This window comes from Silene latifolia, chromosome 3 (assembly GCF_048544455.1).
Source record: "Silene latifolia isolate original U9 population chromosome 3, ASM4854445v1, whole genome shotgun sequence".
In the NCBI taxonomy this organism is placed as follows: domain Eukaryota; kingdom Viridiplantae; phylum Streptophyta; class Magnoliopsida; order Caryophyllales; family Caryophyllaceae; genus Silene; species Silene latifolia.
The window spans coordinates 121,153,197-121,225,285 of record NC_133528.1 but is presented as its reverse complement, the minus strand read 5'-3'; the positions used below and the strand labels follow the sequence as shown (position 1 = coordinate 121,225,285).

General features: G+C 37.3%; 2 long non-coding RNA genes across 2 annotated transcripts; one reads left to right on the top strand and one right to left on the bottom strand.

Moving 5' to 3' along the window:
• The first annotated feature begins 40,037 nt into the window (after window positions 1-40,037).
• LOC141646255 (uncharacterized) lies at window positions 40,038-41,208 on the top strand. Its single transcript, XR_012545462.1, has 2 exons — window positions 40,038-40,266; window positions 40,427-41,208. It is a non-coding gene; the product is annotated as an uncharacterized LOC141646255 (long non-coding RNA).
• Window positions 41,209-64,805: 23,597 nt separating this feature from the next.
• Window positions 64,806-66,096, bottom strand: LOC141647933 (uncharacterized). The gene is made up of 2 exons (XR_012545890.1): window positions 65,380-66,096; window positions 64,806-65,270 (listed from the first exon to the last, which is right to left on the bottom strand). It is a non-coding gene; the product is annotated as an uncharacterized LOC141647933 (long non-coding RNA).
• Between the last annotated feature and the right edge of the window lie 5,993 nt (window positions 66,097-72,089).

Below are 72,089 nucleotides of genomic sequence, written 5' to 3'. Positions count from 1 at the left end.
TACCTTCGGCTTGGCCGAGGCAATTAGATTGCGTATCTCAACTGTACTTAAACGTTTTTAGCATATTGGTCGTGTCCTCTGCTGCACCTGAACAGGCCGAGGTAGCAAGATTCACGTTTCCCAATTTGCTCAGCAACATGTTGGCATGTCGGTCGCTTCCTCCTCCACTCTCGGTCATGGCCGAGGCGGTCAGATTTGCGCTTCCCAACTGCTGTTGTAAACATGTTAGCATATCGGTCGTTTCCCCGTCACTCCCGGCTTTGGCCGAGGCAATCGAGGTTACGGCTCGACTGCATTCGTATCTATAGACATATTGATCTCTTCCTCTGCCACTCCCGGATTGGCCGAGGCAGTCAGATTTGCGTTTCTCAACTGTACTTATACGTTCTTAAGCATGTTGGTCGCTTTCGCGAGTATCAACTGCATTTGTAGTGACTTCCCGGCTTTGGCCGTGGCGTCTACTTTGGTATGACTACGGAGGGGACAAGCATTTCGATGGAAAACTTGGATCACTCTTCATTAGATATAATCACGCGTTGGGGTGCCCACAACGGTCTCGGACACCTCCGCCGCTATATGAAATATTTCCTAAGGTTGTCTGTGTTCCAGTGGCTCATTAGAGGCACACCCTCCATGTCTGTCAGCCGGTATGTCCCCGGTCCCATTTTTTCAACCACCCTGTAGGGTCCCTCCCAGTTGGCCTTCATCTTGCCGTGGATGTTTCCTTTGTTGGTTGCGGCCGACTTTCTCAGGACTAGATCTCCTACACTCAAGTCCCTTTTGTGGACCTTACGGTTGTAGGCTCTTCTCATTCGGTTTTGATATACTGCCAAGTTGAGCCGTGCCGTATCTCGACTTTCTTCGACCAGGTCTAGGGAGGCTCTCAGGCCTTCTTCATTTTCGACTGGGTTAAAGGTTTGCGTTCTGAATGTCGGCATCGCTGCTTCAATTGGCAGGACGGTCTCAGACCCATAGACTAGGTGGAATGGACTGTACCCTGTTGCTTCTTTCTCCGTGGTTCGAAGTGACCACAGGACGCCGGGTAGTTCATCAGCCCATCTTCCCTTTAGATCTTCAACCTTCTTCTTCAACCCGTTCAGTATTGTTTTATTAGCTGCCTCGGCCTGCCCGTTGCTCTGAGGGTGGCAGACGGAGGAGTATGCAAATTTGATACCAAGCTCTTCCAACCAATTCATCACCGTGTCGCTCCAAAACTCACGGCCGTGGTAAAATACCATGACTTGGGGCAACCCAAAACGAGTTATGATGTTCTCCCAAATCACCTTTCTTACGGCCGCCGTGGTCTTGGCAGGTACCGCGAAAGCCTCGACCCATTTGGTGAAGTAGTCAACGGCGACAATCAGGTACTTCCTTCCTCCGGGGGCCGTCGGAAATGGTCCTAATAAATCCATCCCCCACTGTGCAAATGGTAGGGGATTAAGTACCGGTTGCAGGTCTCGGGAAGGTGCATGTATTACCGGAGCATGCATCTGACAATTCTTGCACTTCTTGGTTTTTGCCCAGGAATCTTTCAGCATGGTAGGCCAGAAGTAGCCGGCTCGGAGAGATTTGTGGGCTAGCGTTCTCGCCCCCATGTGATGTCCGCAGATGCCTTCGTGAATCTCTGTCAGTATAAGCTCCACGTCGGCTGGGCCGACACATTTCAAGAGTGGTCTTATTACGGACCTTCTGTACAATTCTCCTTCGAACACTAAGTACCTTGCAGCGATCCTTCTTATCTTCTGAGACAGACTGCAGTCCTCCGGCAACTCTTTTGTCAGCTTGTATTTCATTATCGGAGTCATCCACGTCGTCTCGGCTTCGATGTCGCCCACCATGCCGACGGTCTCAGTGATACTTTTAGCATTTCTGATATCCACCAAAGACGGTTCGACCGACATTTTTGATGCTTGAACCGGCAAGTTTTGAGAGAGCGTCGGCTCGGTTGTTCTCGGACACTGGGATGCACTGTTGTATTTGGAAAGATTTCAATTTTGAGGTGTCAGCTTTTACCCTCTCCAGGTACCTTACCATCCCATCGTCTCGAGTCTCATACTCTCCTCGGATTTGATTAGTCACTAAGAGCGAGTCTGTTTTCAACACAATATGCTCCGCCCCGGCAGCTCTAGCTAACCTGACTCCAGTTATCACCGCCTCATATTCGGATTCGTTATTTGAGGCCGAGAAGGTAAACTTCAAGGCGTACTCAAACTCGTTTCCGTTAGGGCTGATGATAAGGATGCCGACTCCTGAGCTGTTCGCCGTGGAGGACCCATCGGTATACACTTCCCACACGCCGAGATGTGATTCTTCTTGATACGTGCACTCAGCCAGGAAGTCTGCAAGCGCTTGCCCCTTTATCTAAGGCCTCGGCTTGTACTGAATGCCAAAGCCGGAGAGCTCCACTGCCCATTTGATAAGTCTGCAGGATTTTTCGAATTTTTCTAATGCTTTCTCCAATGGCTGGTCGGTTAAGACTGTCACGGGATGTGCGTCGAAGTAAGGTTTCAGTTTCCTTGTGACAACGACGACGGCGAGGGCTGCCTTTTCGATTAGTGGGTAATTTCTTTCGGCGGCCAGCAGTGTATGGCTGATAAAGTAAATTGGGTATTGCTGCTTATTTTCTTCCCTGACGATTACGGCACTGACCGTGGCCGAGGTAACTGCTAAGTATAGATATAGCGTCTCCCCCAGCGTCGGCCTGGACAGGGTCGGTAGTGTCAGAAGGTGGGCTTTCAGTTGCTTGAAAGCCGTGCTCTATTCCTCCCCCCAGCTAAAGTTTTTATTCCCTTTCAGCATTTTAAAGAACGGAGTGCTCTTGTCGGCCGACCGAGAGATGAAACGGGCGAGAGCCGCCATCCTTCCGATCAGCGTCATAACCTCTTTTCGATTTCTCGGCTCCGGTAGGTCTAGTATTGCTTGGACTTTCTCCGGATTGGCATCAATTCCCCTGGCGCTGACAAGCACGCCGAGGAACTTGCCGGCCCGGACACCGAAGTTACACTTCTTTGGGTTAAGCTTCATTTTATATTTCCTTAGTGAACAAAATGTCTCGCCCAAATCGGCTAAGTGCTCGCTGTCAGACTTGCTTTTTACAATAGCGTCATCGACGTAAGCCTCGATGTTTCGCCCTTTTTGATTTTGGAACACTTTGTCCACCAACCTAATGTAAGTTGCGCCAGCGTTCTTCAAACCGAACGACATCATTTTATACATGAATGTGCCGTGATTGGTGATGAATGCGCATTTAGGCATATCTTCCTCGACCATAAATACCTGATGATACCATGAGAAGGCGTCTAGCAGGCTTAGCATAGTGTAGCCTGCCGTGGCGTCAATTAAACTATCTATTCGAGGCAAGGGATAGCAATCTTTAGGGCACGCTTTATTAAGATTGGTAAAATCAACACACATCCTCCACGCCCCTGACGATTTCCTCACCATTACAACATTTGCTAGCCACTCAGGGTAAGTACAAGGCATGATAAAGCCCGCCGCTAGTAATTTGTCTACTTCAGCTTTGATGGCCTCATCCTTCTCGGCCGAGGAGTTCCTCATCTTCTGCTTGACCGGCCGAGCGGCGGAGAGTACTTTCAGCTTGTGAACGATCACCTCCCGGCTCACGCCTGGTATCTCGGCAGCTGAGTATGCGAAGACATCTTTGTTCTTCCTCAGTAGGTCTAGGAGATCAGCTTTGAATTTTGGCTCCAGGTCGACACCGACAGTTACGGTGCGCCCTGGGTCAATTTCCACTTCCTCGGTCACGGCTCCTTCGACCATGCCGACATTAGTATTCATCGGTTCGCACTCCTGCTGCAAGGATGGACTCTTCCCTTTCTCCGATTTCTTCGCCACTTTGAGGGATTCCATGTTGCACCCCCTGGCAGACACTTGGATATTGACTATTTCATCTTTCTCGTCCTTTGAGACGAGCTTTTGTGCTTCCCCTCGGTCCGAGACGTACATCAATGTCAGGGCCCGGATGGACATCACTGCATCGGCCTCGCTCAAAGTGACTCGGCCTATGAGAATATTGTAGGCAGACGAACCGTCGATAACCACGAACTCAGATAAAACATTTTTAGCCGCATCCGCTTGGCCGAACATCACCGGCAGTCTGATTGACCCCAGGGGTACCAGGTCGGCCCTAGAGAAGCTGTATAGTGGGTTAATGCAGGGGCTCAGGTCTCCAATCTTCAGACCGAGATTAAGAAAGCACTCCCTAAACATGATGTTCGTGTAGGCGCCTGTGTCAATTAGGCACCTTTTGACCAAGTGGTTGGCTATATCCAGGTGGACTACAAGCGGGTCGACGTGCGGGGCGACGACTCCCTCGTAGTCCTTCTTCCCAATGGTCATATCGGGGATGGTGGAAGCAGGGATCGCTGTTTTAGGCACAAAGTTGATGGCTTGGTATAACTCATTTAGGTGCCGTTTGTGCCCATTAGCTGACCCACCGTTCTCGTTCCCCCCGATGACAACCTGGATTACTCCCATCCGTTGGAAAACCGATTTTCTATTCGCCCCGTCGGCGCTTCTTCCTGGACCTCCAGCTACATACTTGCTGAGGCTCCCCTTTCGGATTAGCTCTTCGATGGCGTTCCTTAGATGTCGACAGTTGTCAGTTTTATGGCCGGTGTGGCCGTGGTACTCGCAAAACTGGCTTGCGTCACCGTCCCCCCTCGCCTTGGGGGGCCTTTCCCACTTCTGTCCATCATTCTTGCTTAGGGTAAAGACCTCGGTTGGAGATGCGACTAGGGGGGTGAGACTACTGTACCGCTTCTGGTTGTATGGTCCTGAACTCCCCCCGGCGCCCACCGAGTGCTGTTTCCTATTAGATCTCTCAGGCCGTGACCTATTCTCGTCATGGCGACCTTCATCTATGTTGTCCCGGCGGCTCTTCCTCTCTGGGTGCCTAGCTTCACTGTGGCCTACCCAGGTTTTGTGATAGTCTTCCACCTTTACGGCTCGGTCGGCCATCTTTCTGGCGGAGTCTAAGTTGAGGTCTTCGCACTTGATCAGCTCGTTTTTGAACTCGCCTTTCGGGAGGCCTTTCATCAGCGCGAAGGCCGCCAGTTCGGTGTCCAGCTCACGGATCTGCTGAACCTTAGCGTCGAATCTTTTCACGTAGCTCCGGAGGGACTCGTCATCCCCCTGTCGGATAGTTAGGAGATCTGATGTTTCCACGGCCCTTCTCTTGTTGCAAGCATACTGGGCTATGAAATTGTCTCTCAGGTCGGCATAACAGTATACCGAGCCATTAGGTAGCCTCTTGTACCAACTCTGAGCCATCCCATGCAGGGTCGTTGGGAAGACTCGGCACCACACCTCATCAGGTTGCTCCCATACCGACATATACGACTCGAAAGCCTCGGCATGGTCGGTCGAGTCGCTATCCCCTTTGTATGATATGGGCGGCAGCTTCAGCTTAGTCGGCACAGGGATCTCGAGGACATAGGTGCGAGGGGTCTGTCGACCACGTGTCGAATGACACGCGGCGATCGGCTCCTCGCAACCTTAGTCCGGCTTATCTCCCTCTGGCGGGAAGGGCTTGTTGTCCGACTTTGGTGAGTCGGACTTCTTTTATTCCTTCGGGGCTGGCCTCGTTGTTGCCGCGGCGACGCTGTCCTCCCGCGAGTGGGGGAAGGACTCGGTGCCCACCGGCACCACGGGCTCTGCGGCGTTCTAGCATGCCCAGCTCCTTGTATCGCTCCGGACAAGTTGTTCGGAGTCACTTTATGGGCCCTGGTCACCTATGGATGCGCTGCCGTCACCGTCGTCGTGACATGGGTAATCGGCGTGCTACCCATCAGGTCCAGGAATAGCTTTAATTTGGCCGCATCGACCACATGTCCCATGACAGTGATTTGGTCGGTAGGCAGCGGTGTTTCTGGCTCTTTTGGCATCCTGAACGCCGTGTCAGTGACTCGGCCGGTGGGGGACTGCCCGATCTCAGAATTGCGGAACGTGTCATCCTGGAAGAATGCAGTTCCTTCACTCACAGTTTCTTGTTGCTTTGACATCTTCTTAGCTCGCTGAATGGGTTTTTTTTTTTTTTTTGTAATGTAGGTGACTAGCTTTTAGTATCTATTCCCACAGACGGCGCCAATTGTCCCGGGTGTAATTTCGGAGCAGGATTGTGACCACTTGAGCTTGTAGAATGATGTCGTTGCTCGTCTCTTCCTTTCACTCTTTCCTGTAAAGATGAACAAACTGAGGGCTCGGCTTGGTACCGAGCGTACTCACTCCGACGCTCAAGTCAGTAAACTTAGAGAGGTAAGTTGTATGTTTAACTTGGCAAAGTATACTGTAGAGAGATAAGGGAGTTTTATATTAGATTTTTTTAGTCAGTTTCTCAATGAGAGATGATGAATATTTATAGACTTTCATCTTTTGTCACGTAGTGGCCAAGTGGCGTAAAGGTGGAAATACTGTCTTACCCTCGGCCGAGGGAACCATGACAGGCCGGCAGGCCTGGTTGACTCCATGCCAAGGGGACTGGATGCGAGTACACGGATATGCCTCTCGGCCGGCTAGTTGTCGAGCCGAGACCCAAGTGACAGGCCGATAAGCTTTGTCGGTTAGGCCGTTTTTCCTTTGACTTGTTGTATTTTAGCTTTTGACCTTGGTCAATGTGTTGACTTGGTCAGCGGGTGCAGAATATGCCCCATCAGGTTAAACTTTTGGATGTGTAGGGTAATATCCGTATAAAACCCTTTCTTTATAGGATTATAACGCAAAATTAACATGTGATTATAGTCATAAAACGAAAAACATGATGAAACGATGAAGATATAGAAATAACCTTCGGTCCTAGTGCAAAAGGCAATGAGAGATCAAGTTAGATCTCCTCCTAATCGTTGCACCCAAGATGTCCGAGTAATGCCCTTGTGCTAGAGATAATCCCCTAATTGCCTTGCAATATCGAGGGGATTGTTTTGTGAGTTTGTGTTGGATGAGAGATCCGGAATTCGGGAGGCACAATTCCCAAAACCCTAATTATTTTTTAGCAAAATGAATTAGGTTAGACAAGAGGAGAAGACTCCCCTTTTGTCTATGGGAGCCTCGGCCAAACCGAGTGAGAGGAGCCCAAATGGGCTTTTCATTTTCTCTTCACTTAAACTCGTGGTCCGGTCCATGACTCGCTAAGTGTATATGACGCGGTTTCATTATAAACTGTTATCGGTTATCGGAAATTAAGGCATCAACTAATAATACGGGTTAGTTGAATTGTTAATACATGTCCGACAAAACAGTATTGTATAATTATATTCAATATACATTAATCAAATATAAATCGTTTATATTTAATCTTACGAATTAACTGCTTAATCCGCCTTAGCCATTATTATTTAATCCGTATTAAATAAAATATCTCAACATCACATTTTGACTTATTATTAGTCAAATAACTCGGACTAACTGGTTAGTCAATTTTGGCATCTACATGACTGTATTTTCATACCGTCACATCTCTCAAACGTATCCTATAGGTGTGACTTTTAGGGACCAGTTGATCACCGCCATCTGTATGACAATAACGTCAAACTTATCTAGCAAGCCAACCGTTATTGATAAACGTGGATCAACTGATAATAATACCAAAAGTATGCCCTTTGATCCTTTTAGAGATTTATAAGTCCTTGCACTAACTGTTAAGGACACCAGCCCCAACAAGCTCCCACTTGTCCGTACAAGTGTATGTGCAATGACGTTATCCGCACTAACTGGAGGACACAAGCTCCGACAAACTCCCACTTGTCCGTACAAGTGTATGTGCGATAACCGATTCTCATATTCATTTAAAATTTCTCCCACTCAATGTAAAACAATTTGCAGATCTGGATCCACAAAGGTCGTATTTTACAATCGATCTGGTTCTAGAGTGGTTTCCCCGACTAGAGAGTAACTTAACTGATAAAACGAATCCGTATCCGAGCATGGCCATGCATTTCGATTCTGACTCCTCGAGTGGCCCTGAGAAATATCGAGTACCCGATAAAGGCTGAATATTTCCTTCAACTCGAACTCCTTCCGATCTAAGCACAAAGATGAAATGACCCGAAAACAATCTACTTGGCCCCCTGTTACGGATGACCGTGAGAAAGAGACCAAAGTCACCCAAAATCTGCCTTAGTCTCAAGAGACAGTCGATAGTCAAAAGAATCGACTCTTAGGATCACCATGGAGGTCCTATCCACGACCGGGCACCGAATGTTATAAAACATTTAGGACTCCACGTCGTTGTCACAATTGTGTCCTACGAAATATCCGTATAAATCGCCTCTCTGTGATTGGTCACAACAACTGTTGACTTATGGCTAGTTGAACCCACCATCAACCAACGTCACAAAATAATTGCCAGAGTTATCAGCTCATGTGGGCAATTAAGGACTGAAAAATATAATGTTCGTTCAGTTCACTTTGTGGTGTTCAAAATTTGTCGTACAAATCCACATGAAAAACAAAATATATATAAATATCAAAACGATGATGTCGTATAGAGTACACAAGAAAATGAATCTAATCCATAAAAAAGTACTACGACTCAGGAACACGTTTAATTCCCATGGAATTAACATGCCCTTCATGCTTATCTTGTCGTAATGGTTTAGTGAGAGGATCTGCTATATTAACATGTGTAGCAATCTTTTCTATCACTACTTCCTTTTGCTCCTCGTAATCTCAGATTAGATGAGCTTTCCGTTGTACATGTCTAGACGCGACATAGTACTCGGACTCAGTCGTAGAATCTGCTGTAACACTTTGTTTGGAACTCTTCCACCGATTTGTAGCGCCATTAAGAGTAAAAACGAATCCAGACTGAGATTTCGAGTCATCTCGATCCATAAGTCAATGCCCAATCTTTAGTCCTCCGTAGGTACTTAAGATTGTTCTTGACAGCCATCCAATGTGATTCACCTGGATGCTGTTGGAATCGACTTGTCATACTCAATGCATATGTCACGTTCGGACGTGTGCATATCATGGCATACATGATTGACCCTATAGCCGAAGCATAAGGAATCCGTGTCATGCGCTCTTTCTCTTCCTGTCTCTCGGTGCCGAGACTTGCTCAAATGCACCCCTGGAGCCATAGGAAGAAACCCCTTCTTGGAGTTAGCCATGCTGAATCTCTCTAGGATTTTGTCTATGTAAGACTCCTGACTGAGAGACAACATCCGTCGTGATCTATCTCGATAGATACGGATGCCCAGAATTCTTTGTGCCTCACCCAGATCTTTCATCTGGAAATGGTTTTTCAACCATACTTTCACCGAAGTTAAGAGAGGTATGTCTTTCCCAAGCAGGAGTATGTCGTCAACATACAATATTAGGAAAACAATCTTGCTCCCACTCGACTTGATATATAGACATGGTTCCTCGACCGATCGAGTAAATCCATTTTCTTTTATCACTTGGTCGAAGCGATGATTCCAACTCCTTGATGCTTGCTTAAGTCCATAAATGGAACGCTTAAGCTTCAACACTTTCTTAGGATGTGCTGGATCGATGAAACCTTCGGGTTGTACCATGTACAACTCTTCCTCCAAAAAACCGTTTAAGAAGGCGGTTTTCACGTCCATTTGCCAAATTTCATAGTCATGAAAAGCGGCAATCGCTAAGATAATCCGAATGGAACGCAGCATGACTACGGGTGCAAAAATCTCATCGTAGTGCAAACCTGGCACTTGGGTGAAACCTTTAGCAACTAGTCGTGCTTTGTAGATATCTTGTTGACCTTCCACAGAATGCTTTATCTTGTAAAGCCATTTGCATTGAAGGGGACGAACCTTAGCAGGTAAGTCAACAAGATCCCACACGTTGTTCTCATACATGGAGTCCATCTCGGATTGCATGGCCTTAAGCCATATAGCTTTGAGTCGAATCGGTCATGGCACCTTTATAGGTTGCGGGTTCACTACTCGTTAAGAGTAGAATGTCATCTATGTCATGTTCCTCGACCAGACCAATGTATCCATGCGGAGGAATAGAGACTCTTCCCGACCTCCTAGGTTCCTCAGGAATATTTACCGCATCCGGGATTGAAGGAATTGGTTCCTCCAATGGTTGCTCGGTGTTCGGTTCTGGAATCTCCGACAGGTCGAAGGTTCTATCACTCTTTGCATTCTCGAGAAATTCCTTCTCTAAGAATGTCGCACTAGCCGCAACAAAAACGCGTTGTTCGGTTGGCGAATAGAAGTAATGACCACGTGTTCCTTTAGGATAACCTATAAAGTATGTCTTGACCGATCGCGGGCCGAGCTTATCTTCAGGTCTCCACTTGACATAAGCCTCGCAGCCCCAAACCCGTATAAAGGACAAGTTAGGGACCGTTCCCTTCCATAGTTCATATGGAGTCTTGTCAACAGCTTTAGACGGACTTCGGTTAAGTATTAGAGCAGCTGACATAAGAGCATAACCCCATAACGAGTCAGGCAAAACGGTGTGACTCATCATGGATCGAACCATATCAAGTAATGTTCGATTTCTCCGTTCGGACACACCATTCAAATTGAGGTGTTCCGGTGGAGTTAACTCGTAGGGCGATCCCACGTCTTTAAGGTGTTGATCAAACTCGTGAGAAAGATACTCGCCACCACGATCTGAACGTAGTGTTTTTATCTTTCTACCAAGTAGGTTCTGTACCCTATTTTGGTATTCTTTGAATTTCTCAAAGGATTCACTTTTGTGCTTCATTAAGTAGACATAGCCATATCTACTTAAATCATCCGTGAAAGTGATGAAATACCTATAGCCTTCTCGTGCGGTGATTGACATAGGACCACATACATCCGTGTGTATGAGCCCTAATAGGTCGGCAGCGCGCATTCCAACACCTTTGAAGGAAATACGAGTCATCTTACCGATGAGACATGATTCACACGTGCCAAATGATTGAAAATCAAAGGCCGAGATAGCTCCATGTTTAATGAGCTGTTTTACGCGTTTCTCATTAATGTGTCCCATACGGCAGTGCCATAGATACGTTTGATCTTTGTCACCAACCTTTAACTTTTTATTCATTACGTGTAATATTTCGGTGGTCTGATCTAAAACATAAATTCCATTCATGGAGACTGCCTTGCCATAAATCATATTGTGTAAAGAGAAAATGCAAGTATTATTCTCAATTACAAATGAAAAACCAAGTTTGTCAAGTGCGAAACCGAAATAATGTTTTTCGAAAGACTGGGTACATAATAGCAATCATATAATGATAACTCTAATCCGCTAGGAAGCTGGATCACATATGTTCCCCTCGAGACGGCAGCCACTCTTGCTCCATTCCCGACACGCATGTCAACCTCACCCTTTACGAGAGGCTTGAGATTTCGGAGGCCCCGCACATGATTACACGATGAGAACCAAACCGTATCAAGTACCCAAGTTCCGTAACTTGCGTGGTTAATCTCAATCATATGAATAAAAGTAGAAGGGGAAGACATACCAACAGGTTTAACGCGACCTGCTTTTATGTCCTCATGATAAACAGGACATGTACGCCTCCAATGCCCAGTCTTGTGGCAATGATGGCATTCCATGTTTTCGGTCTTGCTCTTTGTCGCGCGTGATGAGTTACTTGCCTCACCAGGCCCACTCTTACCTGATCCCGACTTCTTAAACTTCGGTTTGCCTCTCGCTAGGCCTGGCTGAACTTTGCCCTTACCCTTGCCCTTGTTTGACACAACGAGAACGTCCTGTTTCATGCTCCCACTGAACTTCATGTCCTTCTCGGTGTGTACGAGGAGGGAGTGCAATTCATGGGGAGTTTTCTTCAAATCATTCATATAGTAATTCGCTCTAAATTGCGAATAACCATCGTGGAGTGAGTGAAGTATGCGGTCAATAACAATGTTCTCGCCGATCTTACAATCAAAGGTCTCCGACTTCTCGACATTCTCAATCATGCTTTGAGAATGTGTGGGCTAACTGGTTGGCCCTTACGGAGTCTCGCATCAAAGAAGCGAGTGGTAAGCTCATAGGTCACGATTCTCGGTGCTTTTGAGAATTCCCTAGTGAGCGTAGTGAAAATCTTGTTTGCACTTTGAGCTATGAAGCGTTTCTGCAAATTGGATTCCATTGCAAAAATAAGTACGTTCTTTACCGCACCCGCTTCCATGGCGAAATCGTTATACTTGTCGATTTCGTTAATTTCAGCCGTGGGGCCTGGGTTTGGTGGGATGGGCTCAATCGGATATTTGAGCTTCCCATCAGCAATGGCGGCATTCCGTAATGCCGCCTCCCGATCCGTGAAGTTTGATCCATCATTCTTCGATCGAGTAGACGATTCATCCGATCCATGAAGATCCGAAGCCAGGACTCACGGTCCAATGTGACACTTGGCATTGGGTCGTCCTCACGGCCAGCCATTATGTTATTAGCAGTTTAAATGTTCGTGTTCTACACTGAAAAAGGAAGAAAAACAAAACGAAATAAGCAACTCATCGAGGTGATTTAAGTCTATTTAAAATTCATTTTAAACATGTAGACTCTCGCACTTGCATAATTGATCTCCCTCAAGAATGATACAAGTGATCCCAAGACTCAATTTCTGTAAATTGATAAGCCAACTGTTTAGCTAATTCTTCCGGAAGAACTCTTGGTCGATAGATTTCCGTAAATCCTATCTATAGTCCACCACAAATCACGGGATCGTACGAGTGACCATAGTGTTGAGATAAAATAGGTCAATCGGTTCCAACTTACCCGACGTAGAAGGGGTCATATTATGCCTACCGACGAAGAAGGGACTCATTGGAGTTTGACCTATAAAGACTATTCTCAATTTTTGTTTATACGAGGAAGATCCCATCAACTAAATTATAATTCATATTAAGTGAACGAATAACTAGCGTTTGCGTGAATGAATTAATTTGGGTGATGGCTTAAAATCGTGTGACATGCGAATGTCAAAGAAAACTAACTCGTGACCTCTATATGTGTCAGTTTTCATGCAATAATTAGGTGGTTTGGTTTTTAGGCGGAATATGATGCATACTATCGTTACAATAAAAAAAAAATGAATGCAATACGTAAATAAGAATTTCCTAGTGTGGCCTATCCTAGTAAATAGAACAAAATACAACTTTGGAATCCACCGTTGGACCCGAAAAGCTTGTCTTGGTGTTCCATCTTTGTCCATGTAGCGGGAGTGAGCATCCGGTCTCCATCTTTAGTCTTCTCAAAAATTACAATTTAAAATTTACAAATATAAACCTATTTACATTCTAAATAAAAACTGTAATTAAAAGAAATAAAATGGAGATACGAGATCTCAAAATACAACCAAGACCGTGTTCCATCATTACGGTAACACGTTCTACTAAGGCCACACTAAGTTACAACCGTTTGCAAAATTAAATAAATACGTAATAAAAGGCATTCAAAACATTCAAAATTAACGATAAATAAAATGCATCAACTAAATTAAATTTATTCGTGACATAATTCCGTAATTATGTTAAATTTATCCAAACCACCAAAGATAATTAAAATTATGTGACAAAACCGCTTCATCAACTTAATTTTAATCCGAGATAATCCGTTACAATAAATCGTTTTAAAGTAACTTTAATTTACGTGGGTGAACCGTTTCACTAACAAGCGAGAGCATAAAAAAACGTTTTATGCTATAAAGGCCGAAAAAAAAAACAGAAAATTTTTTTTTTTTTTCTCTGTACTGCTGTACGTGAACAGTACCAGTGCCAAAAAAAAATTTTTTTTTTTTTTTTTTAAATGCTGAAAAACGAGAGCATCAAAATCCCAAAAAAAATTATACGGCTCAAAAACGTGAGCAACACAAGATCAAAACAAAAACGGTTTGATAAAACACAATTGCAATTTATTCTAATCCGGATTAAAAACAAAATACAATTGTAACATCTTCAACATATTGCAATCATTATCGGTTATAATTACAACATGTGAAAAACGAAACGAAAACAAAACAAGAGATCGTCTGATCTAGCAATGACCATGAGGCACGAAATTCAAGGCAAAAAAAATTGAAAACAGGCCGTAAAACTTGAAAAGCCACACGGTTTTCAACAGAAAAAAAAAATGTCGTGACAGAAATTGGCCGAGACCAACAAACAGCCACACGGTTTCAACAATTTTAAGCAAACAATTGATAGATCTTTAGCGTATTGTAATGAATATCGATTACAAAAACAATATGCAAAGATCAAATCGAAAACTAGATTAGCAACAACTCACACCGTGTAAACTTGACACGGATCCCAAGGCACAAAACACAAAAAGAACGCAGCAAAAAAAATAATTGCCGAGAACAAAAAAAAAATTGTGCCGTGTAAAAAAAAATTTCAGCCGAGATGATTTTTATGCAAATAATTACCGATTCAAAAATCGTTTGATGAAAATCACATAGAAAAATTTACGTGGCCTCGCTCTGATACCACTTGTAGGGTAATATCCGTATAAAACCCTTTCTTTATAGGATTATAACGCAAAATTAACATGTGATTATAGTCATAAAACGAAAAACATGATGAAACGATGAAGATATAGAAATAACCTTCGGTCCTAGTGCAAAAGGCAATGAGAGATCAAGTTAGATCTCCTCCTAATCGTTGCACCCAAGATGTCCGAGTAATGCCCTTGTGCTAGAGATAATCCCCTAATTGCCTTGCAATATCGAGGGGATTGTTTTGTGAGTTTGTGTTGGATGAGAGATCCGGAATTCGGGAGGCACAATTCCCAAAACCCTAATTATTTTTTAGCAAAATGAATTAGGTTAGACAAGAGGAGAAGACTCCCCTTTTGTCTATGGGAGCCTCGGCCAAACCGAGTGAGAGGAGCCCAAATGGGCTTTTCATTTTCTCTTCACTTAAACTCGTGGTCCGGTCCATGACTCGCTAAGTGTATATGACGCGGTTTCATTATAAACTGTTATCGGTTATCGGAAATTAAGGCATCAACTAATAATACGGGTTAGTTGAATTGTTAATACATGTCCGACAAAACAGTATTGTATAATTATATTCAATATACATTAATCAAATATAAATCGTTTATATTTAATCTTACGAATTAACTGCTTAATCCGCCTTAGCCATTATTATTTAATCCGTATTAAATAAAATATCTCAACATCACATTTTGACTTATTATTAGTCAAATAACTCGGACTAACTGGTTAGTCAATTTTGGCATCTACATGACTGTATTTTCATACCGTCACATCTCTCAAACGTATCCTATAGGTGTGACTTTTAGGGACCAGTTGATCACCGCCATCTGTATGACAATAACGTCAAACTTATCTAGCAAGCCAACCGTTATTGATAAACGTGGATCAACTGATAATAATACCAAAAGTATGCCCTTTGATCCTTTTAGAGATTTATAAGTCCTTGCACTAACTGTTAAGGACACCAGCCCCAACAGGATGTGCATTCATGTATTTACCGTTTTATCAACTCTTGCACTTAAACAAGCACGATCGATCAGTAGAGGCCGCTAACGCGGGCGGGATTGAGTGTTCGATTAGAGGGCTTCCCAATACGTACCCTCACCCTTTACTCAGAATCTTTGGATAGTGGATGGCCTTATCCAGGGCGCACGAAAGTCATTTTAGGCATAGAATGCTAAAAGGGGGACGAGTCCTTACCTTTAGTACCTATGTCAAACACCGCTTTTTGCCTTGGTTGACCTAGGTATAAAGTGGATTCGAACGGGTTCCAAGCATCCCACAAATTCTTGGTGGCGACTCCGAACATCTCTAATCGTTTCGAGAGCTTTACCGAGATGAAACCGACCGATCTAAAGCGATCCGGTCGAAAGCATTTTTACGCCGCCGAGCGTGGCTTTCAAAAGACCGCTGCATGTCCACAGATTGGCTTGACGTACAGGTGGCCCGTGACCGCAGATAGGTAGGTGGCCCATATCCACAGACCGGCCTGTGGCTCATGTCCACAAGAATGTAAAGGTTTTGCAAGAAAAATTTGATAATATTAAAAGAAGAAGGTTCTTACAGCGGTACACGACTCCATTCTAGTGCATCTTTTTTCACTCTATCTCTTAATAAGTTCTTATCACATCTAATAATGTGATAGCACACCTTCAATGCAAAACGCTTCACCTGAGCTTCCTATAAAATGGAAAAAGGGGAATAATAATGTGTTGCAAACTTATAAAAATTTATATTTATCAATGTATAAATAGAGTTGAAAAAGTAATCTTACAGTATATATGGTTATTGGACAATCACTTTTGTTTCCTTTGTAATTCTCCAATATGTTCAATAAATAGAGGCCATTATCAATTTGATCAGAAGTTAGGTTTGATTTTGGGATAAACACTTCGGGCGTCCACAAAATACTTGTCAGTGCTGGCAACTTTGGTTTAAGAAGCCGGATGAGCTTTTCTTTCTGTATGAACAAAAGAGAAATTAGTCTTTCTTAGCACATGTATAAACAAAACTTATTTTGTGAGGTACAACACACTATCTAAGAATCATGTAAGGTACAAGACTGTCAAAACAGACACTAGCTACGAAATTGCACCAGTTGAACCATACATCTTAGTTTGTAAAACTTGGAGTGAAATGGTAAAGGACCATAGGTTCACAAAATAAGATCTAGGATTCACAAAATAAAGGCCTACTTTCACAAAGTCCCCTATTTTGCCCTTTTCCTTTTTTGGTGAACCTTAGACCTTGTTTTGTGAATCTCAGACCTTGTTCAGTGAATCTTAAGGCTTGTTTTGTGAAACTTGGTCAACATAAGTGGTTTAAAATCATCTATTTTGCTCTTAATTTTATGAATCTCAGACCTTATCTTGTGAATCTTAGACCTTGTTCAGTGAATCTTAGGGCTTGTTTTGTGAAACTTGGTCAACATAAGTGGTTAAAGTGATAAGATTCACAAACCTTAAGTGTAGGCTTCACAAAATAAAGTCATACATTCACAAAGTCATTTCCTAGTAGAATCACAATAACACACATTTTCCTAAGCAAAATGGAAACAATAGACGTACCACAGGTTGTATAAAACAAGAATAATCAACAGAGTTACCTTTGATAGGATGGATGATTTGCATTTTTCTACTTTTAGTTCTGAGGTCGATACAAATCAAGAAAGGTGGGCATGAGGCGGAGACTATTGGAGCGCAAACCTGAAAAAGGACAAAAAGTAACTGAATTAAAAAGACAAAAATGCAGTGAATAAAAAAGACAAAAATGAACTTAAGTTGAAATATAAGCAGACCAAAATCAAAGACTTACTAGTTGAACTGCAGAAACATCAACATTGGAGAGACACTGCGAACAAAAAATAAGATCAGTATGAGTAACGATTAGAAGTCAACATCATGTAAAATAGACTTGGAGAATTGGATAAAGTAGAGAGTAATAAGACTAACACTTTCATTTCTATACGGCACAAATAAACGAGAAGGGGAAGTCCGGGATCTGAATATCTCAATACTATTTAAGATCTCACAATACACATCTATGACATGAGATGATATCCGATCGCCTTCAGCGACACTCTTCAACTGGCTCCTTGTCAAAGTCTGACATTGACTTTGGAAAAGAATCTCCGTTTCATCATATGATTCGCCAAATATAAAATCTAATACTTGTTTCTCAGCTTGATTCAAATCCCTAATAATATTAAGATTTCTTTGCTAATAGGGCGATCAGAAAACTTCAGCTGGAACTACAACCCTCCTCTTACCACGAACTCGAACATCGTCTTCAATTGGTAATGGAGATAAGGGAAATGGGATTGCAGCAGTAGTTGGGGTTTTGCAAGGAACACTGGCAATCGACTTTGCCAAATGACGTGGCGATCGACGAATATAGACATTACCGACAGATCATTTACTGACAGATGGTTTATCGATTGTTGAAACAAGTGGAGTATCTGGTAGGGAAATAACATCAAGAGTTGTGTTCCGTACCACAGTAGTAGGAGGAGTAGGAGAAGTAGCTGTTATCTCAATAATTGTAGGCTCAGTGACTTCCTTGACAGGAAGAACATCATCCAGAGCAGCGTGAGAGGATGTGTTCCCTACCAAAGGAGTGGGCTCAGTGAAAGGAGGGATGACATCCACAAGGAGGGATGACATAGCAGCATATGTGTCAGGCTCAGGTTGAGAAGATGTTGCAGGTTCAGGTGGAGACAACAAATGGTCATCAGCTGCTAGGAGCTTAAAGGATGGGTATTCTGCATTTGGTGGTGGTGAATGATGTGGCGCTATTGGTTGCAAAGCTTTATCCATCTCATCCAATGCCGCCAACAAATCAGCTTGAGTCCACCCATACAAATTATCCACATTCTCCCCACATTCTCCCCACCTTTCTCCACATTCTCCCCACCTTTCTCCACATTCTCATGAATATAGTCAACCACTTTCTCAACGATATTCTCATCCACAATGTCCGAGACCTTTTCCTCATTATTCACATCCTCCACATTTTCAGCATCCTCTTGTTGAGATAACTTAAAACCTTCTGCTATGCCGTCTACAGCTGTAACTAGTTTCTTCACTGTTGTTGTTGAAGGCAGTTTGGAGGGAGCTTGACTAGCAAGTGATTTGTAGTTCGCAAAAGCTTGAGCCATTGCCTTTGCGGAAAGCGCAAGTTTATTGACAAAATCACCAGTGCCTTCATTCCCAGGTAGAGGTAATTTTTCAGCTTCCGCTTTAGATGCTTTATCTTGAATTGTTGACTTGGAAGACTGGCCGAGCTCAATCTTTGGAGGAGGAGGACACAACTGTGGAATATGGTGGTTGATGACCATTGGAGGCTCAATAGAACCCCTGCCGAATGGTTTCTTGTCCGATTTTTTGTCATTCACTTTCTCCTTAACTCTCTTGGATATAGCTTCTTTTGTCCAAGTTGAGAGTGTTGGAAAATGCCGAGTAACAAGGCGTGATTTGAAGACACATCGGTCAAGATAAATGAAAACCAAGACCATAATAGGTCCACCAAACCAACTTTCTTTCAACGTTTTGGTCTGCCACTCCTCCTTTTGCCAAGACTCAACTTGGGCAGCCAATTTGCGTTTGATGAAATTACACCAGTTGAATTTGGAGATCATGTCAGTGTTTACCAAACTTTTAAAGTCTCAAACTTGCCCGATTCCCTACAACATCGCCTAAAAGAGCATAGAAGATATAAATAATGAAAGTGCGTTTGAAATCCTCTCCACCACCTCTTTGTGTAGAGAGCTTGTGCAATATGTCTTTGACCTCAATGGAACTACCTTTGTAGTGACTTTTGAACTCCTCCAAAACAGACAAATAAGAAGGGCACTTATCTCCAATTTTTGCTTCTTCGACAATGTTTGGACCCATTGGCAATCCCAGGCACAGATGGATATCTTCCTCTAAAACAGGGAGTTTCCCACCACACAACGATCCTTTAAAAGGGTTGTAATTCGAAACTAGCCAATACGCCAAGGTACCCGGAACAACATATGTTTTAAGATGCAAGAGAGAACCAAATCCTATATGTTGTATAGCTTAAATCTGCTTATCTAATGGTGGATTGTCCTTATTGTTGAGAAAGTTGTAAAGCCCAGCAGAAGACATCCAAGTCCTCAACACAGGCAGTCGGTCTTTGTAAATTCTTTTCTTTTTTGTAGCTGGCTCAGAGAGTGGTTCAAAGAGCTTCGAGGGTGCTTCAAGAGAGTGGTTCAAAGCTTCAGATCGTCCTCAACACGTCGCTTCATCCTGGCTTGGCTTGCTTCCTACAACTCAGTAAAGCTTATTATTCACAAAGCAAGGGAAATAAGTTCACAAAATAAAGAAAACTTCACTATATTTAGTTTGTTTATTATTTAAATTAATACACCAAAATTCATTAATAAGGAAATGCAAACTAAGTAAAGTATACAACAATTCAGTTACAAGTTTCAGAATGTTATGGTCAAGATTCACAAAATATGTTCCAAGGTTCACAATATAAGTACCAAGGTTCACAAATTAGATACCAGCATTCACAAAATAAGTTCCAGCAGTCACAAAATAAGTTAGAAGATTCACAAAATAAGTTCACAAAATAAGTTCTAGGATTCACAAAATAAGTTCCAGGATTCACATAATAAGTTCCAAGATTCACAAAATAAGTTACACAATTCACAAAATAAGTGTTGGAGTATGTGTCCCCGACAATGATGCGATCACAATTGTCGATCATGATGATCACATGTTTAAATCTCATATTTAAGAATACAAGAGGGAAAGTAATATTTTATAGTCAACTGGTCCACACATATCGGTAATGATTGGCTGACTAGAGTTTGACATTACTGTCGTGCGACGGTGGTGATCAGTTGATACCCTGAGGTCATACCTATAGGGTAATACTCTTAATTGATCATTTAATTAATTGTATATCGATACGAGTTAATTAAATTGCTAAAAATTGATGGATGATTTTGTGAGTGAGATTAACGTGACTCATTGTAATTCGATTAAATGAGATACGGTCTAAGTAATTTGATTGTTTTATTACTTGGATTAAATTATTGTTTACGAAATAATTGAAACAGGTTGAATAATTTATTATGAATACAAGTCGTTGTAATTTATAATTCCATAAACCGCTTTGGTACAAGTAATCAAGAATTACTAATTAAATTTTGTATGTGACATATTTCATTAATATGTTGATTTTTAATATGTTAAAAATACACTATAGTGTAACATGTGACACATGACAAAATTGACAAATGACAAAATAAAATGGACCTTCCATTTTATGTGTGTGTGTGCCGAAATGGAGGGAGTATTAGAGTTAAATCGTGTTGATTATTTTAAATAAGGGAAACACAATGATTATACTCTAAATGTAGCCATGCACACCTAGTCTTATCTTGAGAAGAACAAAGACCATGCATTGGCCTATTCCCCCTCTTCCCACCGGTTTTCTAGAGGAAAGAGGCAAGGGTTTTTCCTCTATTTATTATTCACTACTTACCACATTGTTTTCTAGGGGTTAGAAAATAATCACTCTCTACATTTGTGAAATATTTTAGAGAAAGAAAACTCATAAAAATCCTCCTCTCTTGACCGAAATACAAGAGAACAAAATCTCCATTTTGTGTTATTTTTAAGCTTGTTTTAATTAAAATTAATCTTATATTAATTAAAACATTTAAGAGTATTCCTTGGGTATATATCCTTAGGAGAGATTCTAAACTTGAATCTTGTTCTTCCACCTTTGGAAAGCTCAAGAACTAGTAAGAAGGTGAACTTACTAGTGCCCATATTGCCGAAATATCCAATGTAAGAATTGATTTTCTTCTTATACTTTGTAATTGTTTTCCATGCATAAGATCCGTTTTAATTTTATGACTAAATTAAACTATCATACTATGAATATGTCAACATATGAGATTATTGAATCCCAACAAGTGGAATCAGAGAATTATGGTTGTTGCATGCAAAATCGGGTTTGTTTTTCCGAGTTAATTAGTTAACAAATAAAACTTGTTATTTAGGATTTATGAAGATAAATCACAAAATAATTTTTCATGTTAAAATTTTCTGGTCCTAAATAGATTTTGGGTCATATGGGACGATTTATGGATTTTTATTGTTCATTTTATAGATTATTGGCATTAAAATGTGATTTTTACGAGAAATATGTCATTTTTGGACGACAAATAGCTAAACTTCGAATTTTTCAGTGAGTTTTGGATATGTTTTCACATATATAATATACTGGTCACATGTTAAATTTCATGAAATAATAAGTTATTTTGCATAAAATATGGAATTTATATGTTTAAATCGAGTTTAAAAGGTTTATTAGGTTAATATAAGTTATATTTCGAATCTAGTCATGGAAATTTAATATGTTATCACATGCATTTTTACTCAGTGTGTGTAAAACTCTTAGAGGTATTGGACTCCTTTAGCATGATTTATGAATTTTTGAGTAAAACTTCAATAAATAGTGACTTTATTTAGTATATAATGCTAAAACATATTTCATGATTAGAGAAAAACATCATATGTTGCATTTTATCCCACATTTCGGATCTAAAAGTGAAAAGTTGGTTAAAATTAATTTCATCATATTTTAATTGTCATAATTGATGAAACCGATAAACCGCAACGATGTTTTTCCTTGATAAATTTTCGAAATTTTTTAACCTAAGTTTTGAACATTATGAGTGTCATGGTATTTTTCCAGAATGTTCAAGTTTAAATTTCAAATTTTGAAATTATTTGAAACTTTTATATTTTTATTTGGAGTTTATGGTTTAATAAAATAAAAAAATTGTATTTTTGGGTCCAATAATGAACAATATTTAGAAATTAAGTTAAGTTATTGTCAAAATATTAGTGAAGACTAAGTTTTAAGTCCTAAGATTGTTAGGGTAATTAACTTGATCATAAATATGAATTTATGAGACATATTGTGATTTTAACAAGTTTATAATCACGCAAATCCGTAAAAACCAATAAAATATACGATATTGGCTCTTAAAGGCGATTTAGCATAAAATTGAGCATGTTCATACATATTATAATGCTGCATTTTATTTATGATTGTCATATTTTTATTTTATATAATTTTTGAATTATGTAATTTTACTTAGTATGGCCTTAGTTTTAATTGATATTACCCGAAATGCATGGGAATATCGATTCAGTTGTAATTATTGTGATCTCGTATCACCGTTTTGTAATTTAATAGATTTATTTTTATTACAAATGTATAATAGGAAATTATGTAATTTTATTTATTACTTTGTAATTTCCCGGAGTTTCCATGAAGACGGTGTTACCTCGAGATGCGTGCCAAGACCGAAGTTCAAGGGACCAAAGGAGTTGGTTTCCGAATTTGTAATAGTTTATGAGATTTACTATTTTAGGAAGGCCATACTAGGACTTTATATTTATGTTTTGCATTTTCTTTATATGTTTGCATGCATCGCTAAATCGCCATAACTAAATATGCATTTTATTTAATCGAGTCATCGACCGTGTCAATTATAATTATCGTAGTTCACCGCTTTAGTTCACTTGAAACGTGATAGATAATAAATTGACATGACCTCTCGCTAAATTAATAATTGAGAAATAGCCTTACCAAATAGTAGAACCCATGAAGTACCAATTTCATAAGGGAGTTGAGCCGGCTTCACCGTAATACAAACCTTGTTACGTTGGCGAAGTGGGGTAGTAAAATGTTATTACATCGAAATTTGGGTTGAGCTCAACGGAAGTATTCGTGACCGTAGTCGCATGTGTTCCGTGCTAAAGATAAATATTAGAGTAATTTTATCGACCGAGAGTTCTAAAAGTAGAATCGATTAAAGAGTTAATCCACCGAGTTATATTGATAAGGGATGAATCGGCTACACCGTGCCCAAGTTCATATGAATTTGGATCTCGGGATCATTTATCTTAGTTGGGTAGAGGTCACTAGATAAAAGCTATAAAACTTGTTTGAATAATTTACAAGTTTTATTATTATAACGATAAATGTTTTATTCCTTCTAATTTTGATTTGTAGACCGCTTTTATTTCTCATAACCAATGGCCGCACCAAACACCAACGCAAACACTCTCACTAACGTTTCATGGCTCCGATCCTTTATGGATCGATGTAAACTTGAAAAGAATGGGTTAAATTTCTCCGATTGGGATGCCCAACTCAAATTAGCTGCTCAAGGTGATGACAAGCTTCGTTACCTCATTGAGGCCCCTCCACCCGAACCTAATGCTAGGTCGAGTGCCACCACTAGGGAAGCATATGAGGCTTACCACAAAGAGTCCGCCGCAATAAAAAATGTGTTGATTTTTTCTATGGAGGCGGATCTCCAAAGGAGAGCCTTTAAAATGGGCACCGCCTATGAAATCTACTCTAAGCTTGTGACAATGTTTTCACAATCACCGAGGATCGTCCAATATGAGGAGGCCTCGGCATTCTTTGATCTCGGCTTCAAAGAGGGCCAAAAGGTTAGTCCTCATGTGCTCAAATTGTTGGAGCATGTCGAGACTTTGAAGATTCAAAAGGTTGAAATTCTCAAAGAACTCATCGTTGATAGAATTCTTCATTCCTTAAGCAAAGTCAAAGCATATGTACAATTCCAGGTGAATTTCAACATGCAAGACAAAGATGTGTCCCTTGAAGAGTTGCACAAGTTACTTGTTCAAGCTGAAAGGGACATGGGGCTAAATGCTAGCTCCTCTAAGGATGTGCTCAATATAAGCAATAAGAGCAAGGGAACCTTCAAGAAGAGTAGTAAAAAGGGCAAGAGGCAAGCTCCCATGAAAACCAAGGCTATAACTTTTGAAGCTAGCACTTCCAAAACGAAGAAGAGTCCTCTTGACAAGTGCCATTATTGTAATGGCATTGGACATTGGAAGAGGAATTGTTCCAAATATCTTGGTGATATCAAGTCTGGAAAGATCACTCCAGTAGGTATATGACTATCACTTCTTTTATGTTTCTAATTCAACTTTAGTATTTTGATACAAGTTGTGATAATGTATCCCCTTTTTATTGTAATTAGGGCCTCCTCCAAGCAACAACAAAAGCAAGGAAAAGCAAGCTTGAGAAATCGCGAGGGAGCTAAGAGTAGCCACCCATGAAGCTTGACTTTATTTGTTGTCTTTATTATCATTTTGTATTTTGAATTTCTAGAACTATTTCAACTTCCTTGTTTGACGTGGAAGTTTGTTTTAATCCTTTAAATAATGGTTGTAATTTTGGATTAATAGTGACTTGGTTTGCAACCCAAGTCACTACGTTTATCGTATTTTAATTGTTCTAAAATTCATCTTTATATGCTTGACATAGAAACATATGAATATCTACTTGAAATTGATCCAATAGACAATTATAATGATAGATTCATTATATGTCCATAAACTTGAAGTTTGTGTGTGATCAATTATAAAGTGATATTGAGTTGATGAACTCGATTAAGGGAAACTTAATAACCTACATACACCTATTAAATCTCTATTAATAAGTCTATTTATCTATGCCATATCTCTCCTTCTTCACTAAAACATCTTTTGTGTCTCAAAAGCTATCTTTCGAATATTTAGTGTATTTATTTTAAAGATAGAGTGGGAGTAATATTAAGACACAAAGAATGATTTGTATACCTTGAGTAGATGAGATCTATATAAGAGAAAATAATTTGTATAGATGGGATCCATGTGAAGAAACCAAAAGAAGATGTTCTTTGGGTAACTACGTGAGGAGACCAAAAGAAAGTACTTAAATGGATATGACTAATGGAAAGACTTAACATAAAGATTCAAAGTCAACGTTTACTTAAGAGCCTAATGAAACAGAAATGCATCCTTGAATATAAATGAGATTTATGATTAAGAGTTGTATAGAAAGACATATCGATGCCTATAAAAGCTTAGTTTATGGTTAACCATGCTTGCGTCATTGCTAAAATTCATGAAAATGGACAAGTTGTACCTCCTTCTGAAATGAGTATTTTGAGAGGGACGTATGCTCCATGGTGAATTTTACTTTTTAGTAATGAAATTGCCTCGCTTCATTTTAAGAATGAATAAGTTAGAGATTAAAATCTCTTTCCAATGTTAGAGATCGAAACCTCTTTCCAAATAGGTATTTTGGAAGGATATGTTGAGAACATATGTGGTTTTATCATGACAACCTAGCAAAGCAAAATAATTCCAATTCATTAAATGTTTCGATTGAGTGATCGAATACGAAACATGTGGAATTAAGTGGGAGTTTGAGAATTTCATATGCAGACATGAGATTTAGTGGGAGTAATCATCCTTCATGAATTTTACAACTTATTACTCATTGAGAATGACGAGCATATACTATCTTTGATAAAGATAGCACTTAAGTTTTCAATTCTGGATGAATATGGACAAAGATGAATCCAATTAATGCATGAGATGTTGGATTGGCACTAAGATGCACACATCAAATCAACAAGACATGTAGGTTATTCATATCGATGAAGATGGAATTACCATGAGAAGGTCATGGTTATTCATTGAACCTGAGAACTATTGACTACATGATTGAGATCTCTAATGTTTCCGCCATTAGAATAATCATGCACATATCCTATATAAATCATATGCTTAAGCATGATGAGTCATTGGTAAGCCATATAAGAATCGTCATGAATTCTCGAAGAGAACTAATGGGCCATTCTAAAGTTTGGAAGAACACTCAATTGTGTGATAAGAAGTTACACATGCTAGAGTTTCCAAACACATAAGGATTTGTGAAGAATCCTAAGCCAATTACGATAAGAGAGAAATAAGTATTTGGAAGGATACATAGATGTTGTAAGAAGTTACACAAAACTAGTATTTTCTAAAAGGCTAGGATTGTGAGAAGTCCCAGACCTATCATCTTGATAATTGTTGCAGAATCCTACAAAACATATACCTAGTGCATTATGAGTTGGTGGAGCACTTGACTTATATGAGTTGTATTATCCACCATAATCCAAGTCGTTGGTTATGTGATAATGACACAAGGGTTTCTTACAAGTTTAAAGACCCAAGGTCTAGTTTGAAGACTAGACATGTGCTTGGTAGAGTTCATGCTATGAGAGATGACATGAAAATAAGGGAAATCACAATTCGAAAGATTGAGCACGTGGACACATGATGTGTTAAATTTTATTGCATTAACAAGTGTTAACACACTTGTAAGACATATAATAGTAATATGGTATTGAATACTCAAGTGAAATGTCTACATTTATCGTTTGAGTTATTATTAACTCATCTTGTACTTTGTTACATCCAAACGGGTTGTAGAGACAATATTGAACCCCGTTAAAGTGAATTCGGATTAACATGGTATTCGCCCATAGTCACTTGTATGAGGTGACGTCTCGAAGTGACTAGAGTGTGATGCGATTGATTGCAAGTTCAAGTGCCATAGAGTCATATGAGATGACTAGTCGATCACATAGGCAGACTGTTGGGAACACTTTTTCAGGCCTTATGACCGCTTATAGAGTTCTGGAAAATTTATATAGCCTGGTCATGGCAAGAACTACTATAGTATTCTAATGAGTCGATTCTTTTGACTAAAGACTATTCGCCCAAGGTGGCACAATTTCAGAGTAACTTTGATTTATGTTCCTACGACCTTCGTAAATGGGGTTAAAGGGCTTATTTTGGGTTATGATGAGATGTGGCTAGTCGAAGGGAATAGTGCGATAGGAATTGTCCACCCCTTTGTCAGGGTTAAAACAATATCTCAGGGCCACTCGAGGAGTAATGAACTGGAAATGCGTGGCCACGCTCGGAAGGTATCTATGGTAGATAACTCCGGTTTATCAGTTATTCTCCAGATCGAGGAAACCACTCTCGATGTGATCACTTGCAAGTACGACCCGAAAGACACCTTGCATTGAGTGGGAGATAGTAATAGGACAAGAGAATTGGTGACGCACACTTGTCGAGGACAAGTGGGAGATTGTTGGAGTATGTGTTCCCGACAATGATGCGATCACAATTGTCGATCATGATGATCACATGTTTAAATCTCATATTTAAGAATACAAGAGGGAAAGTAATATTTTACAGTCAACTAGTCCACACATATCGGTAATGATTGGTTGACTAGAGTTTGACATTACTGTCGCGCGACGGTGGTGATCAGTTGATACCCTGAGGTCATACCTATAGAGTAATACTCTTAATTGATCATTTAATTAATCGTATGTCGATACGAGTTAATTAAATTGCTTAAAATTGATGGATGATTTTGTGAGTGAGATTAACGTGACTCATTGTAATTCGATTAAATGAGATACGGTCTAAGTAATCGAATTGTTTTATTACTTGGATTAAATTGTTGTTTACGAAACAATTCAAACAGGTTGAATAATTTATTATGAATACGAGTCGTTGTAATTTATAATTCCATAAACCGCTTTGGTACAAGTAATCAAGAATTACTAATTAAATTTTGTATGTGACATATTTCATTAATATGTTGATTTTTAATATGTTAAAAATACACTATAGTGTAACATGTCATGTAACATGTGACACATGACAAAATTGACAAATGACAAAATAAAATGGACCTTCCATTTTATGTGTGTGTGTGCCGAAATGGAGGGAGTATTAGAGTTAAATTGTGTTGATTATTTTAAATAAGGGAAACACAATGATTATACTCTAGATGTAGCCATGTACACCTAGTCTTATCTTGAGAAGAACAAAGACCATGCATTGGCCTATTCCTCCCCTTCCCACCGGTTTTCTAGAGGAAAGAGGCAAGGGTTTTTCCTCTATTTTTTTTCCCTCTATTTATTATTCATTACTTACAACATTGTTTTCTAGGGGTTAGAAAATAATCACTCTCTACATTTGTGAAATATTTTAGAGAAAGAAAACTCATAAAAATCCTCCTCTCTTGACCGAAATAAAAGAGAACAAAATCTCCATTTTGTGTTATTTTTAAGCTTGTTTTAGTTAATACTAGTCTTATATTAATTAAAACATTTAAGGGTATTCCTTGGGTATAATTCCTTAGGAGAGATTCTAAACTTGAATCTTGTTCTTCCACTTTTGGAAAGCTCAAGAACTAGTAAGAAGGTGAACTTACTAGTGCCCATATTGCCGAAATATCCAATGTAAGAATTGATTTTCTTCTTATACTTTGTAATTGTTTTGCATGCATAAGATACGTTTTAATTTTATGACTAAATTAAACTATCATACTATGAATATGTCAACATTTGAGATTATTGAATCCCAACAATAAGGTCACAAAATAAGTTCCAAGATTCACCAAATAAGTTCCAGGATTCACAAAATAAGTTCCAAGATTCACAAAATAAGTTCCACAATTCACAAAATAAGTTCACAAAATAAGTTCCAGGATTCACCAAATAAGTTTCAAGATTCACAAAATAAGTTCCAAGATTCACAAAATAAGTTCCACAATTCATAAAATAAGTTCCACAATTCGAAAAATAAGTTCACAAAATAAGTTCCAGGATTCACCAAATAAGTTCCAGGATTCACAAAATAAGTTTTTATCATTTAAACTAGGGGCCGGGTGTCCTAAAACGGGACGGGAAAGGGTTTAGGGTTGGATTAGGCGGATCCGCGTACCGTGGATCCACCTAATCCAACCCTAAACCCTTTTCCTTGCTACTCATTCGAGGGGCAAGAAGACCAAAAGACACCCTAAAGGGGGATGAGTGAACCCTTTTTGGGGGACGGGATCTAACTAGAGGAGTCGGGTGTCCTAAAACGGGACGGGAAAAGGTTTAGGGTTGGATTAGGCGGACCGCTACCGCGGATCCGCCTAATCCAACCCTAAACCCTTTCCCTTGCTCAAATAATTCAAACGGCGGAAAACAAAAAGACGCCCTACAGGGGGACGGATGAACCCCTTTTTTGGGACGAGATTTAAAGTAGGGGGCGGGTGTCCTAAAATGGGACGAGAAAGGGTTTATGGTTGGATTAGGCGGACCGCTACCGCGGGTCCGCCTAATCCAGCCCTAAACCCTTTCCCTTGCTATTCATTTGAGGGGCAGGAAGACCAAAAGACACCCTACAGGAGGGACGAGTGAACCCTTTTTGGGGGACGGGATCTAACTAGAGGGGCCGAGTGTCCTAAAATGGGACGAGAAAGGGTTTAGGGTTGGATTAGGCGGACCGCTACCGCGGATCCGCCTAATCCAACCCTAAACCCTTTCCCTTGCTACTCATTCGAGAGGCATGAAGACCAAAAGACACCCTACAGGGGACAGGTGAACCCCTTTTTTGGGACGGGATTTAAAGTAGGGGGTCGGGTGTCCTAAAACGGGACGAGAAAGGGTTTAGGGTTGGATTAGGCGGATCCGCGGTAGCGGTCCGCCTAATCCAACCCTAAACCCTTTCCCTTGCTCAACTAGTTCGAATGTCGGAAGACCAAAAGACACCCTAGAGGGGCTGGGTGAACCCTTTTTGGGTGACGGGATCAAACTAGAGGTGCCGAGTGTCCTAAAACGGGACGGGAAAGGGTTTATGGTTGGATTAGGCGGACCGCTACCGCGGATCCGCCTAATCCAACCCTAAACCCTTTCCCTTGCTACTCATTCGAGGGGCAGGAAGACCAAAAGACACCCTATAAGGGGGACGGGTGAACCCTTTTTGGGGGACATGATCTAACTAGAGGAGCCGGGTGTCCTAAAACGGGACGGGAAAGGGTTTAGGGTTGGATTAGGTGGATCCGCGGATTAGGCGGACCGCTACCGCGGATCCGCCTAATCCAACCCTAAACCCTTTCCCTTGCTCAACTAATTCGAACGGCGGAAGACCAAAAGACACCCTAGAGGGGCCGGGTGAACCCTTTTTGGGGGACGGGATCTAACTAGAGGGGCCGAGTATCCAAAAACGGGACGGGAAAGGGTTTAGGGTTGGATTAGGCGGACCGCTACCACGGATCCGCCTAATCCAACCCTAAACCCTTTCCCTTGTTCATTGCATGGAACAATATGTAAGATAACAAATACAAAATTAAATGGAAAATCAGAAGTAAAGAACATTACATTATACATGGAAAAGTGATCCATGCAAATATTTAAAACAAAGTACAAGATTACATGATAATTTATGTTATCCAAAATGTTAAACTAAGACGTACATAATTATATAGAAGGTTGACACTACTAGGAAATTATACAAAATAACAAAAGGGCAAAGTTAAAACCTTAAAGTGCGAAGCCCTAGTTACACAGATAGTACATTACAAACAAGGGACAACTCTAGGCTATATATACATCATCATCAGAGGTAAGTCAAGAAAAGAGATATTTCTACGAGTGACTAGTAACTCAGCAGCAATGCCAATAGCTATATCTCGTTCTTCACTCGGCGTAACTAAAACATGCAATGACTCATTAACTTGACTCCGTGCAACATCATCAAGAGCATTTAGATGAGTACTCTGAGATGGAATTTTTGCTTGGTGATAATGCAGTAAGAATTGGGCAATCATATCCTCCGTCATGAAACATTTGCATGTTTGAAAGACTATTCTAGGACCCCTACGAATAGCCCGAACACCATTCACCTCATTTATGTCTACAGAAAGCCAATATGCCATGGTGACCCCAGGTGCACTTTTGTGGATCAGAAATAGTTGAGCCCAATTTTGACATACGAGAGCCATATGTGCTTTATCTTCGTAATGATCAATTTTAGAGAAGATTTGTTGCATAAGATCTTGATTATTAAAAACAGAATGATATGCTTGGTCAGGCACTATAACTTCCTTTAACGGCGAAAAAGAGAAATTCATAGCTGTTTGTTTTTCAGTGACATAAAGTTCGCGAAATGACACTTGATCTTGGTCAAGAAGATTAACAACACAACCATTGCACCAACTTGTCATACTTGTCTATGAAATAAGTGAAATACAACTATTAGTTAAACAAAAAAAATGTGAAAATACAAAACCCAAATTCCTAGTTAGTTGGACTAACAAGTTGGGAAAATAAACAAACGTGAAGGAGGGTCACAAAATTAGATCTAGGAATCACAAAACCAGGGAAAATAAAAAGGTTTAGATTCTCATACCTTGTTTTGTGAATCTCGGACTTTGTTCAGTGAATCTAAGGGCTTGTTTTGTGAAACTTAGTCATTATAAGTGGTTAAAATCATCTATTTTGCTCATACCTTTATTTGGTGAATTCACAGACCCTGTTTTGTGAATCTCAGACCTTATTCAGTGAATCTAAGGGCTTATTTTGTGAAACTTGGTCATTATAAGTGGTTAAAATCATCTATTTTACTCTTTTCTTCTTAATTTGTTTCTCTGCTTCTTTGTAATCTCAGACCTTATTCAATGAACACTCAAGCAACAACAGCAGAAGACAAAGTAGCTAGTATAATTTATGCAAACCTCTGTAATTTATGCAAACCTTTGAATAATCTCAGACCTATTCAATGAGAACTCAAGCAACAACAACAACAACAACAACAACAACAGAAGACAAAATGCAACACACAACCAAATTTACTGATTTGAAGATAATATAACAATAAGCTACTGGTTTCACAAATTTACCTCCTAGATTCACAAAATAAGTTCTAGGTTTCACAAAAGTGGGTAAACGAAATCTTAAGAAACAGATGACAAACATTAAGTCCAAGTTTGAAGATAATATAACAATAAGCTACAAAAATTAACTGAATTTAAGTGATAATAGGTAAGAAAGAGGGGAAAACCGTACGAAGAAGCAGGAAAATTGCTTTTCAATTGATGTTAGGCGTTCCAACGGTGCTTGATTATGCTAAGTAAACGATTAAAACCTGCATTAAAACAAAAATAATAAGTAATTTAAGCTCAATAACAAAAATAAGTAATTTAAGTTTCGACGGTGCTTGATTATGTTAGTGATAATGACGACGAGGATATGGAACTTATTCAATCGAATATACCTGATTTGAAGAGGATAATGGCGGATGGGAAGCTCAATAACAATGGCGGTCGGAAGCTCAGCGTTAATGGCGAGTGACGAGCTGAAGACGAGTTGAAGAGTGTGAGAGAGAAGAAGAAGAAGGATGAAGTAAATGAGAAGAGTAATGACCGTGTGTTTTGAGAGGATAATGGCGGATGTGAAGCTCAACGTTAATGGTGATGCGAGAGAGAGAGAGAGAGAGAGAGAGAGAGAGAGAGAGAGAGGAGAAGAATGACGAGTAAATGAGTGAGTAAATGAATTGAGTTGGGTGTGTTATGACATTATATAGGGACACGTGTCATAATCCGGTGAGCCTACAATTATTAGATCCAATGGTTTAAAAAGGGTTCAACTACCTCACCCTTAGGAGGGTGCCTCACATGATTCAATTTATATATATATAGGATCATATGAGTTGTCATTTTTGGTGAGTTACCCCTTTAATCTAGACCATTGATCTAATATAAGTTGGATGACTGAGATTTAATCTTGAGACAAGACTAAAACCCCCAAATTTTCATTGTATGTCTTCTTTCTTTCTTTCTCGTTTTATCATTTTTTTTTTTGTATCCTCAAAATTCCTCTCTCTACTGAAAATCCAATGCACCATCGACATCTCCGCAATTCGTTTTTGCCTTTAATTTCGCAATTTATGTTCTTCATCTTCATTTTCTTCATTTTTTTCTCATGTAAGCATGAATTTCGTTTTTTTTTTATTTGTGTTAGTCTTGTTGCTAATTTTTGTTTCATTTTAATTTCACCTTTGTTTAATGTTCACTGTCTATCTCGATTATTTTACGTTTTTCTTTAATTGCTTATGTCGTTGTTGTTAATTATTACTTGTTTTCTCGTTTTTTCAATAATTTTTATGGTTTTTGTGTTTGATCTGCTATTTCTACATGACTTGTATGTTTTCATGTTGTTTATAAGGAGTTTTGAGTAGGTTTGTTATTTCAGTTGTATTATTTTCGTATATTTGTTTATAAGATTGAAATACTTGAAGATGAATATTGAAATACTTAAAGATCAATATAAGATTGAAGTACTTGAAGATGAATATTGAAATCTTATGTTGCTAACAATGGTGCGTCTTAATGCAGTATAGTTTTTTTTTATAGTGTTTTTATGGTTATTTCAATACTTATGGGTGGTTATGATTTCAGTTGTATTGTTATTTTCAACTTACGCCCTTTGTTTTTATTTCTTGCAGCGAACTTTTGCTTTTTGCTGGCTCAACCCTCATCAATAGGTTAGACATGGTTCTCTTTCGAAAGAATGGTGAAAACACTAGCAACACAACTTCTTGTTAATGTTTAACTCCAAGGATAAAGTATAAGACAAAGTACACAATAGTTCAATCATGGTTATTGTAAAGTTCAATCACGGTTATTGTAATAATTATTATAGTATACAATAGTTCACTCATAGTAATTGTCAAGCTCAATCACGGTTATTGTAATAATTTAAGGCAATTATTATACAACTCTGATGTAATTACTCTATTTTTATGTTGTAAATAAGCGTTGCTTATGTCAAATTCATCTTCATCCTCTTTTTATCATCCAGCTTCTTATTCATCTTTTTCGCCTTCTTCTTCTTCTAAAGCACGCTCAGCAAATCGGTAAGGGGATATATTAGCTTGGTTATTGTATTAACCAATCTCAATCATTTCATTGAAGAAAGTCAATTATTCTATTGAAAATGGCCAATTATTCAATTAAACAAGATGAAAACAAACAAAAGATAGAAGGTTGGTTATATTTGAGTTTCAGTTCAATACAATAACATGAGTTATTCATTACAATAACTGAGTTTCTACATTAGAATAATTATCAATATCAGAAAACATTATTCTCAGTAAATAACCGAGTTAACTATAAAATAACCTTGTTTCTTTATTACTATAATTGAGCTTCTACATTAAAATAACTATACATGCCAGAGGATTCTCAGTAAACAAGTTATTTTATTACAGTAACGTAATTATTCTATCATACAACATCAGTTATTCTATTATACGATGTCAGTTATTCCATTGAGCATCAATTATCCCTGTTTAACATCATTCCACCTGCAAATCACCAAAAAATAATGAAATTTTATCAGAATTTGTTGTAATCAACCGTCACTAAATCTCAATCATTTCATTGAAGAAAATCAGTTTTCTACTGAGAATAGTTCAATCATCGCCAGCTTTTCTGTAAAGAAGATGGCGCGAAATAAATTAAACAAATTATTTTATTACAGTGACGTAGTTATTCAATTACACTACACCAGTTATTCTATTACTCTACTTTAATTTATTCTCTTGAACATCAATTATTTGATTGGAATGGATTTTATTGAGTACCATTTACCATAAGGTATATTTAAAGAATATGGTGGATGAGGAGAATGCCAATAGTAAATTGTTGCATTAAAAAGGATGAATTACACAAAGCATAGAAAGTTGACTATATTTGAGTTTCATATCAATACAATAACACGATTTATTCATTACAATAACTAAGTTTCTACAGTGGAATAACTATAAATACTAGATAACCTTATTCTCAGTAAACAACCGAGTTTTTACCTTAGAATACTATAAACACCAGAGAACATTTTCTTAGTAAAAAATCGAGTTAACTATAAAATAACTGCGTTTGTTCAGTAAAATAACCAAGTATACATCAATTATTTTATTGAATGTCGATTATCTGCGACAATCGTGATTAAACCTGCAAATTAGCAAAAAAAAAATGATCACACTGCACTAAAAAAGATTAACAAACTCTATGTTCAACAATAAAAGAAAAATTGATCAGTCATTCAATAATCAAATTAACCAAAACATTGCAATGATTGCAATCTAAGTAGATTTTGACGAAAAAAACACTAGGTTCTAGGTTTAGATCTAATAAAAAAATAGGAATTAGAAATCGATTATTAGTTACGACATCGTAAGTAATATTCATACCTTTGTTTTGATTTGAAGTGTTAGGGTTTTCTTAAATTTGACTATTAATTAGAAAAAATGCTCGTTTTCATGAACTAATCGAAATTGTTAATGATTTTGCTCTATTCGTTTGGAATTATAAAAAAATTTGGGGAATAATTAGTGTATTTGTTATTGAATTTTGAAGATTTTGGTTGAATTTTTTATGTTTGTTTGCTACACAACAAAATAAAAAACGCAGGAAGAGATAGAAGTGATGATTGTTAGAGAGAGACAAGTTTAATTGTGTGGCGATTGTGTGTCATTGGTTTTGTTACATCAAATATATATATGCGGGGGTAACTCACGCAAAGTGGCAAACTCAATATATATATATATATATATATATATATATATATAGAAATTGCATCAAGTGAGTCTAGGTATCTTAGGTGAGTCTAGCATTTTAATCTCAACCATTAGATCTAACACAAATCAAGGGCTGGGATTAATCATTGATTGACATATAAAAACCTCATATTTTCAATGTTCAAAATCATAATCAATATCACTTTCTCTCTCTTGCCTCTCACTATAACCACGTTCTTTTTAAACCCTAAATTTATCCCCAATTCTGGCGATTTCCAAATAAATCAAATGCGTTTTGCAATTCATCCACAATTTTTTGCAATTTAAGATTCAATCAATCAAAACACTTTAATTAGACTCTGCGTTCGCATATTTCGATCGATCATCTTCAATCGATCTCAAGGTTAGTTCTTTTTACTTTCCAAATTCTTTTTTAATTGCAACAAATCGATTTTATTATTGAATTTTGTTTTTTAAATTGATGTTCAACTTTGAATGTCGATATAATCAATTTAAGCAATTCATGATTCTATCAATACAAGATTGAATCACTTCAATAATTTAAACAACTTAATCAAACTCCAATCTTAGATCTTTCAATGAAAATCGCATATTTCGATGACATACCTTCAATCGAATTTCTTACTCAAATGATATTAATTTACAATTTCTAATGCATACTTTTGAGGTATTTCTTTTGTCTCATTGTTGTTATGAGATTCTCGATTTGATGCGCCTAATTAGTTTTTGTATTCATGTTAATCTTTTAATTTTAGTTGTGATTGATGTTATCGCATGTTCTTGTTGTTGTTCTTGTTAATTAATTTACTTTTAATTTAGGTTTTCGTTTTCAACAAAAAAATAAGGTTAATGTTTTGCTCAAACTGAGTAATTGATTTTTCGTCAAAAAATTATGTTTAATTTGCATGTCGCTTGTGTTCATAGTGCAATTTTATGAGTTGTTGAATCGTGTTATAATATCATTTTTATACTGTTTGTTGTCGATCTTATGTATTTATATTATTTGTCAAAAATTTAGGGTTATGATATTGTGAAATTCATAACTTGATTTGTTTTCATGAAAATTGGGGATAAACTGAGACGATTAAATTAGCTTTTGTAAAATTCTCGGCACATGTTACTGTAACAATGTATTGTTACAGTAACAATGTTACTGTAACATTGTTACTGTATTATTGTTACTGTATTATTGTTACTACATGACATAATGTAGTTGGCATTGTGTCAATGTTTATCGTGTTTTCTTCAAGTATTCTTGTTTTGTATGTATTATATTCTTGTTTCAGTTCCCTTATAACCCAATTGTTAGTTTAAAGGCTATTCGCTCAAATGAGAGAGCAATGTGCAAAGTAACAATGTTACAAAGAATAATGTTATTGTAATAATATTTCAAGTTCGATTCAACGAGAATCGCGATTCCTCAATAATAACTCCAAGATAGCATGCAGTAATAATGTAACACTAACAATGTTACACTAATAGTTACTGTAACAACCTTACTATAACAATCTTACAGTAACAATGTTATTGTAACTGTATTCTAATATCTTTATAATTGTATAGCATGCAGTAATAAAGTTTAAGCTTGTAGGAAGAGGATACCTTTATTGTTATTCATTTCATTTGAAAGTTTGAGTCGTTAGTTTAAAGGCTATTAGCTCAAATGGGAGAGCAATGTGCAAAGCATGTACAAATGTATGGGTTCGAATCCCATATAGCCTATTAAGTTATTTTAAGAATGTATTGTCAACTTTTCAAACAGACCATGCATATAGTCTAATGTTGTTTATTGTATGCGTTCCTCATATTTTTGATACAACCAATCCTTGTTCTTTCGCGTTATAGTAATAGTGTTTCTTTGTAACATCGATCATTCATCGAGTAATACGATGTTATCAGTAATATAAAGTTCTTTGTAACATCATCGTTTCATTAATTGATTTATCAAAGGCGGATCAATATTAATGTAACAATGTTACTTTAACAAGTGATTCATTAAAATAACCTCGACAACAATGTTACAAGATTAATTTAGTTTGTTTACAATATAAGACGGTGTATAAAGTAGTTCTAAAATGTAAATGTAGGGATTATTTCGTTTTTTAATTTTAAAGTAACGGTATATCTTTGTAACGTCATTACTCAAAAAGTAACAATGATATTGTAATGATGTTATTTAACAACATTGATTCATCAAAGTAGCACGAAAACAATGTTAAAAGTTCCAACTTTAATTATTTCAACAATAAAAATCAAGTGAATGCGGACAGTCATATGCTTAAATGATTTGTAATACCACACAAAGAGTAATGTGAAATGTTTACAAGATGTATACATCATATTCACACATCAAAATCTGACTACAATGTTATTAACAGTCTCAAGTAGCATTTCAACTTCAATAACGCTGCCTTCTTCACGCCTATCTTCATGACTGATTAGGCAGTGTCTCCCTTGTTTTTGTATGTACTATCTCCTTGCGCGCCTTTTTTGTCTTACTTGATTTCCCAAACCTTCTTCTTCAAATATTCTAACATTCAAGACAAAACATTCACCATTACTAACTAAAACATATGCGAAAGGCGTGGTCAATCATTGGTTATAATTTACATAATAATTTTACAAAGATAATCATTTGTGAGTTTTTGAAAATGTTAAAACCATCAAATTTAATTGGAAAAACTACACAACATCAAATATACGATGTTGTAACAAAGATATCAAGTTCGGTTCTATCATGTAGTAATAATGTTCTTTATGTAACGATATTACGAAAGAATTGGTGTCGAGTATTTTACGAAATCTAATTTAATCCTCGAGTTACTCGGTTTCAACAAATCAAGAACCCTAATTTTTTCAAACAGGCCATATAGTCTAATGTGGATCAATATTATCATGTAATAATGTAGCATAATAACAAAACAATCTTAAGGTAACTAGATAACAAAACATTGTAGCATTAATAATTAAAATATATGTGAAAACTGATGGTCCATGATTAATGATCAACATCTCTTGTGAGTTAATAACAATGTTATACGAACAAATTTAATTAATTGGGTTAAATCACATAATATCAAATATAAAATGTTGTAATAATATTTCAAGTTCAGTTCAACAGTAACTGACGATTCCTCAATAATAACTACATTATAGCATGCAATATTAATGTAACAAGAACAATGTTACGATAATAGTTTTACTGATGTTACAATAACAATGTTACGATAATAGTTTTATCGTGTTACAAGAAATAATGTTACAAAGAAAAGATGTCGAGTATTTTCCGAAAGTTAATTTAATCGTCACAATTTTTCCCCAATTTTCATGAAAACAAATCCAATTATGAATTTCACACTGTCACGACTCTAACTTTTTAACAAACACTATGAATACATAGAATCAATACTATGCAAAACAAAAACGAACATTAATTACTAAGTTTCTACAAATTATTAACCCTAATTTTTAGGCGAAAAGTAGAATATATATGAAATAACACAAAATTTAATAGCTACGAAAACAAAAACGAGAATTAATTTCTCAATTTAAAATCGAGAAGGAAAACATACAATTAATTGACAATTTAGTTATATAATTCAAGATCAACAACACCAGGATGCAAACTAAACCTAATATTTTGCCAAAAATCAATTACTCAGTTCGAACAAAACATTAGCCCTAAATCAATTAATATAATCATCATCATCATCAACAACAACAACAACAACAACAACAACAACAACAACAACATGCAGCAACATATAAATCGCGACAATTTTTTATAAGAAATAACGAATTAGAGAGCGATCTATACCTCTTCATTAGATGAGAAACGGTTGTTTTTTTCTAATGTTTTTCAAGATCTTGATTAATTTTTTGTAGATCTATGCTCGATTTTAGAGAAAATTAACTAGATTAGGGAAGATTTTTTTGAAAAGAATGGCGATTGAAGAAACTTTGAATATCTACTGTCAAAATAATTGATGCGCGTTGTTTTTTTTTCTTGTTGAAGAATTAATGTTTTAACTGACTAGAGAGAGATGAGGGGTTTGTAGAGAGAGAAAAAGATCTGATTATAATGACACATAACAATCAGTTTGTAGCTTTTATTAGACGCGTTTAATATTTGAGGCGACGTGGCTGAACGAGAGCCCTTGGATCTTGTTGATCCAACGGTTCTTATTGATATCTTTGACTCATCTAAGATCTCTTTGACTCATGGGATCTTTCACTCTATATATATATATATATATATATATATATATATATATAGAAATAGGATCTCGTGCGAACTGAAAGTTCGGTGCGAACTTACGAACTAATATTAAATAGTCAGATTCCACAAAATTAACGCTACTCCACTTGTCCCTGACATATTCCCTCGACCTTCACTCCATAATCTCTGACTTTCACTCACCTATCACTTTCACTCCACCTTCACCAGACATCACCCCCGAGGCCCCGGCACCGGAGCATCTCCGACGTAGGCACACTGCCGATTGCGGCCATACCAACCCCGCACAAGACGTATTTACTTCTCTCCCTCCCTCCCTCGATCATCGATCTACCACCATAAACATCATCGGTGCTGTAGTCTCCGGCCCTCTAACACTATATTCGGGTCGGAATATTCCCAGTAAGTGAATGGTATTGTAACTTTTGTAACTTCTTGGATCGTTTTTTGCAGATCTACCTTTTAAACATGAATGAACATGAAGGGATGTCGGCCTAGGGTGAGGCTGGTGAACGAAATAGTTATCGGGTGTGGAGCGATGAGGCGAGTGGCTGTCGAGGGCGAGATGGTGAATGCTGATGATGGTGATGTCAGTGGTGGGTCTGATTGCAGGGATGGTTTTACTTTCACTGAGAAATGCGGTGTTTTGATGGTCGAAGCGGTGGTGGTCTTGGGCGTTAATGTGGCTGTTGTGGTTGGTATTGATATTGGTGGTGATTCATTGCTTAGATAGTGGGTCTGGTTCATGGCTTGGCAGATGTTGGTCTGATTTTCCAGCCGACTGATGTTGATGTTGATCGCCGGCGTGATTCTTAGACACTGTAATATGAATCCACTGCTACTTGATTACTCAAATACTCATGTATCCAATTCCATCAACAGGACTTGTTTTCTTTCTATAATTGTCTTGAATGGGGAGCAAAAGTGGAGACCAAGCTTGAAGCACTGTAACAATTACTTTCTGCGTTTCTAAGCAATCTTTTTTTCTCTTCCCTTGGATGATCAAGAGAAATTATGCTTCAAATTGCATCTTATGTTACTAGAACATATAAATGGTCAGCCTTAGACCTTTTATTAACCAATTAGGCACGTATTTTTGAAGTTATAAGATGTACTCATATGTCTTTTGGTATTTGGAAAGGTAAAGCCATTCCTGTCATGACTTTGCAAACCTCGAGTTGTTCTGTGCGGTCTGATAATCATAGGTTGTTAAACGAGAAGGAATTGGGTGGAAATGAGATCGATGATGTGTTATTGGTTGCTGCCTTGCTAAATACACAAATTTGGGCAACTGAAACCTGTTACACTTTTACCTTGTTGATCTGCATCTCTCGTCAAGATCACTCATTTAAATTGCTAAATACACATATCTGACAAGTTAGATACACTTATTTACCTTGCTAGATACACTCATTTAAATTGCTAAATACACATATTTGACAAGTTAAATACACTTATTTACCTTGCTAGATACACTCCTTAACTTTGCTAGATACACATTTCTGACAAGCTAGATACACTTCTTTAAATTGACACATACACTCTTTTAAATTGTTAGATACGCATCTTTACTTTACTAGATACACTCAGTAAACTCATTTAGCTTATTGGACATAGCTTATTTTTTTTTCCAACTTAGGTTAAATGTTCGGCTTCTATAGTTGAATTGTAAATAATCCTAGTACAAATGTGAAATGGTCTACTAGGATTTCATACTATTGTCAATCGATAAAATGTGGTATAGTCGTCCCATCTCTCGCATGCTAGATACATTCATTTAGATGACTATATACACTCATTTACCTTGCCAAATATATACTTTCTCCAAATTAAATATACCCATTTATTTTCTCAGGAAAAAAAAATTATACCCATTTACTTTGCTAGATACCGTCCTTTACCCTACTAGATACACGTCTATGACAAGACAGATACAAGTCTTTACCTTGTTAGATGCACATCTCTGCTAAGCTAGATACACTCCTTTATATTGCTAGATACAAGTCTTTACCTTGTTAGATACACATCTCTGGTAAGCTAGATACACTCATTTACCTTGCTAGATAGACATCCTTTACAAGCTAGATACACTCCCTTAAATTGATAGATACACCATTTTACCTTGCTAGATACACATCTCAAACAAGCTAGATACACTCTTTTACCTTGCTAGATACACTTATTTAGCTTGCTAAAATTTATGGACTGTTTTTCGATAGGCTGTGGATACTTCATGGTGTTCACTTATGTTGGAAATTCTAATTTCAAAGTGAACGTATTTGATCTTACTGCATGTGAGATACCTTACCAATGTGATAACCACAATAATTGTAGTCCTGAGTTTTCCGAAGAACTCGATAGTGATGATTGGGAGAATATAGCTGTAGACAGCTTGCATTCAATCCCCATTTCTAAGTTGAAATAGGCACATCAGTTATACATCAAATAAGTCTGTCATCAGTAATCATTATGAGAATGACTTAGCTTGCATTTAAATTATCTTCTGAAGCATTCTAATAAGTTTCTGCTTAATACACCAGACCACCATAGTTATTAGTTATCACTTAGAAGTTATAAACCATCTGTTTCAAAAGCATGTGCTATTGGAGCTTGAGGTAATGCATTTTTAAATACGCCTTACATATTTCCGAATGATGTTTATTCATATTTAGTGGGGAAGTGCCAAAGGAGATAAGTTCTCTTGAGCATGCCAACATAGGTTGCTAAAAAATGATCTATAAACTCGATGATGCGACACAGCTTGCAAAAGTAACCTGGTGAGCATAGCTACAACAGGGGATTTCACTGATGTGATCTCAAATAAGTATGTATCTTTCGTCTGATATCCACATTCCATACTCCATACTGCAAGAACACAACTTGGAACTTCTTGCTTCCGTCTGATATCCACAGTCCATACTCCATACTGCAACATATTTCTTCCCAACAGCAGAAGAGAAGACAAATTTACCCATCCTACAACGTCATCAACTATATGTGACATTTGGGTCATTGTGACTACATCATAAACCTCGAAGAGTGGTAGTGTATCGCATACACAACACTCTTGACATTCTGACATGATTGAACGCATACTCAAATTCTCATAATGCTGTTGAAACTTGCAAGTGAACCGATAAGAAAATACGCAATCTGTGTGGCAGTCACTACTCTTCCTTTTCAATTATTCAACTACTAGTGAACTTTCTCGTCTTCTTTAACCCATCAAAAATCCGTCAAAAGCAACTACGCCTACGAATTCATTTCAATTAAACAACTACCAAATGTAGCTCATTTTCCCGTAATCATTCCTTCCTACCGATATACATATACAAAATTGAAGCTGCAAAATCACACCATACATTTTCATTACTTAGAAAATGGCAATATACTTATCAGCAAATGTGACAGGAATGAAAAAGAGCAAGATAAGTGAAGATTTACATCGATAACATCCTCTCTCACCAATGATACGCAACCGGGACCTTCTTCCCTTTTTCTTCGCTGGTGCATCCCTCATCCCCGACGCGCCACGCCTCAATGCGCCACCATCGACAGGCGATATATTTTTTGCATAATTCAATTGAAATCGAGATATATAATAAACAAAGTAATATTTCAGAAAAATAATTGCACCGTCGATGAAATCGGAAATTTTAGAGCTGAAAACTGCAATTCAATTCATAGAAGTTGTCGGAAAATTCGTAACTTGGTTGCCGACAATAAGAGCGAAAAAAGATCGGAGGCTCGTTGGCTTGGTCTGCGTGACCGGCGTAGGATAGCACCATCTCAGGCGGCCGTCTGAGAAGCTACGACGGATGGTGGTGGTGGATGAGGGAGATGGAAGGTTAGGTGGGGTATGGATACATAAAGGATAAGGGAGAGTAAGTCAGCGATGGGTTTGTTTTCAAGTTTTGATGTTAAGATAATTTTTTATATTAGTTCGTACGGTTCGCACTCTTTGGTTAATTAAGACTGACTAACTTATATATATATATATATATATATATATATATATATATAGATTGAATTGAATCATGTGAGACCCTTCTTAGGGTGAGGCGGTGACACCTTCTAAACCGTCGGATCTAATAACTATAGACGCACTTGGATCTTTGCGTGTCCCTATTTAATCATACCCTCAAAACAAATGCCAGCCAACAACTTCATTTACTCCATTTTACTCTCTCTCTCTCTCTCTCTCTCTCCCTTTTTTCTTTCACGCATTTACTCTACTCTCAACACTCAACTACGTTTTTCGATTAACTTCGTTCATCATCGTCTGAATCATCTGATATTTTGATCGCGATCGTCATCATCATCATCATCTCTGTTCGGTCGTCCTTTTTCGGATCTAGGTATGTGATATTCTCGTTCGTATCACTAATTTCCTTCATTTTCGATCAATTATTGTAGATCTACTTTTTTCAGACGCTTTTCAATCTACTATTTGTTTCGATAATGTATTACTAAATCATTTTCATTATAATGCGGTTTTAATCATCCTCGAAGAATTATCCCACAAGATTTAACGCAAAAAATCAATTTCGGAGCATTTTTGATCTACTATTTGTATGTCCTGCTTTTCTCTTCAATACTTACTTCGTCAATTTTTGTTTATTAGGTTTTTCTCATTGTTCATTGCTTAATATGTTTCGTTTTTGTTAATATTGTGCTTTTTTGTTGTTGTTGTTGTTGTTGTGGTGCTCGCTCTGTTGATTCTGCAATGTCGACATAGGTCTGTGTTTGTGTATCATGAAACTTGGAGGTGATATTGTGAATATTGGTCTGATGTGTTGTTGTTAAACCTGAGTTAATTTTGTGAATTTTGGAGTCGTTTTTGTGAATCTGGTGGAATATTTTGTGAATCTGGTGGAATATTTTGTGAATCATTCTCATTATAATGCAGGAAGTTAAACCTGTGTTTGTGTATCATGAAACTTGGAGGTGATATTGTGAATATTGGACTGATGTGTCGTTGTTAAACCCGAGTTAATTTTGTGAATTTTGGAGTCGTTTTTGTGAATCTGGTGAAATATTTTGTGAATCTGGTGCAATATTTTGCGAATCATTCTCATTACAATGCAGGAAGTTAAACCTGCCTCATGATTGTCATCTTTTTATGATGAGTTTATGTGAATGTTTGTCTGAAGCATAGACCTTATCTTGCGAAACCTATAGACCACTTTGTCCATAGTTGGTCATTTGTAAAACTTCATCCAATGCTTTGCCTTGTTTTGATATGGCTTTTAATCCTACTTATCTGGAATGTACTTATACGAAACATGACATTTTGTGTATGTGTATGAAATGTATTACTTATTATGTTTTAGTTATTTTCATTTATTTTTGTCTGAACTGTGTTAGTTATTTATATGCCTAGGTCAATTGCTCCTGTCTGCGTATACATTGCCAACTATGGACACTTGGTGTACGGGTCGGGTAATCGATATATTTGAAGAGGCGAGTTTGAGCTCATTAAATGGATATGCTATCTTCTTTTACTGACTTCTTTTGTAGGGACTAATCTTGGTAATTTGAAATATAATTTAGTAGCTACATTCCCTATTACGCAAGGGTACACTTTTGAGTCTTACAAATGTGTTCTTAAGGTATTACTATGCTCAAACTACTCCTCATCATACAATTCCTTGGGTTGTATTAAAACGGAATTTTAGGTTACCTTTCTTTCCATGTACTAGTAGAAAGAATATGTATCATAGATGAAGATGATAACGATGAAGATCGATCCCTACAAACAAGTCTTTCTCACGACCTATATTTTTCGCCATATCCCAACATTTGTGTTGCTCATTTAGCCCGACCTTCTAGTTGTGACGGTTTCCTGGCTAAATGAGCAACACCAAATGGTGGGATATGGCAAAACATATATGCCATGAGAAAGACTTGTTTTGGAGGGATCGATTATCTTCATCGTCCTCATCTTCATCTTTGATACATTTGCTTTCTTGTACATCTAAAGAAAGCTTGCCTACAATGCCCTTATAATACAACACAAGGAATTGTCTGAAGGCTCAATATGAGGACGGTAATACCTTGTGAACACAAATTGTAGGACTTAAAGTTGTACCCTTGCGTGATAGGGAATGTAGCTACTCAATTATATTTCAAATGAACCTATTATGTTTAGTTGTCGGTCGGTGTACTTAGGTCTATCACCGTTAGTATTTAATCTTACTTTTGTATACTTGCTAAGGCACCCTTGTATAAATATGTAATCAGTAGTTTTCTATTTCGGATGTTGTATCAACATAATGTATGAATACTATGTTCCATTAATGAAGTTTACTTTCCTTTTATTTTGTCAATCCTCGAGCATATATCTTTCATAATAACTTTGAATACAACTTTCATAATAATTTAGCCGGGCATGCACTTGATGAGATTCTTTTCGTCTCTCGATCTTTGTAATGTTGATTCATAATTACGTGAATCTTATACTTGATTTTGTGAATCTTGGAGTAGTTGTTGTGAAACCTAGATCTGCCATTGTGAAACTTATTCATTTAGTTACTAACCTACTATGCGTTCCTATTATTATTTTTTAGTGAATTATGGAGTCTTGGTGCAAAGGGTGTGTCGTTAATGCTTTTGAAGAAGACGAATCGTCATTTCGTGCGAAACTTATGTCATCAAAAAAACAAAATGCAATCAGTTTGTCTTTTAAGGAAGCCGATTTGGCGAAGTTAAATTATCTTCCCCTCGCTATCACTCACAACATTCTGTTTTCAATATTCAAGGAGTTATGCATAATATATTTTCTAAACTTGATGCCTTTGAAGACAAGGCAAATATGGCTATTGTGTGTCGGAATTGGTCTCGATTATTTCTTATTCATCCCAATGCTCCCGGTGTAACCGCTGCATATTGGCTTTCTCTTGAAATCAACCATGTGGAGGGTATTCTAATTATTCATAGGGGTGCTAACCTAATCTTCCAAACGTGCAAATGTTTGCTTTGATAATAATATGTCACTAAATTCATCCTTCATTTTCACCAATATAACCATCCAAGTGCCATGAACCTTCTGAATGCTATTGATCGCGCTACAATTTATGAAAACTTCCGTTCTTTACCTCCAGTGATGTCTACTGAACGAGCCACTGCAATTGCTATTGCTGTCAACTTATTACGCAATTGTATAGATGCATGTTCTATTGATTTACCTTCTATTATGGACCTATAGCCTACATTTGTATCCCTTTTCCTAAAATACTATCTTTGTAATTTTCGGCATTGAACGTTGCTATCTTGTTTGCCGTGTTCTATTGTCGATAGTTTATAAATATAATGTATGACTACTACGTTTTATTAATGAAGTTTGCTTTGTGTTCTTTGATTTTGTGAATCCTTGCGTTCCCTATTGTTTCATAATAACTTCGAATGACAATTTCAATAATAACTTCAATAATAACTTCATGCCCCGTTGACATTTCCGGCCTCTCTTTTAACCCCGTCCCCAAAAAAGGGTTCACCCGTCCTCTCCTAGGGTGTCTTTTGGTCTTGTCGTTGGTCGAATGACTATGTACAAGGGAAAGGGTTTAGGGTTGGGTTAGGCGGTTCCGCGGTAGCGGATCCGCCTAACCCAACCCTAAACCCTTTCCCGTCCCGTTTAGGACACCCGCCCCCTCTCGTTAACCCCGTCCCCTAAAAGGGTTCACCCGTCCCCTCCTAGGGTGTCTTTTGGTCTTGTCGTTGGTCGAATGACTATGTACAAGGGAAAGGGTTTAGGGTTGGGTTAGGCGGTTCCGCGGTGGCGATCCGCCTAACCCAACCCTAAACCCTTTCCCGTCCCGTTTTAGGACACCCGCCCCCTGCGTTAACCCCGTCCCCAAAAAAAGGTTCACCCGTCCCCTCTTAGGGTGTCTTTTGGTCTTGTCGTTGGTCGAATGACTATGTACAAGGGAAAGGGTTTAGGGTTGGGTTAGGCGGTTCCGCGGTGGCGGATCCGCCTAACCCAACCCTAAACCCTTTCCCCGTCCCGTTTAGGACACCCGCCCCCTACTGTTAACCCCGTCCCCCAAAAAGGGTTCACCCGTCCCCTCCTAGGGTGTCTTTTGGTCTTGTCGTTGGTCGAATGACTATGTACAAGGGAAAGGGTTTAGGGTTGGGTTAGGCGGTTCCGCGGTAGCGATCCGCCTAACCCAACCCTAAACCCTTTCCGTCCCGTTTTAGGACACCCGCCCCTACTTTGTTAACCCCGTCCCCAAAAGGGGTTCACCCGTCCCCTCCTAGGGTGTCTTTTGGTCTTGTCGTTGGTCGAATGACTATGTACAAGGGAAAGGGTTTAGGGTTGGATTAGGCGGATCCGCGGTAGCGGATCCGCCTAATCCAACCCTAAACCCTTTCCCGTCCCGTTTTAGGACACCCGGCCCCCTACTGTTAGCTTATTTTTGAATCCTATAGCTTATTTTGTGAAACTGGGAGTTTATTTTGTGCATCTCAGGTCTTATCCCTGGATTCAGACTATATACATTTTATGAATCTGGGGTGTTTATTTGTGAATCTGGGGTGTTATTTTGTGAATCTCAGGTCTACTCCTCACATTCAGACTATATAACTCTTATGCCTTATTGAAAAGAATCCTTGAGGTTATTTCGTGAAACGGAGAGTTATTTTTGAATCTCGGTCATATCCCCCAAAATAGACTATATAAATCTTAGTTCTTATGTTTTGTGTATCCTTTCAGCTTATTTTGTGACGCTAAAGATGATTATTGTGAAACAGGCTACAAGATGAAGCGACCATCACAAAGTGGTTGTGCAAGCAAGCGCTTCTCACGCCAAGAAAAAAACAGAGGGTGCGTTCAGAGGGACTGCCTACAGTGAGGACTCGAATGTCGCCAAAAGGGTTGTACAACTTTCTCGAAAGATACGGAAAATCCACCGAGCGATCAACAGATTCAAGCTATAAAAGACATGGGCTTTGGCGGTCTGTTAATGATTGAAACAGACAAGGTTCCCGGGGACCTTGCTTATTAGCTAGTGTCCAATTACAACCCAAAGAAAGGGATGGTTATTTGACAAAAAACTCCCCGTATTAGAGGAGGACATCCATCTTTGCCTCGAACATTCCAATGGGTTCAAGACCCGTGAGGAAGCGTCACATGTGGATAAGTGCCCTGCTTATTTAGCTACGTTGGAAAACTTCCGAAAGCAATATCCACACAAATATATCGATGATCACCACGTCTTGAACAAATTATCCATGCAGAAAGATGGTGGAGATGACTTTAAACGAAATTTCATCTTTTACATATTCTCGTCTCTGTTGGGTGGTGTACAAGGGAATCGCGCAAGTTTGAGGATTTTGAAAAGTTTAGGTGATACTTCATCGATTCCGAATTCAATTGGTGCAATTTCATCAAACAAGTTGGTGACCAAGTTGAGTCTTGGCAAAAGGAGGAGTGGAGAGATGTCAAACGTTTGAAAGGAGATAATTTTTTTGGTGGACCCATTATGGTGCTCGTGTACATTTACTTGGACCGTTTCGTCTACAAATCAAGATTGGTCGTAAGAAAGTTTCCAACTTGTTGTAATTGGACGAAAGAAAAAATTGCAAAAAGAATTAAACAGAGTTGAAGGCGAGAAAAGGTTTCGGTCAAGGTTCTGTGGAGCCTCCCCTTGTCATGAGCTACCACACACTCGCACCCGCACCTCACCACCGGTCACAAAAGCTTGAGCATGTTCACCCAAATCAACCATTGAAGAAGGCATACCAGATATAGGGTCTGACATTCCACATTGCGGTGACAAGGAAACTGATGGCCTTAGTGACAGTAAGTGTGAGATTGTTCACAAACTTGCTGACGCCGCAAAGGTAGCGGCTGCAGCTTTCGCTAAGTACAGATCTCTTGCTATTCAAGCTACGAACAAGCTACCTTCCTCAGCAGCGGTCTCTACTATGGTGGCAGCCGTTAATGGTATTGCGGACGGGTATATTTCATCCCAACAGGATGAGTTTGATGAGAATGTTGGGGATGAAGAAAATGCCGATGATGGGAATAAGGAGGAAAATATAGAGATGGGTAATAATGAGGATGCTAAGAAGGATGAGGATGGTGAACTGAATTTGGACAACGTGGTCAATAATATCGTTGGAAACACGTTATCCATGGGAGCGAATGTTGTGGAGAATGATCACGTTGTTAAGGACGATGTGGACAGGATGGGTGGATGGTCCGACGCTGATTTACGTGCGGCATTGGAAATTATGGATGACACTTTTGTACCGATTCGTGCACCGATCCCAAAGTGACAAGCAAACCCATTCGAAACGTCGTAAACCAAGATTGCCAACCCCATCGATTGCCCACGGTGGAGGCTGCTGACGACGACGGTCATTTTTTGTCTTCTGAAGAAGACAGGTCTATTGATCCTCAGTCCCAGCCAACACCAACACCAACACCAACACCAACACCAGTTGTCGAACTAGCCGAACCCCCAATTGTTATTGATTTACCGATACTCCAATGATTCCGATCGTCCGTCCACCATCTCCGAAACGTGTGTGGAAGAATCGAGCAATTGCCTGAAAAACCATTGGTCACTCACCGTACATTCGTCGTCGTCATGGAAACCGTTTGTCGGTGATGAAACCACCGTCCGTGCCGAAACGGACGAAGAGGGACCAGGTGAGGAAAGCATACAAGGTGAGGAAAGAATAGTTCAAAGTGTCGAGAGGGAAGAGGATGAGGGAACCGATTTCCTACATTATCGGTACCATCGCTTCGATCCTGTTGATGTCACTAATGTTGATGTCAATAATGTTGATGTCAATACTCCTGCTTTCATTGTGCGTCCTAGAAGAGAGATAATTCCACTGCCGCCTATCGATCTCCGTATCTCCAAAGAAACATCGGTGTTATTCGCTTTTAATAGGGAGGAGAAAATACTTTGTTGGATTTCGGGCTTTGCTCAACAGTAGAACAAAGGTATTTTGACTATGACCTTGTTTTGTAAATCTCAGGTCTCATTTTGTGAATCAGACAATTTATAAATCGTAGGGCTTATATTGTGAATCCAATAGACTGTTTTGCGAATCGACGGCTTGTTTTGCGAATCGATTGTTTTGATTGTTGAGTGCGGTGATACTCTTTTTCAAAGTAACACTCGAGAGATTGACAAGGAGCATGTTGAGGACTATACCAAGGTGATCGAGTATGTTCTCAAGTCAAATATTTGGTGTGAGATCCTAAACAAGAATGAGAAGTTGAAATCGCCGGATTCTCCTGTTCGTTTATTTGTTCCATACTCCAATGACGGTGTTAGTTCCCCCCCCGGGTTGTCTGGAAAATATTGATGTTTCTTCAGTTCAATTAGTAAGTTTTGGTTTGGTGTTATTATGTTTTGTGAAACCTATTTTCATCTTTATGTTCTTCTTTTCATTTCATCTTGTCTTGTTTTCAGATTTGCACTCCAATCATGTCTACATCATGCCCACCGTTCTTCTTTTGTTTCGACCTTCGATGGAATAAATTGACAGTCATACACCCTATGAATGGAGTAGATGTTAACTATTCTGATTATGTGCAACCTACGGTGCGTCTTTTCCTCCATTTCTGGTTATGCAAATCTGTGAATTCACGATCAAAGTGTTTGACAAGCATGTAACACATCCACATAATTAAGTGCTAATTTAGGTTGTGTCGTGCGAAAAGACAGGCTCATTAATTGGGTTTCACCAAGATTCGCAGCATGGGCGACATGATGCCCGAGTTGTTTATCCCTCCTTCAATTTTGAAGTCCGGTGAAATGGATACCGGCGTCTATTTGTTTCACCTGTTGGAGCATTACAAAGGGAACAAAACTGACCGTCCTTTAATTATAACTTCAGTAAGATACCTTTACTTAACCTTGTGAACCCGAGAGTTAGATTTGTCGGACACGGAGTTAATTTCCTGAAACCAGGGGCCGCTTCAGAACTTTGGAATAATTATAAGGACTTTTTGTTTTGCATTTATAGGTAAGTCAATCAAACGCTATGCATTGAAGTTATGCCTTCGAATTATGACCTCCGGTGACAACATGTTGAAAGCTATTGTCGAACGAAGTGCAGAAGAGTGGAATTGTGTGCCTATGTATGACCCATTCCCTTATTAATCATGTGTTGTGAATCTTAGATGTTATTTTTGGTTTTATCTGTTGTTCTTAATTTCTAAATCGTTGGTCTTATTATGTGAATCAAATATCTTGATTTGTGAATCACGATCTTAAGTCTGTCTTATTAATATTTGTCGGGGGCCACCGCGTCTACCTTATTCTGAAGACCACCTTGTGAAGGTTATTTGGCACCGCAAAGGAAGAGATGTCATACAGTAAGTATTTTTCCCCTTTACTTTTATTTTTTTGTGCTTTTCCCTTGCCCCTTTACTTTAATTCTAGTAATGTTTCTTAATGTGCCTTACTACAGCGAGGCTATGGTGTGTACTGAGTGGATGGAAGTCACACGAGCGGGTTTATCTACGCTTAGACCGCGTCGTGGGTTATGGATCAAGTAAGTAGTCTACTATCGCCGTTCATTCCATTGTATTATCTGTAATCTTTTGTTTCATTCCTAATATTGTTTTTTTTAGGTGATTGATATGTTTGGGATTAAGACGACACTTCATCGACCAGATCTTCTCAGACTTGCCATCGATCGTCATCGTGGTTAGCTTTGAACTTGTTTAAATATTCAAGTATCTTGATTATCCCAAATTGATATGGTTTGTAAAATCATCTTTTGTGGTATGTAGAACTGTACAAAGAAGAAAAACCCTTGTATTTGGAATCAATACATCAGTGGGACATACAAACCGGTGAATGGTGCCACAATCCGAAAGGTCTGGTCCCTCCACAATATTTTTTTTATTATTTTTTATTTTTTTTTATTTTTTGTGGTGGACATGTAGGGCTGTAAATTGGAGACTAATCTTTATTATATCAGGTTTTTATACCGCTGATCAAAGACAAACATTGGTGGGCTTGTATATGCGATATGGATAGTAAAACGAATTACATCCTCAACTCAAGCAATCACAGTACAGGTCTTATGATGTACATAATACAACCATAGACATGGTATTAATTATTTGCCTAATCTAACCCTTGACAGGTTTGTGAATCGAGTATATAAAACATTTTTAGTGTATAATCAGTATTAACTCGAAACATTTTCAGGTGGCCAAATTATCTCCTATTTTGGCACGTAGTTCCCCGTCATATTATCCCATGCGGTTTCTGCACTCTCACAGGGTTATAACTCTCAGAGTTCCTCAACAATCAAATAAGTAAGTTATTCCCTAATGTGTCTGCTTTACGGAAATTAAATATTGTTTACTAAACAGTTGAACACTATACTACATTCGCTTTTTGATTGTGGAGCTCACGTGTTGAGGTATTTGAGTATGTTGGACCGTGATCTCGGTGATTGGCGTAAATCCGGACAATTATCGGTAAGAAACAAGTTGAACAAAGATATCGTACATGAAATCAGTATTTGAAACTCGTGTTGTTCATTAATTTCAACTATAATTTCTTACAATTGCAGAGAATGCCAGATTTTCGAAAGTCTGTAATGATGCAACTACTTTCATGGGATGCAAATACTAGAACGGACAATCCGGTTCTTTAATAACTTTTGCATATCAAATCCCCATTCATTCATAGTATCCGCGATATTTTGAATAGTAGCGAGCCATGCTTGTCCGTGTATATATTTTGAAATATTGTATGTGTTTTCTGATATAGGAGTATAAGTAGCAAGATGTGCTTGTCTATGGTGGTGATATGATGTGAAGCAGGGAGATCGTTCTTCAGTGTATGCTTCTCTGGTTGGGAATTTATTCTTCATGATTGTCTTTGTGATCGTGTAGTAGAAACGAGGCAGCATTTATTCTTTTGCTGTGAGTTTTGGGTGTTATGCAGTGTATACTTACTTATCTCTGGTTGGTTCGTCGGAGGCATTTGTCCCTTATGCGTGGGATTTAACTTGTGGTGGATACAATCAAGTATTATGTTAGTATAGTATTAGATGGTATATGCAGGATCTATCAAGTATTCTAGTGAATATGTTATTAGTCATTTAGTTGGGTGCTAATCTGCTTATTTAGTAGATCTCCGTTTGTAATAGTTGACTTTAATCAATGGAATTGATTAGTCTCTTGAAGTTGTGAAATTTAACGTGGATGATTTATAAAGCGTCTGATTCGCAAAATTAGACCTGAGATTCACAAAAGAATGTCTGAGATTCAAAAAAAAAAAGGACGATATTCACAAACAGATGGAATCACAAAATAAGTCGATAAAATGAGACCTGAGATTTACAAAAGAATAAGAATGTCTGAGATTCAAAAAAAAAAAAAAAAGACGATATTCACAAAAGATGGATTCACAAAACAAGTCGATTCACAATATTAGACCTCGGATTTATATATTGTCATTCACACGGTAAGATTCATGAAATAATATTTAAATTGTGTCGTTCACAAAATAAGACCGTTTAGCCAGTTGACCGTTCCTTTCTAATAAGATTACGAATCTTCCTAATAATCGCGAAAATTAGACCCAGGATTCACAAATTAATACCAACAAATAAGATTTCCAGGTCTTTTGTACATATTAAGATTTAAGATTCATAAAAAAACCTCTTACATTCACACAAGAATCTCTCAGATTCACAAAAATAAGATAAACAAATAAATATGTTGCCAAACTAAAAGACTGCTCCAGGATTCACAAATTAAGATATGTGATTCACATAACAAGACCCAGGATTCACAAATTAAGACCTGTGATTCTTTTTGGATTAAACCGTCATTTACATATTTCAAACATTTCACCTGTGTTAATTATTTACCACACATACACATTTCTAGACATTTCTACACATCGTGGCAAGTGCCATGAATGTTGTTATTTACAACGTTTCACACAAAACATTCATTCATTCTCTTTATTTAAGCGTTTCACACCAAACACATTTCAACTCTATCCATTGCATCTGATGCATCTCTTTGTTTCATCAATCGGTTTGTTTCTATATAAATAGGTTTTGTTTCACATCTCTTTGTTTCATTATCTTTGTTTCATTCTCTTTGTTTCACATCTATTTATTTAACCCTCCATACCCGTCTATCCCGAAACTTCAAACTTAATCCATAGTAAATTCCCTCTAAAACCATTATGTCTTCTAATAATTCATCCGATGCATCGTATGAATCGATGGCTATGAATCGATGGCTATAAATCGATGGCTATGAATCGATGCATCCTTTGATTCAAGAGAAAGTTTCGGACGCCGTTCCGAAATATCGTACGTCAAACCTGTGATGTGCATTCTTCATAATTTGCCAAGCACAAGAGATGGGTTTGGAAAGGAAACTCTCTCATATGATCTTAACAGATTAGTAGAAATTATTCGGGGTGCTGGATTGAATTTAGTTCAAGCTATCCACCCGGCTATTACTGACAATGGGACGTTCAAGGGACATGCAATGATCGAGTTTGGAGGGGGAGATGAACGCAATTGCTTCCTTCAAGCGCGCAAACTGGAGCGCGCTTTTTATAATAATGAAGCTTCGAGGTGGTGGTTTGAAAACGTTAAACCTCCGTCCGGACCATATTTATGGGTTGCTAATAGAGATGATTTGGGACTGGTCGCATATTTGTATGCGAAGGGGCCTTCCTTTGAGTTCGGGACAATTCCGCTTGCATGGGAGAACGACCCGTGGATTGGGTGAAGGTGATAATGATGTTTTCGATAATATTCGTTTTGAAATCTGCAACTACTTTCCGGATTATTAATTTGTCTTTGTACTTTTTTTTATAATGTTGGTTATATTTTATTAACTTCACAGATGGTGATTTGGTTGAAGGTGATAATGATCATTTTACTTTTATTCTATGTATTCATATCCTATGTATTCAATTAGAAAAAGGTCATGACGAGTTGCGGATTTCAAAACAATCCGAAAAGGTAATATGAGGCACTTACGAATAGAAGATGTGTTAGGCATTTTCTATTTAGAGTCCCTATCTTGTTTGAAGGTAATAAATGTGATTTATATATTGTCATTCACACGGTAAGATTCATGAAATAATGTTTAAATTGTGTCATTCACAAAATAAGACCGCTTAGCCGCTTGTCCGTTCCTTTCTAATAAGATTACGTATCTTCCTAATAATCGCGAAAATTAGACCCAAGGATTCACAAATTAATACCAACAAATAAGATTTCCAGGTCTTTTGTACATATTAAGATTTAAGATTCATAAAACAACCTCTTACATTCACAAATGAACCTCTCGATTCACAACAGAACCTCTCAGATTCACAAAAATAAGATAAACAAATAAGATGTCCATATTTTTGGAAACGAATAAATAATATGTCGCCAAACTAAAAGTCTGCTCCTTTCAACATTGTCGTTGTCTTCTTCAATCATCATATCTATTTCTCAAGGCTTAAGAAGACTCTTTCCTTCATTATTCATCCTCATCCCCTTCCTCTTCTACTTCTTCGTCCGCTAGCTCTCCCTACGCAAAAGACACAAATGAATTAGAAAGATGTTTACAAACATTAAATGTACAATACTAAAAGTGAGGAATTATATCGGGTACTACATACAATCGGTCTCATTTACGATTCACAAATAAAGATATGTGATTCACATAACAAGACCCAGGATTCACAAATTAAGACCTGGGATTCACAAAGCAACCTTTGGGATTCTCAAAATAAGATAAACAGATAAATAAAATACTTGATTAATATCAGATGTAGTTGCGTAGATGAATGCAAACCCGGTTCACTGGGAAGGTCTCAAAAATCATATGGACAATTCCTTTTGTCGTGGTTGCCCTTGCGCTTACACAGCAACACAACCTTTTTGCTTTTTCCGCCTTCTTGATTGCCTTATTTTTCTTGCTCACCAACCGTTTACCACAACCTTTGTTCCTAGACACATTAGGCGGTAAGATGTTGGTTTCTTCGAACCTTGCGGCCCGGTAGAAAGCTCAATCTGTTCTTTGTTTTGTCAACGGTTGAGTGTTTCCCTCTAGTTTTGTCCTGAATTCCTTGATTAACTTGGCAAACTCTCTCACATCCGACTCTTCTTTCCTTTTGAGCATACCAACGATTAATCAATCTCGGACCACACCACGACATTCCAATCTTTTTGTCTTGGTATTGTTGTATTTCTCTAACAGATTCCCATTCCAATCATAAACGTCACTTTTGAGTGCATTCTTGCTCCACCTTTGCAAAATATATTTATCAAGTATGTCCTTAAACTTTCCCGAACAAACCCAAATGATGTGACTGCATAAAATACCTCTCCTTTCAAACAGTTTACATGTGCACCTTACATCATTCGTGCTTCTACCGCACTCAACGCAAATTTTAGTCCTTTCTTTGCATCCTCAACTAACGACACTTCAAAGTTCGTCACGGGATCTCAAGAGTGTATCCAACCAAACTGCGCAGTATTTATTGAAAGCTTCACCTGGTTTTGGAACTCGTAGAACATCGCATGGGTATAGCTTCTCACCGCCAGTTGTCTCCCATTTTGACCCATACAATGTTTCAGAATTGAATTCGCATTCTCCTCTTCACGGAGCTTCAGCGAGTGCATTTGGTGGTCGATGGCGCTTTCATAGCGCACCAAGAACTCGGTTAATGTCCCGTATTTGTTTTCAAACCGCTTAAAGAAACTATTAGCACTCTCTGACCTTTGTGTAGTTCGTAGTAAACCGCCCATTGGCACATTTCTAAAATAAGCGGGTATCCATGTGTGTCTATCAGCGAACTTCCCATTCAACCACGTATTGTCTTCCAAGGAGAAATCGTTCATGACTTTAAGCCACTTCTCTTCAAATTCCCCGGGCTCCAGGTCATCGTCCCATACAACACCGTTCAGACGGGTTAAAAAGTCGGTATCTCTACAAATTTTACTCCCAACCTTGTCGATTATTTTTCTTCATGATGTGCCACATGCAAAACCGATGTTTCGCTGTTTTGAACTTAGCTGCAATGAACAAAATCAAATTATCGACCGTCACCATCATTTTATAATAACTAAATTCACGCAGTTTCACATAACAAAGTCATACGATGCACTATTATGTAAATCTCAAGTCTTATCCTCAGATTCGGACTATACATCATATAGCTTATTTTGTGAATCCTATAGCTTATTTTGTGAATCTGGGGGGTTATTTTGTGAATCTCATGTACTTGTTTAATATGAAGTTTCACAAGTGTAGGATTCACAATTTAATATGAAGTTTCACAAGTTAATAGGTACGAATTGCAAATTTCATAAACATACCTGGAACTGCTTTAATTATTCCCGGTCTTCGCGGTGATTATGTAGTTGGGCTCTTTCCCACCCATAGCTGCCAAACCGGTCAAATACCCACATGAATGACTCATCGTTTTCATGTTCTATAAGCGCACATGCAAATGTGATTGACCTTTTATGATGGTCAACGCCCGTGAAAGGCGTGAACGTCATGTTGTACTTGTTTGTACCATAAGTTGGGTCGTATGAAACTCCATCCCCAAACAGAGCATACGCTCTTTGCATGTCACAATTCGTCCAGAAAATCCTTGTCAATGCATTCTTGGAATCTTTTTCATAAACAAAGTGGAGCCCTTTTGTTTCAGCTAGGGTTCTAAGCGTGATTTGAACATTTCCCCATCATGACTGTTCATTAGACACTTCATTGACCTCTGAAAATTTTTGAATTGCTTGACTGTTGCCCCGACATTTTGAAAACCACCCAATTGTTGAGTGCATAGTTGGTGTGTTAAGCTAGGACCAACATTTGCTTTTGAATTGCTGACAATCATTTGCATATGAAATTCATTGATATTTTCAGCAAGTTTCTCAAATTCCTTATTTTTCACAACATCCAGCGGGTGATTGTGACCCTCAATAAACACGTCAACCATGTACTTGTTCTCATGGAACTTGAACTTTATCATTGCTAGATAGCCCCACCTTCTAATCTTTGTTATTCTTGTGGTTGACCCTTTGTTGGAACTCTCTGCCTCTCCTCCACCTTTTTTCACCCTACGTTTAGCAGTTGGAATGTTCGGTTTGCTCTTTGTACTACCTATTTCTTATTTCGATGCAACGGATTCATCCGCCTTTTCTGCAACACCGATTAGGGCAGTCGTCTTTTCTTCTTATTACTGACCTTCCCGATTGCAAACCATGCACTTTGTTCTGATAATATCATCACGAAACCTTTTGCTTGAAGATTTCCTTGATTTAAACCCACAAGCAACGGCGTACGTTTCATAAAACAAAGATCGGCGAGTCTAAGTCAATAAATGTTTTCCCAATCGTTGGTGTAAACTTTTCATCAATCCTATTTATCCATTGTTGGATGCCACTCGGTGTGTAAGTTATAAGAGTAGTAGGTGTGGAAATAGTTGGTACTGTAGGGGGTGGTTAACACAGAGAGGTAGAAGCTTCACCGCAATTAACATTGGAATCAACAACTGAAAATTGTAGATTCACAAAATAAGCCAAAAGTGCAAGATAGGAGATTAACAAATAAAGTTCCACAATATTAGCATACAAGGTTCATAATCTATGCCACAAACCAAGTTTCAGGATCTTATAGTCTATATTTCAATAGATAACCTACTAGATACAAATAATTAGCTCTTATATTCACAAAATAAGCTATCTGATTCGCAAAATAAGGAGAATAGCAAAACAATCTCAAAAAAATAACATCTCAAATTCATAAAAGATTGATGTTTCTTCTGTTCAATTAGTAAGTTTTGCCAAACAGATCAACATAGGCGATTCACAAATCAAGTTTCACAATATTAGCATCTAAGTTCCTCTGTCACAAGCCAAGTTTCGGGATATTAGTCTATATTTTCAAAATAACCTCTCGGATGCACAAAATTAGCTCCTAGATTCGCAAATAAACTTCTCAGATTCACAAAACCAGACCAAAATAACGTCTCAAATTCGTAAAATAGGGACAAAACAGAATACCTGTTGCACTAGCACTCTTATCAGGAGTCGCTGTAGTATCAGGAGTTAGAACTGCAACATTAGCAGGAACACTATAATAAGTAGGACGAAATTGATAAATTTCGATCAAATTCAGGATATTATAGCATACATTCACGAAATTACTTCTCCGATTTACAAAATTCACTATTAGATTCACAAAATAACCTCACATATTCACAAAATCAGGATAATAGCGAAAAAAAGGAGATTACCTGTTTCAACAGCAATATTATCACCAGTTACTGTAATGTCTGTAATCTCCATTGAAATTGAAGCTGCAACGTCAATTTGAGCCTTATTAGCTCTTATATTAACATTAACAACTACAGTTTCACGATAATAATGTTTCAAATTAACAAAATAGTAGGAACACCATAATAAGTATGAATACAAGGACAACCATAGATAATACTGATACAAGACAATTAAAGCATTCAATGGTGCGAACTTGTGCAACCTTTTCAGAATTTGTCATCTTATTTAGTTTTAATCTTACCCAGGTTGTATATATTAGTTATTTAAGTTTCACAAAATAACCTTCTAGTTTCACAAACTAGGGTCCAAGATTCACTAACTATAGGTGAGATTCGAAAATAAGGCCCAAGATTCAGAAAATAAGGCCCAAGATTCACAAACTAGGGTCTGAGGTTCACAAACTAGGGTCCAAGATTCACAAGCTAGGGTACAAGATTCACCAACTATAAGAAATAAATAAATTGCATCGATAACGTTTAACAACGAGAGATTCGAAAATAAGGCCCAAGATTCACTAACTATAGGCTGAGATTCACCAAATAAAAGCCGAGATTCACTAAATAAAGTATCGAGTTATTAGTTCAAATAATTAAAAAAAAAAATGGGTGAAGATTATGAATTCACTTTTAAGAAAAGGTCACGTTGTATGTATCTAGATATTTTGTTGATTTGTTAAAAACACTTCCATTCCCAAGAAAAGGACATTGAACAATCGAAAAGCATTCAATCAAAAAATTTAATATATGGGTAATGCGAACAGTAATGTTGACGGATTGTGCCAAATACCAGGCCTATAAATTCCTAATTTCTAAAACATAATAGTATATCCCAATAACCTCTCTTCTCTCTTCTGTAAAACATTTCAAACATCCCTATTGCACACAATGTCTCATTTATTTGTATTTCCCTATACTTGTGTTTTGGCGAATGTTCCAGGTTATATGAATCAAAACGGGAAGTATGTTTGTCCCGACCTCTCTAAATTGGCGATTGTTTCTCGAGCCAAGGTTATGAGATAGAGTCTTTGGTGCTGTTATCTGCAGCAGCGGACTTGTCATTTTATGGGATTAGTACTAATCCAATTTGGCACAAATGACAATGGCTGCAAACAAAGCTTTTAAGTTGCGGGAGAAGTTCGAGCAATTTGGGCGTACTAGATCCGAATGGTCGGCTACCTATTCCCGAGTTCAGGGGCCCTTTCTATGGGTAGCATCAAGGCTTGATTCACAATATTTTAGCTACACTCCGAGATGTAGAAGAGTCCCATATCCATTTAAACATGCGGGAAGATCACTCGATGATGGATGAACGCCGCACCTATAGCTATATCAATATTGCTCTATGTGCATTGCCTCGAACAAATAGGGGTGATTGATAAACTAAACAAATATCATATCTTGTTTAATTTTTCAGCTTTTCAGTTTATTTTATTTTTGAATGTTGTTGTTTTAAGTTTATTTTATTTTTGAATGTTGCCTGCGAAATTTTATGTGATGAAAAATTACAAGATTTTTAAGTTTTCTGAATATTATATTTAGCTCTTATATTCACAAAATAAGCACTCTAATTCACAAAATAGACAATGTCAAACAATTTCTGCCACGATCCAAGTTTCAGGATGTTATAGATACGCAAAATTAGCTCCTAGATTCGCAAAATAACCTCTCGATTCACAAAACCGAACAGTCTATAATTACAAAATAACCTCTCTGATTCACAAAATTAGCTCCTAGATTTGCAAAATAACCTCTCGATTCACAAAACCGAATGCAGTTTATATTTTCGAATATCCTCTCGGATGCACAAAATTAGCTCCTAGATTCGCAAAATAACCTCTCGATTCACAAAACCGAACAAAAAAACGTCTCAAATTCATAAAATAGGGACAAAACAGAATACATTGTAATAGCACTATTATCGAGGAGTCGTTGCGATGTCGGGAGTTAGACCCGCAACATCGCGATAATACCATAATAAGTAGGGCGAAATTGATTATTTTCGATCAAATTCAGGATATTATAGCCTACATTAACGAAATAACTTCTCAGATTTACGAAATAACTTATTAGATTCACAATATAACCTCACATATTCACAAAATCGGAGAATAGCAAAACGACTTCATAAAACAAATAAAAAAACGGAGATTACCTGTTTCACCAAAGTATTATCACCGCTTATTGTAATGTCCGTAATCTCCATTGAAATTAAAGTCGCAACGTCAATTTTACACCGCGAATTATAATCAATTAATGAATGAATTAACAAAATCAACAAATTTTACACCGCGAATTCCGAAATTGCTCAATTGCTCGGTTTTGATCGAATTCAAACCCTAAACTAACGAAATACTTCAGTTTTGATCCTTATAAATTTACAAAACAGTTCGATTTTGTTCAAAATTGATCATTATATCATCAATTAATGAACGAAGTTAAGAAAATCAATTTTTCATCAAATAATATGAAATTACCTGGAAATTACCTCGAAATCTTCTTAGAAATCGATTAATTTGATGAATTCGCCTCTTTGATTGTCGAATTTGATTAATATGATGAAATCGTCTCACGTTTGATGATATTGTAGCTCTCTTTGAAATCGACGCCCAGTGTTTTTGTATAACGTGAAAGCTCCTTAGTTTTGGAAGGAAAGAATTTGGGCCTTTTGTTTAGATTAGAGAGAATAAGGTATTTGGGCTTTTTTTTAGATTAGAGAGAGAAAGTGTTTTGGACCAAATGAAAAGTTTTGTGTTGACCCCTAATTTTCATCCTTGTTTTTTCACCAACATTACAAAATCAAATTTCATCCATGTATAATGCAAATGAGTCCAAGGTAGTAATTTGGTGAGACCGCCGCCGCGCCATAATGAGGTGCTCACCTTTGGATCCTATATATATATATATATATATATATATATATATATATATATATATATATATATATATATATATATATATATATATAGAGAGAGAGAGAGAGAGAGAGAGAGAGAGAGAGAGAGAGAGAGAGAGAGAGAGAGAGAAAGAAAGAGAGAGAGAGAGAGATAGGATCTTGTGAGTTTGGTTTCTTATGGTGAGTTGTGAGTTTGCGCTTTGAAATCTCAACCACTAGATTATATTAGAGATGAATGGTCAAGATCTAATCTTACATGTCATATAAAACCACTATCATTTACTTACTTTTTCTATTTTTAATGTTACTTTTTTTTTTACTTTAATTTTTTTTTCTCTCTTTTTTTTTTACCTCGTGTTATTATGTTGTTATTGTGCTTTTTTTTTACCACTTTGATTTTTTTTTCTCCTATGTTTTTCTTTAATTTTCTCATTATGTTACCTTTTTTTCTTTTTCTTTTTTGTACCGGATTTTTTTTACTTTAATTTTTTTACACTCTTTTTTTACCTCGTGTTATTATGATGTTATTGTGTTTTTTTTTTTTTTTTAACTTTGATTTTTTTTTAACGACTTTGATTTTTTTTCCTCTTTTTTTTACCACGTGTTATTGTGTTGTTATTTTGCTGTTATTGTTATTCTGGTGTTATTGTGATGTTATTCCGGTGTCACTTAGAGTTTTTTACTACTTTGATTTTTTTACTCTTTTTTTTACCACATGTTATTGTGTTATTCTGCTGTTATTGTTATTCTGGTGTTATTGTGATGTTATTTCGGTGTCACTTTAATTTTTTTAACTACTTTGATTTTTTTTCTTTTTTTACCACGTGTTATTATGCTGTTATTCTGCTGTTATTGTGATGTTATTTCGGTGTCGCTTTAATTTTTTTAACTACTTTGATTTTTTTTTTCTTTTTTTACCACGTGTTATTGTGCTGTTATTGTTATTTTGGTGTTATTGTGATGTTATTCCGGTGTCACTTTGGTTTTTCTTTTTTTACATTTTTCTGCCACATGTTATTGTGCTGTTATTTTGGTGTTATTGTGGTGTCACTTTGATTTTTTTACTACTTTTAATTTTTTTTCTTTTTTCTACCATATGTTATTGTGCTGTTATTCTGGTGTTATTGTCATGTTATTCCGGTGTACCTTTTGATTTTTTTTACTACTTTTTTTTTTCTTTTTTCTCGTGTTATTGTGTTGTTATTGTAGTGTCGATGAGCAAAAGCTTTTTTTATCTACTTGAGAAAAATGACAAAGACGCATCATAATTCATTTAATATCAACAAAAGAGTGAATGCAAATCCGTATTCAATTGAAATTTCCCTTATATAATGTCTCATCTCAAACCAAAAAAATGAAAATTCATCCACTCATTTATTATGTGTTCATAATAAATTCAGATTTATTAAAGTAAGCTAATCTTCACGGATCCACATCAAAATATTGAACAAGATAAGTTCGAGTCGAGTATATTCCCATGTTGAACGTCACAAATCTAGACAAAGATCCAACAATATTCCGTCCATATCTGTCCCATTACCACACAGTAAAACCCGAATGTTGTTGCAGTGATAGGTACTTGGACCTGTCAAAAAAAAAAAGATAGGTACTTGGAACGATTCACACAACATACACGAAAATGTGGTAGCGAAACGCCCTAAAATGTAGGGCAACATAATCTGAGATTAACACCTATAGATCTCCAAGATTCATCAGAAACATTTGTTTGCTCATTTTTTCCCTGATCGTAAACCAGCAAGGGAAAAAAAGTTCCGGGAAAAGGATACATTTGCTCATCCAAATCATACAAAATGATGAATAAGTTCTTGAGAAACAATACTGACTGAAATTACACCCAGAGTCTCGGAAACCAGTAATAAATTCACAGGAAGTCCAATTGAACAGCCCGAAATCAAGGTTTCAATGAAAGTAGAATGTGTTGTGATATAGATGAATCAGAACTGGAATTGCATTTCAGGGGAGTAACCAAGTTCCTCAAGGTGAGCAACCATCGCTTTATACATCGGAGGCGGGCCACACCTCAAAATCTGCATATTTTACAAAATTGTTTGTCTCATATAAACACTCTAATCATGCTAATATATGCCTACCACTCATTTATTCACGTGAACCACTTGTTTTTTTATGTCATCAGTTTCTCTCAACAAAAAAAATGCTGCAAGAAATAGAATTACAGTTGGATAGCTGGATAATACATGTGACACCAAAACATTCGGATTTCATGTCAACCATATAATCATCATCTCACATAATGAATGGATACAATGCCTTTTCATGTATCTCTGTCTGCCTTTTTCACATAATGAATGGATACACCGGCAAAACAATGCACCAAAACACATCCTTGTTTCCGACTCTCTTCAATGAAATCAATTAAATTAATTAGCCAGCAAATAATTGATCGACCGAATTGATCAATTATCACTAATTCCGCAACAAAGCCAAATTCGATACATTTGAATTACAAATAAAATCAATCACAAAAACAACAAAATTGATTATATAGAGAGAAATATACCCATTATTGACCGTCAATATCCCAAATTCGAGCTTTAACAACTTTATTATCGACACGAACGCTACTAATAGCGAAATCGACTCCCATGGTAGACTTAGATTCTAAACAGAACTCGTAAATCACGATAAAAGGTACGATTATCCGACACTAAAGTAGCCGAATAAGACTACTTTGATTAATTAAGAAAAAGAATGGGATGGCAGTGGTAGTGATGAAGGTGATGAAGATGGTTGTACGGTGGTAGTGATGTCGGTGATGATGTTGGGTTGCACACCGACATGGCAGGTGTCGGAGCTCCGATGTTGATTACTACGCACCTTTTAGAAGAGATTGATGACAGTGGATTAGTAATGGAGTTAGACTGAGTTTTGCTTTTTGTTTTCAGGGAGAAAGTAGCGAGAAAGTCCACTTTTTGGGCTTTTATTTTCTGACTCAATTAATATCAACCTTTGATCTTATTCTATCTAATGGCCCAGATTTTCAAACTCAAAACTCACCATAAGAACCAAACTCACGAGATCCAGCCCCCCTCTCTCGTGAGTTTGGTTCTTACGGTGAGTTGTGAGTTTGGGTGTTCACAAATCTCAGCCATTAGATAAAAAGAAATAGATGGCTGAGATTGAACTTCTCCATTCGTTAATATGATAAATAAAAATCACGTTCATCTTCGTTACTCCTCCATTCCAGCCAAGAAATACATTCAGACGAACCATAGCATTTGGGAAAAAATAAAGTAGCAGCAATAGTTTCTTCTCAATTTAAACAATTAGCAATCAATTCATCAATTATTTTTATTGCCCATCAATTATGGCGAGTTCGAGTTGCGTCAGTTTTCCGTCGTTGTTGCGGTCAAATGATGTTCGGAATATTTCTCTTAATTCTGAGATCTGTTCGTCGTCTAGTTTCACTCCTTCACCGCCGACTTGTGTATCATTGCTCGTTGTTTCGTTTTGTTTTGTTCTTTTCTGGGATTTGAGAAATTGATTGATTTGGGGATTTTGATAGGGTTGAAATTGATGGATTTTGATGAAGATTATGATGTTGATTAATTGATTATGAGTTCGATGGTGCTCGATCGGGTTGAAATTGATTGATTTCGGGATTTTGATGGGGTTTGAAATTGATTGATTTCGGGATTTTGATGGGGCTCGATGGTAGCTGCTGCTCCGCTCGTGGTGTTTCTAATGGTGATGCGGGACTCGGGTGATTCGTGCTTTAAAGCACTCAGAAATTGTATAACGCAGGAGCAAGGAAGTTTGCCTTTGTGGGTATAGGTCCAATAGGATGCACTCCTATAGCAAGGGCAACCATTCGAAACAAGGCCTGCAATCAGACTCTGAATTATGCTGCCGATTACTTTAACGCCCAGCTTGTTGTTATGCTCAATACTATTAAGCCTCGACTGCCCGGTTTCCAATTTGTCATGGTTAATATCTTTCAAATTGCCCTTGAATCCATTCGAAATCCTTCTTCCGCAGGTAAATGAATCTGAATCACTTTTAACATTTTAGTCATGACATTCAAAATCCTCCTTTCGCAGCTACCTGTGAGACCGTCTTACAAAACACTTACTATTCGATGAATGATGTGTAGGTTTTAAGGATGTGAGCAACTCATGTTGTACACTCTCAAGTGATGGGGTTCGATGCAAGCAACAGGGTAATGTGTGTACAAAGCGAAGTAGTCATCTGTTTTTTGAGAAATTGATTGAATTGGGGATTTTGATAGGCTTAATACTATAAACATGTCACCAAATACACTCAGAAAGATTCAAATGACTCTGATTGTCGGTTTTCGTGCTTTAAAGCACCGCCTGAAATAAATGTTTTCTGGAACCTTCCGGACAATAGTGCTGAGGGTTACTCCTAGCATGGGTTGGATAGGAAAATTGTCGGGGCTTAATTTATATATTATACCGGCAAAAAAGCATCCATATATGATATACAGAAGGTAGCTCAACAATTTTTTACTGCCCAAAATGCACTGTTGAATGAGAATACTGTTGGTGATCTCCATCAAAGTGACACCGAAATAACATCACAATAACAGCAGAATAACAGTAGAATAACAGCACAATAACGCGCGGTGAAAAAAAAAGAAAAAAAAAATCAAAGTCGTAAAAAAAATCAAAATGACACTGGAATAACATCACAATAACAGTAGAATAACAGTACAATAACAGCACAATAACACGTAAAAAAAAAAATCAAGGTCGAAAAAAAAATCAAAGTGGCACCGGAATAACATCACAATAACACCAGAATAACAGCACAATAACAGCACAATAACATGCGGTAAAAAAAAGAGTAAAAAACTCAAAGTAGTAAAAAAACAAAGTAGTAGAAAAGTCAAAGTGGAATAACATCACAATAATAGTAGAATAACAGCACAATAACAGGTGGTAAAAAAAAGAAAAAAAAATCAAAGTCGTAAAAAAAATCAAAATGACACTGAAATAACATCACAATAACAGCAGAATAACAGTAGAATAACAGCACAATAACACGTGGTAAAAAACAAAAAAAAAAATCAAAGTCGTAAAAAAATTCACAGTAACAGCAGAATAACATCACAATAACAGGGAATAACAATAACAAAGACAATAACATATGGTAAAAAAAAGAAAAAAAAATCAAAATCGTAAAAAAATCAAAGTAATGTTAAATAACATCACAATAACAAATGAATAACAATAACAGCACAATAACATGTGGTAAAAAAAAGAGAGAAAAATCAAAATCGTAAAAAAAATCCAGGTAAAAAAAGCACAATAATAGCATAATAACACGAGGTAAAAAAAATAAGAGTAAAAAAAATTTCAAGTAAAAAAAACCGGTACAAAAAGAAAAAGAAAAAAAGGTAACATAATGAGTAAATTAAAGAAAAACATAAGAGAAAACAAAAATCAAAGTGGTAAAAAAAAAGCATAATAACACGAGGTAAAAAAAAGAGGAAAAAAAATTAAATAAAAAAAAAGTAACATTAGAAAAAAGAAAAAATAAGTAAATGATAATGGTTTTATATGATATGTAAGATTTGATCTTGGCCACTCATCTCTAATATAATCTAGTGGTTGAGATTCCCCCAACTCACAACTCACCATAAGAACCAAAATCACCAAATCCAATCTCTCTATATATATATATATATTTAAATTTAAATTTGCCGACATTCTTATTTTAATTTTCTCTTTTGCCCATCTTTTTATATTTTTTTTTTCTACGCAAATTCTATTATATGACTGTCATACGTGTATCGTAAAAAATTTAATAACTTCTTACTAAATAGTGATCACTTTTGGATATCAATGACCATTTTTTATTACTAAAAAATGACCTGGTCACTATTAACCAAAAAGTGGTCAATTTTTTGGTTTCTTTAAATTGTTTTCTTTTCTTTATTCTTGATCGTTTCTTTCATCAAAATTTTCACATTATTTGCACATGTGAATTAATTATTACAATCTCTATTTTATTTTTCGCTGTGATGCGCTCATTTTCAATAAAAAAATGTTTTCTTTATTGAATTATTTATCGATTATTTTTTTAATATATTGTTTCTTTTTTATAATGATTTGTTGAAGATCATTTTTTTACTTTCATTTTTAGCGTACTTTTTCATTTAATCATTTTTTTAATCTAATTGTCTTTTGCTTTTTACTCGTTACAAAATTTTCCAAAATTTATTTTTACCAAGTTAAATTTTGTCTCAAATTCAAGTTTTTCGTTAAATATTTTAAAAATAAAGTTATTAATCAATTTTTGAATGAAATATTTGACAATATATTAGTTTTAGACTTCTCAATGATAGGTAATATTAAGTTACTTATTTCATTTGATATACTATGTCTTTAAATGTGATGCGTTCTTTTAAGATTGTTATACAATATTATGAAGTTTTAACAAAAAAAAAGAAGATAAAACAATTTACGAGAAATTCACGACATTAATAAATAGAAGTACATATTCAATTCATTTATTAAATTAACAATGTTATGAAAAAAACACATAAAAATACTCTGATTTGTAAAAATAAATAAATTAAAAATTAAGATGATAATAATTTTCTTTACTTGTGTATGCTTTTATAAGAGTTTTAAATTTCTTACTAAACTAAGTAAAAGAATACCGAATATTTATTAATATCAAAATATTTTCAAGACTTTATATTTAAATTTATTTTCGTATTATCTATATTTGATTAAGTTTCATTCAGCTTTTGTAGTTATTTTGTTTACAAAAAAATCATTTTTTACATTTACCTTAACATAAAACATCTTTAAGCAAATCTGGAAAAAAAAACTTCGCCACGGGTGTTTGTTACTAGCTTCGTGACTAAGTAAATATGTTGCCATGAACAAGATGTAAGTCGTGGCTAAAAAAATATTTGCCACGGAATGATTTGAGGTTAAATATAATTTCGCCACGGGTATGACCAGGGGCGAGGCCACACTTGGGGATGGTGTAGCAAGTGCTACACCAAAACAAAAAAATTTGGTCAAAAATTTGAGATATGCTACACCATAATTAAATGCTTTCATATTAAGTTTACATCCTTTGTACTAATTCTTTCCCTAATGAATGATTCACATTAACTCTCCCCTAATTAAATCCATGCATTTAAATTCCATTTACCAACAAAAAAACTTTATCAACTCTTAATTAACGTGTTCCTAGAAAATTTATCTTCTTAATTACTCCTATTTGCCTAATAATTTTTTCTTCCAAATTTTCAATTTTTTACCATAATGTCTAGCACTCCGATCTATACCACGAATGGATTGTCTCCTTCTCAAGGAGGTACTTTTATTTTACATTTTAATATCGTTTAATTTTTATTTTATGTGAACTATGATTCGTAGAATACATGAAATCAATGAGGCTGCTATTTTAATCGGTATATCTATGTTAAATAGAATCCTCTTCTTTGATTTTTAATTGAGACTTTGATGCTACTTTTATGAATGGTTGAATGATACTCCCGTAATCTTGTTTAATCGTTTCTTTGAAGCCTGATGTATTTTTTAAAGTAATGGAAAATGAAATTGTGAGCTAGTTTTTGAATACGAGAACTCGTTGAGTAGTGTAGGTTAAAATTACAATCTTCGTTTTATATATTCAAATATTTAAGTTTTATGTATTCTAATATCTATTACCTTAACCACGAAATCGAGTGTACTGTTTTGCTACACCAAAAATAAAATCCTGGCCTCGCCTCTGGGTATGACATAGTTCGTGACAAAAATGATTATTAGCCACGACCATAGCCAAAATCGTGGGAAATTGACTTTTTGTCACGGGAAAATTTGTCTCATGGCATAAAATTTTTCTAAGATATTGAATGAAATTTTTCCCATGATTAATCAAAATTTAGCCATGAATTATAAGTTTCCGTGGTGTAATTCGTAGCGCAAGGGTCAATTTGTTGTAGTGAATAGAAGTACTTGGAAATCTAATGACATCACCCTTCACCACAATGTCACTTAGATTCGAAATACATCGATTCTCAAACATAAATTGTTGTTTTTAAGCTTAAACAACATACAAACCAAGTCTTTGATTTGTTTCTTGATAAAGTCGTGAACCACATTATATTTGTTGTTCTTATGGTAAATTTGTAAGATTTAAAGTTGGTGAGGGGCTCTATCTTGGATGTTGTGAGTTTACACCGATGATTGAGGGCAAAAATTTAGCCGACTACAGAAGACTGGTAGAGATTGTGGCAAACCATATGCATGTGTTTTTGGAGTCTAATAATGTTATGAAGGCTAAAGATTGCCGCAACTTTGAAGTCGTGGATGTTCCATTTAGATGGAAAAAGAAGGAACCGTTAGATACCGAGTCTGGCTGTTTCTTGTTGTATATAATGGCTGAATATGGTGGCAGCGTATTTGAGTCCAATCTTCACAGCAAGGTAGCTCGTCGAAGGTTTTGCGTAGAAATATTGGCTTCTCTGATTTTGGTTGATATCAATGCCTATAGGCAGTTAGTCCTTGATAAGGTGGAGTCTTGTGAGAATCAGAGGCCTAAGTCCTTGGGATTGGCGTCAACTAAGAACAAGTTGAAAGACTTGAACATTTACTTAGTTATGACAACTTTTACATTAAATGATAGTAGCTAGGTCGGTCATAGTTTTAGAAATTATTTTGACAAAGTATAAATGTTTAAAACTTTTCAAATTGTCCGTCCCAGTATATGGAAAACTGTCCACTCGGTCGAGTGGCATGGGCACCCATTTGCAATTGAAAATCCTACATCAATACCCGTCCCTTGGGATCCGACCTTTACACGCCTCTTTGCTAAGAGTAGTTTGTAGCCAAACACCACACAAAATGCATTGAAATGCGTGCAAATAAGACTTAAAAAGGCTATATTGACTCACTTCAAA